Source organism: Triticum urartu, chromosome 7A, assembly GCF_056163025.1.
Source record: "Triticum urartu cultivar PI428250 chromosome 7A, HENAU_Tu73, whole genome shotgun sequence".
Taxonomy (NCBI): Eukaryota; Viridiplantae; Streptophyta; class Magnoliopsida; order Poales; family Poaceae; genus Triticum; species Triticum urartu.
The window spans coordinates 687,781,316-687,853,404 of record NC_141879.1 but is presented as its reverse complement, the minus strand read 5'-3'; the positions used below and the strand labels follow the sequence as shown (position 1 = coordinate 687,853,404).

The 72,089-nt window shown below is 44.1% G+C and overlaps 2 protein-coding genes and 1 long non-coding RNA gene across 4 annotated transcripts; 1 reads left to right on the top strand and 2 right to left on the bottom strand.

Moving 5' to 3' along the window:
• Positions 1-25,827: 25,827 nt before the first annotated feature.
• On the top strand, positions 25,828-35,972 carry LOC147961534 (protein LIFEGUARD 2-like). The gene is made up of 5 exons (XM_087533852.1): positions 25,828-25,957; positions 30,499-30,571; positions 34,656-34,753; positions 35,399-35,627; positions 35,804-35,972. The coding sequence occupies exons 1-5, from the start codon at positions 25,828-25,830 to the stop codon at positions 35,952-35,954; spliced, it is 681 nt and encodes a 226-aa protein (XP_087389978.1). The 3' UTR covers positions 35,955-35,972.
• Positions 35,973-36,111: 139 nt separating this feature from the next.
• MET18 (ARM repeat superfamily protein) lies at positions 36,112-46,590 on the bottom strand. 2 transcript variants are annotated; one of them, XM_048690858.2, is made up of 21 exons: positions 46,249-46,590; positions 45,794-45,856; positions 45,645-45,699; positions 45,084-45,181; positions 43,709-43,867; positions 43,559-43,618; positions 42,541-42,729; positions 42,375-42,428; positions 42,089-42,175; positions 41,281-41,983; positions 40,489-40,862; positions 40,328-40,401; positions 39,971-40,073; positions 39,039-39,841; positions 38,068-38,143; positions 37,868-37,979; positions 37,526-37,602; positions 37,361-37,441; positions 36,959-37,038; positions 36,645-36,754; positions 36,112-36,557 (listed from the first exon to the last, which is right to left on the bottom strand). In XM_048690858.2, the coding sequence occupies exons 1-20, from the start codon at positions 46,324-46,326 to the stop codon at positions 36,736-36,738; spliced, it is 3,345 nt and encodes a 1,114-aa protein (XP_048546815.2). In that variant the 5' UTR covers positions 46,327-46,590; the 3' UTR covers positions 36,112-36,557; positions 36,645-36,735. The 2 variants fall into 2 exon arrangements, with proteins under 2 accessions (XP_048546815.2, XP_048546813.2); XM_048690856.2 differs by lacking the exons at positions 36,112-36,557; positions 36,645-36,754 and having other exon boundaries at positions 36,874-37,038; positions 40,328-40,862.
• A 5,189-nt stretch (positions 46,591-51,779) lies between these two features.
• LOC125521662 (uncharacterized) lies at positions 51,780-54,634 on the bottom strand. The gene is made up of 5 exons (XR_007289366.2): positions 54,138-54,634; positions 53,758-53,967; positions 53,531-53,675; positions 52,588-52,689; positions 51,780-51,992 (listed from the first exon to the last, which is right to left on the bottom strand). It is a non-coding gene; the product is annotated as an uncharacterized LOC125521662 (long non-coding RNA).
• Between the last annotated feature and the right edge of the window lie 17,455 nt (positions 54,635-72,089).

Below are 72,089 nucleotides of genomic sequence, written 5' to 3'. Positions count from 1 at the left end.
TGTTTCTGGTGCACTCTTTGACCAATGAGTTAGGAGTGTGTCAATCCATCACTCTCTTGATCACATTGTCTTGCCCTGAAAAGCAAGATTGTTCTCGAGCTTAGTAACATATCGCTAGTTCGTGATGTTTCGAATATCTTCTTGGAAGTATTACCAGGTGGTCACCTGCCCGCTATGTTGAGTTTTTGATCATGTTGGTTTTCCTCCAAACCGTCCTTTCTCCAAGAATCTGTGTCGGATACCCTGAGCAAGTTGGTTAAGCTAAAAAACAACTTGGAGAGTTGAAAGATAAAAGCTTGTCCGACTCAGTTCATTCCAAAGGGATATCTTGCGTGTGTGTGCGTGTGTGTTGGAGAAAGATGATATCTTCATCAATTGATCCTCGTGATCAATTGTCGGTGCTATTGTCTTATCCAAACTTTGATTTGAGTGCGGACTATCGTCAAATCAAATCAGAACCAACGATATTCGTAATGTTGTCTTACTCGTGGTTGATTCCTCGAGCATACATCATCATATTCTTTGGGTCTGACCAATGCTATCACCGTGTTCACTTAATGCTATCACCGTGTTCACTTAATTATCAACCTATGGAGTCATCTAGCAATGAGGGAGAGAGGAGTGCATCTACATACCCTTGTAGCTCGCGCGCGGAAGCGTTCAAGAGAACGGGGTTGATGGAGTCGTACTCGACGTGATCCAAATCACCGATGACCAAGTGCCAAACGGACGGCACCTCCGCGTTCAACACATGTACGGTTGGGAAGACGTCTCCTCCAAATTGATCCAGCAAGGGGGAAGGAGATGTTGATGAAGATCCAGCAGCACGACGGCGTGGTGGTGGAAACAACGGTGATCTCGGCAGGGCTTCGCCAAGCGCAGGGAGACGGAGGAGTGTCACGGGAGGGAGAGGGAGAGGCCAGGGGCTTGGGTGCGGCTGCCCTCCCTCCCCCCCAATATATATAGGGTGCCTAGGGGGGCGCCGGCCCTAGGAGATCCAATCTCCTAGGGGGGCGGCCAAGGGGTGCCTTGCCCCCCAAGGCAAGGGTGGCGCCCCCCACCCCTAGGGTTTCCAACCCTAGGCGCAGGGGGAGGCCCAAGGGGGGGCGCACCAGCCCACTAGGGGCTGGTTCCCCTCCCACTTCAGCCCATGGGGCCCTCCGGGATAGGTGGCCCCACCCGGTGGACCCCCGGGACCCTTCCAGTGGTCCCCGTACAATACCGATTACCCCCGAAACTTTCCCGATGGCCGAAACTTGACTTCCTATATATAAATCTTCACCTCCGGACCATTCCGGAACTCCTCGTGACGTCCGGGATCTCATCCGGGACTCCGAACAACTTTTGGGTTACCGTATGCTAATATCTCGACAACCCTAGCATCACCGAACCTTAAGTGTGTAGACCCTACGGGTTCAGGAGACATGCAGACATGACCGAGACGCCTCTCCGGTCAATAACCAACAGCGGGATCTGGATACCCATGTTGGCTCCCACATGCTCCATGATGATCTCATCGGATGAACCACGATGTCGAGGATTCAATCAATCCGTATACAATTCCCTTTGTCAATCGGTACGTTACTTGCCCGAGACTCGATCGTCGGTATCCCAATACCTAGTTCAATCTCGTTACTGGCAAGTCACTTTACTCGTGCCGTAATGCATGATCCCATGATCAACCACTTGGTCACATTGAGCTCATTATGATGATGCTTTACCGAGTGGGCCCAGAGATACCTCTCCGTCATACGGAGTGACAAATCCCAGTCTCGATTCGTGCCAACCCAACAGACACTTTCGGAGATACATGTAGTGTACCTTTATAGTCACCCAGTTACGTTGTGACGTTTGGCACACCCAAGGCACTCCTACGGTATCCGGGAGTTGCACAATCTCATGGTCTAAGGAAATGATACTTGACATTCAGAAAAGCTACAGCAAACGAACTACACGATCTTTGAGCTAAGCTTAGGATTGGGTCTTGTCCATCACATCATTCTCCTAATGATGTGATCCCGTTATCAATGACATCCAATGTCCATAGTCAGGAAACCATGACTATCCTTTGATCAACGAGCTAGTCAACTAGAGGCTCACTAGGGACGTGTTGTGGTCTATGTATTCACACATGTATTATGATTTCCGGATAACACAATTATAGCATGAACAATAGACAATTATCATGTACAAAGAAATATAATAATAACCATTTTATTATTGCCTCTAGGGCATACTTCCAACAGTCTCCCACTTGCACTAGAGTTAATAGTCTAGTTACATTGTGATGAATCGAACACCCATGCAGTTCTGGTGTTGATCATGTTTTGCTCTAGGGAGAGGTTTAGTCAAGGATCTGTCACATTCAGGTCCGTATGTACTTTACAAATCTCTATGTCTCCATTTTGAACACTTCCATGGATGGAGTTGAAGCGACGCTTGATATGCCTGGTCTTCCTGTGAAACCTGGGCTCCTTGGCAAGGGCAATAGCTCCAGTGTTGTCACAAAAGAGAGTCATCGGGCCCGACGCATTGGGTATGACTCCTAGGTCGGTAATGAACTCCTTCACCCAGACTGCTTCTTATGCTACCTCTGAGGCTGCCATGTACTCCGCTTCACATGTAGATCCCGCCACAACGCTTTGCTTGCAACTGCACCAGCTTACTGCCCCACCATTCAAAATATACACGTATCCGGTTTGGGACTTAGAGTCATCCAGATCTGTGTCGAAGCTAGCATCGACATAACCCTTTACGACGAGCTCTTCGTCACCTCCATACACGAGAAACATGTCCTTAGTCCTTTTCAGGTACTTCAGGATATTCTTGACCGTGTCCAGTGTTCCATGCCGGGATTACTTTGGTACCTTCCTACCAAACTTACAGCAAGGTTTACATAAGGTCTGGTACACAGCATACCATACATGATAGACCCTATGGCCGAGGCATAGGGGACGACACTCATCTTTTCTCTATCTTCTGTCGTGGTCGGGCATTGAGCCGTGCTCAATCTCGTACCTTGCAATACAGGCAAGAACCCCTTCTTTGACTGATCCATTTTGAACTTCTTCAATATCTTGTCAAGGTACGTACTCTGTGAAAGACCAATGAGGCGTCTCGATCTATCTCTATAGATCTTGATGCCTAATATATAAGCAGCTTCTCCAAGGTCCTTCATTGAAAAACACTTGTTCAAGTAGGCCTTTATGCTTTCCAAGAATTCTATATCATTTCCCATCAACAGTATGTCATCCACATACAATATGAGAAATGCTACAGAGCTCCCACTCACTTTCTTGTAAATGCAGGCTTCTCCATAAGTCTGTGTAAACCCAAACGCTTTGATCATCTCATCAAAACGAATGTTCCAACTCTGAGATGCTTGCACCAGCCCATAAATCGAGCGTTGGAGCTTGCACACCTTGCCAGCATCTTTAGGATCGACAAAACCTTCTGTCTGCATCATATACAATTCTTCCTTAAGGAAACCATTAAGGAATGCTGTTTTGACGTCCATTTGCCATATCTCATAATCATAGAATGCGGCAATTGCTAATATGATTCGGACGGACTTCAGCTTTGCTACGGGTGAGAAAGTCTCATCGTAGTCAACTCCTTGAACTTGTCGATAACCCTTAGCGACAAGCCGAGCTTTATAGATGGTCACATTACCATCCGCGTCTATCTTCTTCTTAAAGATCCATTTATTTTCTATGGCTCGCCGATCATCGGGCAAGTCAGTCAAAGTCCATACTTCGTTTTCGTACATGGATCCTATCTCGGATTTCATGGCTTCCAGCCATTTGTCGGAATCTGGGCCCGCCATCGCTTCTTCATAGTTCGAAGGTTCACTGTTGTCTAACAACATGATTTCCAAGACAGGGTTGCCGTACCACTCTGGTGCGGAATGTGTCCTCGTGGACCTACGAAGTTCAGTAGTAACTTGATCTGAAGTTTCATGATCATCATCATTAAATTCCTCTCTAGTCGGTGCAGGCACCTCAGGAACATTTTCTTGAGCTGCGCCACTTACCGGTTCAAGAGGTAATACTTCATCAAGTTCTACTTTCCTCCCACTTATTTCTTTCGAGAGAAACTCTTTCTCTAGAAAGGACCCATTCTTGGCAACAAAGATCTTGCCTTCGGATCTGAGGTAGAAGGTATACCCAACAGTTTCTTTAGGGTATCCTATGAAGACGCATTTTTCCGACTTGGGTTCGAGCTTTTCAGGTTCAAGTTTCTTGACATAAGCATCGCATCCCCAAACTTTTAGAAACGGCAGCTTAGGTTTCTCCCAAACCATAATTCATACGGTGTCGTCTCAACGGATTTCAACGGAGCCCTATTTAAAGTGAATGCGGCAGTCTCTAAAGCATAGCGCCAAAATGACAGCGGTAAATCGGTAAGAGACATCATAGATCGCACCATATCCAATAGAGTGCGATTACGACGTTCGGACACACCATTACACTGAGGTGTTCCAGGCGGCGTGAGTTGTGAAACTATTCCACATTTTCTTAAGTGTGTGCCAAATTCGTGACTCAAGTATTCTCCCCCACGATCTGATCACAAGAACTTGATTTTCTTGTCATGTTGATTCTCAACCTCACTATAAAATTCCTTGAACTTTTCAAAGGTCTCAGACTTGTGTTTCATTAAGTAGACATACCCATATCTACTCAAGTCATCAGTGAGGGTGAGAACATAACGATAGCCACCGCGAGCCTCAACACTCATTGGACCGCACACATCAGTATGTATGATTTCCAATAAGTTGGTTGCTCGCTCCATTGTTCCTAAGAACGGAGTCTTGGTCATTTTACCCATGAGGCATGGTTCGCACGTGTCAAATGATTCATAATCAAGAGACTCTAAAAGTCCATCTGCATGGAGCTTCTTCATGCGTTTGACACCTATGTGACCAAGGCGGCAGTGCCACAAGTATGTGGGACTATCATTATCAACCTTACATCTTTTGGTATTCACACTATGAATATGTGTAGCATTACGCTCGAGATTCATTAAGAATAAACCATTCACCATCGAAGCATGACCATAAAACATATCTCTCATATAAATAGAACAACCATTATTCTCGGATTTAAATGAGTAGCCATCTCGAATTAAACGAGATCCTGATACAATGTTCATGGTCAAAGCTGGCACTAAATAACAATTATTGAGGTTTAAAACTAATCCCGTAGGTAAATGTAGAGGCAGCGTGCCGACGGCGATCACATCGACCTTGGAACCATTCCCGACGCGCATCGTCACCTCGTCCTTCGCCAGTCTCCGCTTATTCCGCAGCTCCTGCTTTGAGTTACAAATGTGAGCAACCGCACCGGTATCAAATACTCAGGAGCTACTACGAGTACTGGTAAGGTACACATCAATTACATGTATATCACATATACCTTTAGTGTTGCCGGCCTTCTTGTCCGCTAAGTATTTGGGGCAGTTCCGCTTCAAGTGACCACTTCCCTTGCAATAAAAACACTCAGTCTCGGGCTTAGGTCCATTCTTTGGCTTCTTCCCGGCAGCTTGCTTACCGGGCGCGGCAACTCCCTTGCCGTCCTTCTTGAAGTTCTTCTTACCCTTGCCTTTCTTGAACTTAGTGGTTTTATTCACCATCAACACTTGATGTTCCTTTTTGATTTCCACCTCTGCTGATTTCAGCATTGAATACACCTCAGGAATGGTATTTTCCATCCCCTGCATATTGAAGTTCATCACAAAGCTCATGTAGCTCGGTGGAAGCGACTGAAGGATTCTGTCAATGACCGCGTCATCCGGGAGATTAACTCCCAGCTGAGTCAAGCGGTTATGCAACCCAGACATTCTGAGTATGTGCTCACTGACAGAACTATTTTCCTCCACCTTACAGCTGAAGAACTTGTCGGAGACTTCATATCTCTTGACCCGGGCATGAGCTTGAAAAACCATTTTCAGCTCTTTGAACATCTCATATGCTCAGTGTCTCTCAAAACGCTTTTGGAGCCCCGGTTCTAAGATGTAAATCATGCCGCACTGAACGAGGGAGTAATCATCAGCACGTGGCTGCCAAGCGTTCATAACGTCTTGGTTCTCTGGGACAGGTGCGTCACCTAGCGGTGCTTCTAGGACATAATCTTTTTTGGCAGCTATGAGGATGATCCTCAGGTTCCGGACCCAGTCCGTATAGTTGCTGCCATCGTCTTTCAGCTTGGTTTTCTCTAGGAACGCGTTGAAGTTGAGGACAACGTGGGCCATTTGATCTACAAGACATATTGTAAAGATTTTAGACTAAGTTCATGATAATTATGTTCATCTAATCAAATTACTCAATGAACTCCCACTCAGATAGACATCCCTCCAGTCATCTAAGTGAAACATGATCCAAGTTAACTAGGCCGTGTCCGATCATCACGTGAGACGGACTAGCCAACATCGGTGAACATCTTCATGTTGATCGTATCTTCTATACGACTCATGCTCGACCTTTCGGTCTTCCGTGTTCCGAGGCCATGTCGGTACATGCTAGGCTCGTCAAGTCAACCTAAGTGTATTGCGTGTGTAAATCTGGCTTACACCCGTTGTATTCGAATGTTAGAATCTATCACACCCGATCATCACGTGGTGCTTTGAAACAACGAACCTTCGCAATGGTGCACAGTTAGGGGGAACACTTTCTTGAAATTATTACGAGGGATCATCTTATTTAAGCTACCGTCGTTCTAAGAAAATAAGATGTAAAACATGATAAACATCACATGCAATCAAATAGTGACATGATATGGCCAATATCATTTGCTCCTTTTGATCTCCATCTTCGGGGCTCCATGATCATCGTTGTCACCGGCATGACACCATGATCTCCATCATCATGATCTCCATCATCGTGTCTTCTTGAAGTTGTCCCGTCATCTATTACTTCTACTACTATGGCTAACGCTTTAGCAATAAAGTAAAGTAATTACATGACGTTTATGTTGACACGCATGTCATAAATAAATAAAGACAACTCCTATGGCTCCTGCCGGTTGTCATACTCATCGACATGCAAGTCATGATTCCTATTACAAGAACATGATCATCTCATACATCACATATATCATTCATCACATCCTTTTGGCCATATCACATCACACGGCACATGCTGCAAAAACAAGTTAGACGTCCTCTAATTGTTGTTGCAAGTTTTTACGTGGCTGCTACAGGTTTCTAGCAAGAACGTTTCTCACCTACGCCAAATCCACAACGTGAATTGCCAATTTCTATTTACCCTTCATAAGGACCCTGTTCATCGAATCCGATCTGACTAAAGTGGGAGAGACAGACACCCGCCAGCCACCTTATGCAACTAGTGCATGTTAGTCGGTGGAACCAGTCTCACGTAAGCGTACGTGTAAGGTCGGTCCGGGCCGCTTCATCCCACGATGCCGCCGAATCAAGATAAGACTAGTAACGGCAAGCAAATTGACAATATCGACGCCCACAACTGCTTTGTGTTCTACTCGTGCATAGAAACTACGCATAGACCTAGCTCATGATGCCACTGTTGGGGAACGTAGCAGAATTTTAAAATTTTCTACGCATCACCAAGATCAATCTATGGAGTCATCTAGCAATGAGGGAGAGAGGAGTGCATCTACATACCCCTGTAGATCGCGCGCGGAAGCGTTCAAGAGAACGGGTTTGATGGAGTCGTACTCGACGTGATCCAAATCACTGATGACCAAGTGCCGAACGGACGGCACCTCCGCGTTCAACACACGTACGGTTGGGAAGATGTCTCCTCCAAATTGATCCAGCAAGGGGGAAGGAGAGGTTGATGAAGATCCAGCAGCACGACGGCGTGGTGGTGGAAACAACGGTGATCTCGGCAGGGCTTTGCCAAGCGCAGGGAGACGGAGGAGTATCACGGGAGGGAGAGAGAGAGGCCATGGGCTTGGGTGCGGCTGCCCTCCCTCCCTCCCCCCCCCCACACTATATATAGGGTGCCTAGGGGGCGCCGGCCCTAGGAGATCCAATCTCCTAGGGGGGGCGGCGGCCAAGGGGGTGCCTTGCCCCCCAAGGCAAGGGTGGCGCCCCCCACCCCTAGGGTTTCCAACCCTAGGCGCAGGGGGAGGCCCAAGGGGGGCGCACCAGCCCACTAGGGGCTGGTTCCCCTCCCACTTCAGCCCATGGGGCCCTCCGGGATAGGTGGCCCCACCCGGTGGACCCCCGGGACCCTTCCGGTGGTCCCCGTACAATACCGATTACCCCCGAAACTTTCCCGATGGCCGAAACTTGACTTCCTATATATAAATCTTCACCTCCGGACCATTCCGGAACTCCTCATGACGTCTGGGATCTCATTCGGGACTCCGAACAACTTTTGGGTTACCGTATGCTAATATCTCAACAACCCTAGCGTCACCGAACCTTAAGTGTGTAGACCCTACGGGTTCGGGAGACATGCAAACATGACCGAGACGCCTCTCCGGTCAATAACCAACAGCGGGATCTGGATACCCATGTTGGCTCCCACATGCTCCACGATGATCTCATCGGATGAACCACGATGTCGAGGATTCAATCAATCTGTATACAATTCCCTTTGTTAATCGGTATGTTACTTGCCCGAGACTCGATCGTCGGTATCCCAATATCTAGTTCAATCTCGTTACTGGCAAGTCACTTTACTCGTGCCGTAATGCATGATCCTGTGATCAACCACTTGGTCACATTGAGCTCATTATGATGATGCATTACCGAGTGGGCCCAGAGATACCTCTCCGTCATACGGAGTGACAAATCCCAATCTCGATTCGTGCCAACCCAACAGACATTTTCGGAGATACCTGTAATGTACCTTTATAGTCACCCAGTTACGTTGTGACATTTGGCACACCCAAGGCACTCCTACGGTATCCGGGAGTTGCACAATCTCATGGTCTAAGGAAATGATACTTGACATTCAGAAAAGCTACAGCAAACGAACTACAAGAACTTTGAGTTAAGCTTAGGATTGGGTCTTGTCCATCACATCATTCTCCTAATGATGTGATCCCGTTATCAATGACATCCAATGTCCATAGTCAAGAAACCATGACTATCCTTTGATCAACGAGCTAGTCAACTAGAGGCTCACTAGGGATGTGTTGTGGTCTATGTATTCACACATGTATTACGATTTCCGGATAACACAATTATAGCATGAACAATAGACAATTATCATGAACAAAGAAATATAATAATAACCATTTTATTATTGCCTCTAGGGCATATTTCCAACAGCCACATCACCCCGCCGCCGTCTTCTCTCTCCTCCGCGCCCGCGCGGCCCGCCGGAGCCCGATCCGGGCCCTCCCCGGCCCGAGGCGCGCTGCCCGCCTCATCGCGCCCCCGCGCCCGATGCCGCGCTCGCCCGCACTGGCCACTGCCCGCGCCGGCCTACTTCGCCACCGCCGACGCGCCCGCGCCGGCGAGCCTCCGCTCCGGCCGCCGCCCGCCGTCTCCGACCGTGCTGCCATCGCCACGCCGGCGCCGCCACCTCGCCGACCTCGCCGCCCTTCTTCCCGTCAAGTCCGGCGATCCCCGTCAAGTCCGGCGCCTCCTTGAAGCTCCGTCTGGCGAACCTTGGGATCCGCGCCCGCCAGATCTGAGATCCAGAAATCTCGGTTGACTTTTATCCCCGAACCCTAGTTTTTTTTTGCATTCTTCCACATGCCATAACTCTGCATCCGTAGCTCCGATTCGTGTGTGTGGCATACCAAAATGTTTGCCTCGACGAGTACATCATTTCATCTCATTGCATCGTTTTCATTTGAGCTCATCTTGACGCCCGAAATGTCGTTGGAAGAGGGCTATGTGATGATTATTTCAGATCTGTTTCAGCAAATGGCCTTTTGTCATTTTTGCCATGATTAATGTGTGCATGCTATGACCCTGAGCTCTACATGTGTTTTGATGTATGCCATGCCATCTTTACAGGGGTGTATGCCATGTATTTTTGTGATCTTTGTGATGACTAGCACAAGCATGCAAAGTAGCTTACTCAATGATGTTGATTTCAGGGACTTAGAGTTTCACTAAGTCCTTGCCATGTCCTTATTTTTATGCCATATGTTCATGTTGTTTCCTAGTGATCCGTGCCTCTTTTGGGCATGATCAGTAAGGATGTTTTGTAGATATTGTTGTGCTCTATCTATCCATGTCTTTGTTTGCAATTATGGAGCACCCTAGCTTGAGTCAATCGAGCTCTACTTTTGGCTATAAAATGTTCCTGGTAGATTGTTAACATGTTTAGCGATTTTGCCGAGCTTGTTGTTGTTGATCCGTGCATGCTATGTTGTTTTTCTTGCCATGTCTAGCTTCTATGCCATGTCTTCTTGAGGGGTGTATGCTTAGATTATCATGCCATGCTTTGTAGTGAGTGCATCGAGCTCGTAAACATGCCTACTCGTTAACTATTTTGCCATGCTCCAGTTTTTCACCAAGTCTGAATATGTTTATGTTTTTGCTATGTTCACATGCTTGCAATTGTATTTTCTGATCCCTTTTGACTCATGGTCACTAAGGGACTTTTGTTATATGCTTTGAGTAGCTTCATGCCATGCCTTTCTTTTCCATGATATGTTCCTGTAGCATGTAGTTTTCATACTCTAAAGATTGCTTCCTGATGATAAATTCCGGACATGCTATTAATTTCACTAAGTCTGTAACCTGTTATCTTTTGCACTTTTGCCATGCTTGTTTGAACCTGCTATAGAGTGAATTAGCCGTAGCTCAGTGTTCATCTTTTGTCAAGCATTATGAGTGGATCCCTGCCATGTATTTTGTTGTCATGTTGGAGTACTGTAGCATGTTGTTCTTGTTTCATTTAGATGGCTACTTGCTGTTAATCGCAGACCGGTGCCATATTTGTTTTGCTTGCCATTTCCAAACCGTGCATCCGATTCCGGTGATCTTTATATCGATTTCGACCGAAATCAACTCACCTTTCCAGTGGCACTCTTGGATTTCCAAGTTGAGGCCAGGTTCAATCATTCCCTTCCAAATCTTGCATATGCATCACATATCGCATCCCGCATATCATACCAAGTTTGCATCATGTTGATTGAGCATTGCACGTGGTTGATTGTGTTCCTTTTTGTTTGTTGTTCTTGCTTGGGTAGAGCCGGGAGACGAGTACGTGAACAAGGAGCCCGTTGAGTACGTTTACGAGGATCAAGGCAACTCTGAGAACTTTGCAGGCAAGATGACCATACCCTCAAAATCACTTCTATCTTTGCTTGCTAGATGCTCGCTCTTTTGCTATGCCTATGCTACGATACCTACCACATGCTTATCATGCCTCCCAATTGCCATGTCAAACCTCTAACCCACCATGTCCTAGCAAACCGTTGTTTGGCTATGTTACCGCTTTGCTCAGCCCCTCTTATATCATTGCTAGTTGTAGGTGAAGATTGGAGATCATTCCTTGTTGGAACATGTTTATTGTTGGGATATCACCATATTATCTTGTTTATCTTAATGCACCTATACACTTGGTAAAGGGTGGAAGGCTCGGCCTTATGCCTGGTGTTTTGTTCCACTTGCCGCCCTAGTTTCCGTCATATCGGTGTTATGTTCCCGGATTTTGCGTTCCTTACACGGTTGGGTTATAATGGGAACCCCTTGACAGTTCGCCTTGAATAAAACTCTTCCAGCAATGCCCAACATTGGTTTTACCATTCTCCACCTAGCCTTTTCCCTTGGGTTCCGCGGACTCAAGGGTCATCTCTATTTTAACCCCCCCCCCCCCCCCCCGGGGCCAGTGCTTCTCTAAGTGTTGGTCCAACTGAGCGATGTACGGGGCTACCAGGGGCAACTCTGGGCTGGCCTGCCCAACGTCTGGCTCATCTGAGTGTGCCCTGAGAACGAGATATGTGCAGCTCCTATCGGGATTTGTCGGCACATTCGGGCGGTGTTCCTGGACTTGTTTTACCATTGTCGAGGATGTCTTGTAACCGGGATGCCGAGTCTGATCGGATTGTCTTGGGAGAAGGAATATCCTTCGTTGACCGTGAGAGCTTGTGATGGGCTAAGTTGGGACTCCCCTGCAGGGATTTGAACTTTCGAAAGTCGTGCACGCGGTTATGGGCAGATGGGAATTTGTTAATGTCCGGTTGTAGATAAACTGAAACTTAACTTAATTAAAATGCATCAACCGCGTGTGTAACCGTGATGGTCTCTTCTCGGCGGAGTCCGGGAAGTGAACATGGTGTTGGAGTAATGCTTGACGTAGGTTGTTCTAGGATCACTTCTTGATCATAGTTGTTCGACCGTGCTTTTGCCTTCTCTTCTCGCTCTCTTTTGCGAATATGTTAGCCACCATATATGCTAGTCGCTCGCTGCAGCTCCACATCATACCTTTACCTTACCTATAAGCTTAAATAGTCTTGATCACGAGGGTGTGAGATTGCTGAGTCCCCGTGACTCACAGATTACTTCCAAAACCAGATGCAGGGACCGATGATACCGCTCGAGATGATATGATCGAGCTCAAGTGGGAGTTCGATGAAGACTCTCGTCATTACTACGTGTCTTTCCCAGATGATCAGTAGTGGTGCCCAGTTGGGGCGATCGGGGATTTTGTCGCATTTGGGGTTGATCTTTATTTTGGTTCCGTAGTCGGACCTTGAGTGTATTGGATGAATGTAATGACTTATTTATGTATTTGTGTGACGTGGCGAGTGTAAGCCAACTATGTACCTTTCCCCTTTATTTATGTACATGGGTTGTTTGCGAAGATTACCTCACTTGCGACATTGCTTTCAATGCGGTTATGCCTTTAAGTCATGCTTCGACACGTGGGAGATATAGCCGCATCGAGGGCGTTACAAGGCCACTCCTCCTCGTCCAACTCAGCCACGTCAGCCGTCTCCGCCGCCTCAGCAATCATGGAAGAGAGCCACCATAGCTATGGTGCGTAGCGGTACAAGTCGAGGTAGGACGGGAGGTACAGGCGGAGGCAAGCGATTTCAATATGGTCCAAGCAGCCTCGCGCCTCTTCCGCAGAGGCCTTATGACAAGTCCGAGGAGGAAAACACAGTCATATCGGAGGCCGAGGTGGAAGCCCATTTTGCACTGAAACCGCCACCGCCGCCAAGGGAGAAAGTGCCTGAGGAAAAGATTGACCACTTCATTCGTATGGCTAGACCACCAACTCCCAAGCCTGTTGACACAGACTATGAGCGCCACCTCAGGAAGTTAAATCGAGCACGTCTACAGAATGAGCCAAGCTCGAGCTCGAGCAAATCAGCTGGCAAAAAATGTGGTAAAACCGTTTCCCAGCAGGGAGAACAGGCGGCGCAATCAACCCCCCCCCCCTCCCGCTTGTTGTGCCAACAACACATGAGAGTACGCGCGCCCAATATTATTATGGGCAAACCGTTAACGTTCCCCAGCTGGGCGATGTGGTAATAACCGACCAACATATTGAGTAGGCTGAAATGCTCAAGATCATTGTTGGACAACTCCTCGATATCGAGCCCATGTCTCCGCTTAGAGAGGAGGAAATAAAATGGAAATATGTCCGGGGCCAACCTTTGGTCGAGCCAGACGAGGTCAAGAAGCTCCCAACGAGAATGTATGAATTGCATCAATCGTACATGGACATTACCAAGACTTCCAATCGAGAGTCCCTCATGGTGAATGTCAAGAAGGATCATTACTTCCATGAGAAAGCTGTGTCCATTGAGTATTCAAAACTATTTCAGTTATACAATTAAGACGCACTCGACAAATCTATCGTCAGTTTCTATTGTCTGTAAGTGATTTCTTTCTGTAATTTAAGTCTCAAGCTAGCTGTAGTGATCATTTTGATCAATCATTACCTGTAATTATCCTCACTATATTCTTTTCTGTGGTATTATGCAGGATGAAGATGTATGAAATGAAAAAAGGTGGACGCTATGGCATTGGGTTCATTGACCCAAATACCATTAATGAATACACATGGAAATTAGATGCATATTATTAAAAAAAGTGTAGAGGAAAGCATGCTAGAGTTCTTCAAGCGCCTCAATACCAATGAAGATATACTACTTCCTTACAACTTCGAGTGAGTCACACTGTCTTGTACTACAAATTCTGTTTTTGCCTACTAGCTAGCTGCATGTTTTTGCTTACATATGCCCACTTAATTAAGACATGCAAACGTGTGTGCATGCAGATTTCACTGGATCTTGTTAATCATTAAAGTTGATGAAGAAACAGTTGAAATACCTGACTCACTACTTAAAAAAGAAAGTGACTACACCATCTTGTTTGGGATAGTCAACAGGTAATTTCAATCATTATTAACTATATCTCGGCCTATTTAGTTCGTCATTTCCTGATATGAACTATTTAATAACCCCTTTATTCATTTTCTTTGTCGGCGGGCAGGGCTTGGGCAAAATTCATGAGTGTCACTCCAGGCCAATGGAAACGAAAGTTGAAATGGTATCGACCCAAGGTAAGTAATTAAGTAGTACTAGCTAGCTAGCTGCCATCTCTTTAATTATCATGCTTGATTAATTATTATCTGATCAAATTCCATTCTCATAAAGGCCCAAAAGCAGGCGCCGGGGAATAATCTGTGTGCATACTACGTCTGCGAGAACATTCGCATGATGGCGTCTGAAAGGAGCAGATCTCAAAGATAGGACTGGGTAAGTTTGTCAGAATAATATTCACAATTTTTACACCATTATCGATATCTAGTCACACAACTAATACACATGCATATTGATCTCCTTCTTAACAGTTTAGAGAGGTGCGGGAGCAGCTCCTAGCAGAGGAGCACATAGAAGCAATTCAAGAGGAAATAGCAGGATTTTTGCTCGACCAGGTCATAGATCCCAAAGAAGAATACTATTACCCGCTACCGCCCCCATGAACCACTTTCAATTGTCATCGTGCTCCGAAGGCACCAATTAGGAGAAATTGTATATAGCTAACTAATTGTATATATATATATATATATATATGATCGGTTCTACTAGAAGTTCTATTTATATATATGCATAATGTGTACAATATGTAGTATCGTAAAATACCAGCAAACGAAAAGAATTAAATGGAAAACACAAAATTAAATGAAAAATAAATAATAAACCCAACCCCCCCCCCAACCCTTTTAATACCGGTTGGTGTCACCAACAGGTACTAAAGGGCTCCCTGCCCCCGGAGCTGGCTCGTGCCACGTGGTTGCCCTTTAGCACCGGTTCGTGCTGAACCGGTACTAAAGGAGGGGCCTTTAGTGCCCACACTTTAGTGCCGGTTATCGAACCGGCACTAAAGGGCCTTACGAACCGGTGCTATTGCCCGGTTCTCCACTAGTGAATCCGGGTGGTCAAGGACCGCAGGGGACCCTACGGAGCATCCGCGGTAGCGGGCGGGGGGGGGTGGCGTGGACGGTGCCAGCATACATGTGGCGTGGAAGTGGGGCGGGGGAGGTAACGGTGGAGAGGAGATTTTTTTCCTCCAAGCCAGAGCGGTAGAGGATAAATAGGGAGGTGGGACGCGGCTTAGGATAATTTATCCTCCACTAACATCAATTGAGGATCGGCTAAGTGCCGATTAGATTTTTACTCCTCTAACCGGTTATAGGGGGTCGGTTAGAAATGTCCTTAGAAACCTATGAAGATTAAATGATATTGTTGATAGCTAAAAGAAGTGGGGAAAAACCCCGCCACCTTTATGAGGAAAAGCAAGCATTGATAAGTGGTACAATATGAGCGCAAACATGCTATGGTTTATTGACATGGGCTTAATAAGTGAGAAAATTCTGTTTATGCCACTAAGTAGCTTGGATGTTCGATGACTGCCTGCCACCGAAACTTCATGAATTCTGCGAGTGCCACAACAGCTTGCAAAGAAATTAGCTGCATGCCCCTAAGCGCCGTCTCCACTTGTTGTCAAGTTGCCATTTGAATCGTTTCCTCCTATGTGGGACCCACCTCTTGTCATGTTAACCGCGCCGATGAGCAGACTCGTTAGACTGTAGCATCTGTTGTGACGGACGGGGAAGGACGACCATAATTTCAATTTTTCATGTTCGCACGTCACACTGGCTGTTACTCCCTCCGTTTCGTTATGTAAGGTGTATTATTTTCGGCACGGTGACCAAGGCACGGAATTATAGACATGTTAAAACTAAATTACCCTTGGCAAATTATTGATTAGTGGTAAGTAAATCAATTAGTCCAGAAAATTAAGAGATGCATGCAATCAACAGAGAGATACTTTTCTTCTTTTGCTACAAAGAGAGATACAGACAATCAAGAGAGAGATACATTTCATTTTTCTGGAGGGTTAACAAAGGAATTATGAGGAATTAGAAGAAATGCATCTTACATTCTGAAATTTTATCAAAAAACAAATGCACCTTATATAAAGAAACGGAGGGAGTAGAAGGGAGAGAGAGGATTGGTGGAATAATCGTTGGATTGCTTGAGCCTCGTGGGCATATATATAGGAGTACATGATCTACTTGGAGCAGGGCCGTCTCCAGGAATTCGGGGGCCCGGTGCGAAATATAAGATGAGGCCCAAAAATTTGCATGATCCGTCTAGTATTTCTTAAAACAAAAATTTTAAATCGACTAAATCTACTCAGAAAGGAAAAATTCATTGAGTTATTCTTGGAATGAAGTATGCTAGTAGAGTACAGAATGAATAATTAATTCTAGAATTAGAAATTAGATTACGGATAGTGCGTTAATCCTATTAGTTTTGATTAAAATAAAGTACACGCCTACTCGAGTAGCATTGCTGTACTAGTAGAGATTGTATTTGATACAGCGCCACGATAACATCAAAAGAACCAATGATGTATCAGGAAAGAAGAAATAACCTTAACGCATTGTTCGGTTCCTTAAAATTTGAAGGGGTTTAAGGGGACTGAGAGGGATTAAACCTCTGCAAGTAAAAAATCCACCTCAATCCTCTCCACTCCTCCCCAATTCCCTTGTGACCGAACAAACCCTAATTACTTTTCCGTTCATCAATTTTGATTCCGGGCATACGGTAACGGCTTACCTTGGAAAATATTGGGGGATGACGAGATGAGGCTGCTGCGGTAGCGAAACAAGCGGCGACGGCCGGACACACGGCAGACTCGCCGTGAGCGACCGCCATCTATCGGCGGCTCGTCCCCTCCTCGAAGCAGGTAGGCGGCGCCTCGTGAAGTCATGAACACGAGGACACACGCACGCTCGCGTGTAGAGAGTAGGCCCAGTAATACGTAACTAGTCTGCCTTGATTTTCTATTTGGATCTTCTTTTATGTACAAATAGGGCCGAATGGGAAATTGGTACTAGGACGACTCTGGGCCTGTTGGCTTTGACCAGCGGCATCACCACAACGTGCGTCCGCTTCACGCGCATCCGGCTGCATTTTAGGATCGAGCGACCAGCCGAAAAGCCAGCCAGTCAGCGAATTAAACGGAAAGCTTCGTGATTTTTCTGTCCGATCGGGGCCCCTCCGATTCTGGGGCCCTGTGCGGTCGCACGTCTCGCACAGCCTCCTCGACGGGTCTGACTTGGAGTACAAGGCAAGTCATAATATTTTCTAGTTTAACATATGTTTCTTAATACAATCACGTTACTCAACATCCCCCTGCAGTCATAACGGTCGACGCATCGCGGAGTCGTGGCTGGAGTGGAAACCAACGAGGTTGCTCAAGCAGGCGGTAGCCCTTTGTGTCGTTTGTCGATGTAGCCGAGAGCCGAGGGTGGTGTAGCCGTGGTCGAGGTAGCCGCGCGAAGAATGTCATGGTCGATGTCGAGTCGGGGAGCCGGTGTCGAGGATGTCGCCGTGGAGCCGCGGGCGCAAGAGGGCGCCGAGTTAACATGGGCGCAGTGGTGTCGAAGTAGTGGTGCGCCGGGAAGAAGACGTTGACGACGCATCGCGGCGGGTTTGCCAAGCCCGAGGACACATCGTAGACGAAGGCACGCACCGGTGTTGCCAGCACCGGGCATGCGCAGACAGACGAAGACGAAGTTTACGAAGCGCCACACCAGGCTTGCCAGGCCCGGGGAAACATCGTGGACGAAGGCACGCATCGATGTTGCCAGCACTGGGCATGCATAGACGAGAACCTGCACAAGTTGTACGCCATGTCGGAGGAGTCGGAGAGGCCAGCAGAGAAGGACTCGACGACGGTTGCGGCGTCAACCAGCACGGAGCCGATGTCGCCTGCGGTTGTCGGAGTAGACGATGTGGTCGGGGTAGATGACGGCGACACTGGCGACGGGCCGGTGCTGGACGAAGACGAAGGAGGTGGACGGGCGGCGGCGGCTACGTGGGTAGCGGCGGCGGCGGCTAGGTTAGGAGCGCAGCAGCGGTGCTCAAAGTAGGCTAAGAGCCTGACAGCATGACGAAGACCGACGCGGACAGTGGCGTTCCCACGCCAAGGGAGGCGGCGCGACGCATACCACGGAAGTCAATGCGCGTGGACGACGAAGTGGACCATGGACCGCCGCGCTACAGCCCGAAGGGGCGACGCAGCGGCGGCGAGCAGGTCGGGGTGACGGCGGGAAGACCTCGGGTCGGCAGCAGGGACCGCGGGCCGCGGCGCGATAGCCCGAAGGGGCGGCGCGGCGGAGGAGCGCGGGTCGGTGCAACCGCGGGGACGGCCTCTGGACGGCAGCGTGGACCACGTGCCACGCTCGCTACGGCCCGACGGGGCGATGCAGTGGCGGCGCAAGGGTCGGTGCTGCCACGGGGACGACCTGGAGCGGACGTCCTCTGGGCGGCGGTGGACCGCGGGCCGCGGTACTACGGCCCGAAGGGGAGACGCAGCGGTGATGCGGGTCGGTGCAGCTGGGAGAAGAACCATGGGGCGGCGGCGCTGCGGCCCGACGGGGCGACGCAGCGGCAGCCCATTGCTCGATCGGTAGAGGGGCGCGCTGAACTCAGGACGGTCTTCACGGGGCCTGCTTAGGCGCGCGCAACCGACGGGCCAGGTCGGTCGCACGGCATAGATGAGGCGGATCGCGGCGGCGGGCGGATGATCAATCCGATCGCGCGTGAGGTCGGGGACGCCGCTCGGTGGAGGCGCGGTGGCAGCGGAGTCCAAGATGAAGCCGGCGGCGGCGGGCGGTAGGGCGGCTATGATTGGCCGCAGCATGGCGCGAGGCCGCCGGGTCGGGGTGATGCAGGAGTCCCGGTCGTAGCAGGGCGGTGACGGCCGGCATAGATCGACGGGCGGGCCGTTGCACGAACGGCGGCGGGGAAGGGCCGCCGCATGACGCGAGGCATCCGGGTCGGGGCGACCGGCGGGCCGACGCGCGGACGTCACGCGAGGCCGCCGGGTCGGAGCGACCGATGGGCAGACGCGCGGACGATGCGCGAGGCCACCGGGTCGGTGAAGAAGCCGGCCGATTACGTCGGTGTTAGAGTAGAGGCGCATGGGGTCAACGGCGGTGATGGGCGACACAAACCGGATCACATAGACCGGAAAACCAAAAAGAAGACGCCGATCAAAGCGACCGGCGAGAGAGAGAAAATCCGGATCAAAGGATCGGGAAAAAAGACTCTCTAGGGCAGCCGGTCAACACGGGCGGCGGACAAACCCTAGGTACGGGCAGCGCGGCCCCCAGCGGCGGTCACGGAGGCCGACCGCCCCGGGGGCGGCGCGCAACTGCGGAAGGGGCGGCGGCTAGGGTTTAGGATCGACTTGCGATAGATACCATGTTAAAAGGGAGAGAAAGGATTGATGGAATAATCGTTGTATTGCTTGAGCCTCGTGGATATATATATAGGAGTACATGATCTACCTGGAGTACAAGGCAAGCCAAAATATTTCCTAATCTAACCTATGTTTTCTAATACAATCATGTTACTCAACACTGGCCTATGCATGCATCATTGCAGTGAACTAGCAGGGTCACCTGCGCATTTGCGCGGCTAGTCTTATTGTTGCTGTCATCTTTTATTTTAAATGTACATAGTACTTCAATAGATGATCTTGTTATTTAGCAAAAATTACTGTATGTTTCACTTTGTGTCAAAAAGTGAAATTTTTAATGGATATATGCTAGAATTATAAGTTTAAATTTTTAACTGGCTTTGTGAATTATTATGGATTAGGGACGCCAACCTCTCTTGGGTATGAGTAATGCTCTTTGTTGATCAATTAGCAAATGTTTATCGGTTCTTAGTTATGCAAATTTTGATTCCTTAGTGGAGACCGCCTTTAGATGAAATAGTGATTTCTTTATTTGTATTTCATATAGCCTTAGCACTTATCATTGCCTTGAAAAGGTTGTCCTTATTTTGTTCCAATCATTTATATTCCTAGTAGTAGTCTCGTCCTCCTCGTGTATCCTTCTATTATGTTTCCCTATTGACCAGGGACACAATATGTTTTTTTGTTTCATCATAGAAAAATCATTATTCTCACATAATATCTCATGTGTTTCTTTCTCTTTATCGCATCTTGGTTCCTTATCCATCTGATATCGTCTTGAATCAAACAAAATTTATTGAATTTGATTGCATTTTATTTTTCTCTGTCAACCCTCGAGCTTATGGTGATGGGCTGCATATGAGGTTTACTGAGCTATATATTTTGACCATGATAGTAGGTTTGGCCACAGTCAATAATGTCCAATGATGGCAACTTAACTTACCTATGGGAACAAAAAAAATTGAATGTTTTCCATTTTGCTGTTTATTTTATTTATTGTACTGTTGTGTTTGCGTCATGTGTGCTTTGTGAGCACTCAAAGTATCTGATACTTATGCATTATTATCTATGAGGTGGCCCACACATTTGGATACTTCGATTTTTCTTTCTTAGAAAAATGAACAGTCGTGGCTTGATATAATATGAAACCAAGAATAATATTTATGGATAATTATATTTGATATTATAATAATAAATGTTTTATAGTGCAAGCCTTTCGTAGTTGCGCCATAATGTTTGAGTATATAATATTATTTATTTGTTTTGATGCCAATGTTGACCTGCATCTCGGTTTCAGTTGCTGGCTTCTCATGTCCATTGACAAAGCATGTAGTCCCTTGCACAGAGATATGCATCCCTCATACTGGTCTCTAGATTGCAATCATTATAATATGGCCCTTGTAGAACAAAATACTAAGTAAAGTAATCCTGCAAATAGTCTTTAAAATTCTTCTAAATTAGAGTGCGGCTTCTAAATTTATTCAAGTTCGTTCTTCTACTCTTGCTATATCTAGCAAAAGAAAATTGGAATTGTTATATGCTCGCTTGCATCATTTGACAACTGTTTTGTTTGTAAATTGGTTCAAATTCGTACTACTCTTGCTATATCTAGCAGAAGAAAATTGGAATTGTTATATGCTCGGTTGCATGATTTGACAACGAATTTGTTCTTGTCCAAAATATGGATTGTTTGGCTTGGTGGTATTTTTCGTGCGCTCCATGGTTTTTAGCTTAACCTTGAGCTAATTGAAGAGCGTAAAAATTCACACTTAATCCAAACGGATCCTAAAAGAGAAAATCTATAAATTTGGACACAGATATTCATTTTTTTTTGTTTCGGGAATGACACATTGATAGATTTGACACACCTTGGCGAGTAACATTAAAATGTTTCTGGGTCAAAAAAATTGTTTCTGGTGATCTACTCTAGTATGATGAAGAGGTGCAGCAGCGCACTCAAAATTCAGGCCCAATGATGATGGTCTCAGGTGTACGACATGAGTATGGCCAGTGATCTGATAGTCTAGTGTTTTTTCTCTCGCGTGGGCGTTGTTTCGTGGCCTAGTTAGCATTAGGAACATTTTTTTTTTTTGCGAGATGAAACGACGACGACTGTCTTTCTACGTAGCCGGCCAGCTAAGGTGCGCTTTGCTCCTAATCTCCATGGAGATCGAATAATAGCCAATATTTGTTTCCTTATTTAATTATTAATTTCCTATAATCATGTAGTACACAACTCTCTAACGTAAGTTTTTTTTCAAATTCGTAGTCAATTGTTTTTGCCTATATAAGGATATAAAACCGAAATATTTGTTTCCCTGTTTAATTTCCGAATCATATTAGGTAATTAGGAAACTCTCTGGTCGTTTTTTTCTTTCCACCCGTTTAATAGTCAATCTCTTTTTGCTTATAATAAGAAGATAAATCCGAGTCTTATGTGGAGTCTTTTTTTTTAGAGAAAGAGTCGTGAAGAGATTAGGAAACCTCTAGCCGATTTTATTTTCTTTCCAATTCCGTAGTTAATCTCTTTAATCTATTCTCATGTTGGTAAGTGCCTGATCATGACAAAAAGCTTCCTTGTACATACTTTCAAGTGGTTGCACGTGACAATTATTGTACACAACTATATTTGTATGTAACGCTATATATTTTAAATCTTGACCGTTGAGGTATAAAATTGACGACCAAGATAATTTAATACATGTGGATAAACGTGATGCCTTGTTTGACTCCTGTATTATGTATATAATAGAAGAAGATTCCAGCGACGCACTCCCACCACAGTCGTGCTTGCCACTCCAGATTCTTGCTGACTATAACTACTGCGACACCACGACATGGCAAATTTTCGTGTTTGGACCCTTTTCTGAAACCTTCAGATTTGACCCTAGTTTGAAATTTTTTTTGAGATCTAACCCTTTTGCTACCGCCAGAATTCATGACGGTAGAGTCTAACAGCCTACCGCCAGGAACTTTGACGGTAGAAAACATCGCTACCGCCAACCGGGCTGGCGGTAGCCTGCACAACCCCACCGCCAAGGTGCTTGGCGGTAGGCATGAGCACACACTGTGTTCAATACTGTTTTTGGCGATAGGCCATGCAACCCTACTGACAGGGACCTTGGCGGTAGGCCGTTATACCCTACCGCCATGGTCCCTGGCGGTAGCAAAAGGGTCAGATCTCGAAAAAAACTCAAACTAGGGTCAAATCTCGAATAGGTTTCAGAAAAAGGGTCAAAACATGAAATTTAGCCCCACGACGTTCAGCACAACACTCACATTGGTCTTGCTTCACTCCTCACGCACCATCACTGCCCCTCCAACTGCATGCCTTATCACTCACATAGTCTGTCAATGTGCTGCCCTTCCCTAGCCCATGCATCTTCAGTGCGGTGAGGGCCCCGACGCACCTGCACCAGAGCCGCAGCTGCCAATCCAACTGGTAAAGATCGTGGCCCGGGCTGAAAGCAACCTAAGCTCCTCAAGGGAACCCCTAGGGGCTTCTTCGTCTCACCGACTGGTGTTCAAGAAGCTCAAGTTTGTTCGCCATCCTTGTCATACCTAGTGCTCCTACAGATTCACCGAGCCATGTTATTTCCTTGATTCTCCCCTTGTTTAGCCTCGGCTGCACGCATATCCACCGAGATCCCATGGTCGTGTGACATCATGTTCCAGGGCGATTTGAATCTATCTATCATATAAGGTTTCCATTACAAGTTCTATTTTTATTACTGTTTTAGTGTGTTGCTACCATGTACTCCCTCCGTTCCTAAATGTAAGTCTTTGTATAGATTCCACTACAAATTACATACGGATGTATATAGACATATTTTAGAGAATAGATTCATTCATTTTGCTCCATATATAGTCCGTAGTGGAATCTCTAAAAAGACTTATACTTAGGAACGGAGGGAGTAATATGTTTGGTGTTTTTTTTGTTCACTCTCATGTCATTTGCTTTTAGCAATCATGTAATCTGTTCACTCTTGTCTTATGTTTTCTTTTGTGGGTACACTCTTGTCTTATGCTACCATCATGTTTTTTCAGAGCAAATCATGTAATCAATTTAATCAGTTAATCAATTTATTGTTCTGTGTGGTGTTTGAGATTATTGTTTTGCGGTGAAGAGAAAAAAATATTAGTCAAACACATGTCTGCCAACTTTTAATGCAAAGCGAAAAAGTATGAAATATTGCAATTTCAAATTTCAGGAAAAAACAACGCAATCCCTAACGTGTCTACCATATCGTGAAGACTCATGAGCAGTTAAGTAAATTGTCTCTCTAAACTTCTGCTCCTGGACCACCAAGGGGGATGTTGCATTGTACATAGCTTTGGCATAATTGATCCTCAAACTCCATCTTATGTAGCATTTCTATCTATAAGGAGCATTCACCACTGTAAGGAAATAAGACCCCGGGATCAAAGGCATCTCACAAATCATCAATGTCCATACTCTCATACCATCCAAGCACGAGGTCGTTTTAGTATATCATGAAAAAAAAGTACGGCCACTAACAATCATATCCATGACGGGCTCACTAGTTTCTGCCTCGAAGGCGACATGAACGTTGATCTCTATGCAGACTTCTCGAGTGATCACAGCCATGAATTCTGGTACATCTGTCACTCCTAAAAGCATTAGAAGTGCCCAAATGTGTAGAAAACTATAATAACTCTTGTGTGGTGGTTTGTAGAGTAGTGAACGGTATTCAATATATCAATTTTATTCAATAAGAATAATGAGAAAACAATGTAGAGTAGCAATTGTTGTACGACCATATTTGAAGTACTCCCTCCGTTTTTAAATATAAGCCCTTTTAGAGATTTCAATATAAACTACATACGGATGTATATAGACATATTTTAGAGTGTGCATTCAGTCATTTTGCTCCGTATGTAGTCCGTATTGGAATCACTAAAATGGCTTATATTTAGGAATGGAGGTAGTACAAGTTATTATTTGTCTTAGCATGAAATATTTTTATGATAATATTTGGGGAATTCTGTTGCATCACTTATCTCTTGAACTTGCAGTAGCATATCCTTATTGTCCTCTATCTACATGATCTTGTTGCATCATGAATTACTAGTGATTGTAGGTATTGTCCAACTGGGTTAGTACAGGGATTATGATTGCAAATTGAGTATATTCTACTCACTTTATTCCTAAATATGAGACCCTTGAACTGCCAAAGCATCTTATATTAGGAACAGAGGGAGTAGTATGACTAACTGGGTTGTGCTGGGTGGAAGTAAAAATCTCGTCGCGGCTGCATTAACGATGCCATATAGCAAAGGCAAGCAATGCCTCCCAAGTAGCCATCTAGATAGCTTGCTCAGGGATAGCATGATCCTGCTTCGGAAAGTGAACGGCGGCCTAGTCTCATCTAACACTATGCTAATGTTTACATCAGCACAAAACTCAACCAAAGAATGAGGGACCTCTCTTGTATATTATGTATTTGGGGGTGATGGGTACAACTGATGGAATCGAATCCGGCAGATCTTGGATAGGGGGTCCCAAGCTCGTAGCCTTGGCACGATGGTAATAGGACGGAGAGGGGACAAGGTATTTACCCAGGTTTGGGCCCTCTTAAAGAGGTAATACCTTACGTCCTATTTTGATTGTATTGATTGTGAATGGGATATAGAGTACAGGTAAATGAAAGATGTGAAGAGAATACACACATCCATTTATTTTCACGCTATTCCCATTGAAGAAGGAGCTAAACCAGGCATTGAAAGCCAATGAAGGCTACACCCTGCCTCCAAGAACGTGGTAAGAAAGGAGGTAATACATCTTCTTGATGCAGGGGTAATTTATCCTATCTCTGGTAGTAAGTAGGTACATCCAGTTCATTGCATTCCTAAAAAAGGAGGAGCATCCTTAGTAACAAATGAGAATAATGACCTAGTCACTATTCTGGCCGCTGGTTGTACAACCCCGGCCAAAACTCCTTCAACAAGAGAGTGATAATGTCGTTTGGAAGACGTTCGTCTCCAACAACTTTCCACTTGCTGCAAAAGAATCAAAATATTAGCATGTGTACAATCAAAATGTTAGTATGTGTTCGAAATATGATTAAGAGGCACTTACTCTTTCCCCGTGGGAACAATGAGCCACTTCTGCTCCTCGATAGCATGAAGGCGAGGGAGTTGCGCAATACCACGCAGCCACCCCTTCTCGCCAACCCCCTCCTCGCCTGCCTCCCCCTCAACCTCCTCCTCCTTGCCCGCCTCCTCCTCGCGAACCTCCTCCTCGGACTCAAAGGTTACCTCACTATAGGAGGGCGTCGAAGAGGTGGGCTAGAAAGTGGCTTGAGGCCGAATTCCAGGTTAGAACTTCCCCATAATAGCCACCAATATTACTCAATTGACCACTTTGATATAATGTCAACGTGGTCCTCCTACTCCATGTATAGTCGCTCAGGAAAAGTGTCGAGGCTCTGAAGCATGAAGCTTATCCTCCAGAAGCATTGAGCTCATATCCATGGACATGAAGTTGAGCACTGGGAGGTCGTGTCGGCAAATTGTATGATGCTTCTATGTGTGCTATGTCACTATGTTAAGCGTTGAACTTTCGATGTTGTATGCTCCATGTATCACTCGACATTTTCTATGTTGTATGGGCTATGTATGCTAGTTTGTGAACTTGTTGGCATGTGATGTGACTAGGTTGAAATTTTTTTAGGATTATATATGATGTATACATGGTTCTATCCATCAAATTATATAAGTTTTCAATTGCAGGAGCTTAAGAGAAATTCGACAATAAAAGGCATTTCTGGCAGCTTTCGCCGATTACTGGAGTTGACAAAGGTACTCTTTACGGAGTGAAACACTGCTGCTCTGACACATAGATGCCCAGTGTATTGATTGTGAATGGGGTATAGAATACAGGTTAATCTACCTCGAGATTGAGTATGAATGAGTTGGTCCCAATATGAGATAATCTATTGACTAGCCTAGCTTCGGTTTATATAATGTACTAAAGGCCTAGGATAACAGGAGTCCTACTCGGCTACGTCAGTGGAGAGGAGTCCTTGTCTTGTATGTCAAGTCTTGTGGAACCTTCCTCATATGCATCATAGGAAGCCACGGGGTCCTCGGCCCAGCCCTCCTGGCCGGGAGTGATATACTGAGTACCCCCTAGTCCATGACACCATCAGTAGCCCCTAAACCGGTCTTCAAGTTTTGGATTCCCCTCGGTTCTTCCGAACTATTCTTCGTCTTCGGTCGTTGGTCTTGAAAGCTGGTTCAACAAATCTTCCCCCCCCCCTCCAATCTCGAGGATCACCGAGGTGTATCCGAAGAGTTCACATGTCCTGTAGCCGAGGATCCCCTTCTAGGTTCCCTTAGCCTTTATCAGATGTCTTGTTCTTTTCACGCTACACCTCTGGTTAAATTTTTTTTCTGTATGGCGGTGTGTTCTTGCATCCGAGCTCCAAAGCCGAACTGCATCCAAGGTGACATAGACCACCTCGGTCTTGAAAATGTTGAAGTGGTTTAGCCAAGTTGTATGCCAGAAAAAGGTCTTTCGTGTAGCCAGGAGCTCGCAGCTAGTCTCTAGGCTGGACTGGTTCCGAAGAGGCGCACACCACCTCTCTCTAAGTTGTCGATGTAGATGGCCGGCCTTCGTAGGAAAAAAATCCGCCAAGCCGGTTTTCGCTTGGCAATTTTTCACGGAATATTCCCTTTTGGTGCAATTTATTCTGTGCCGAGATGTATAGACAGTAGACCTCAAGGTGGATTTCGGCCTAAAATCTAGGATGCACCTAAAGGATAAAATAAAATCGCTGATCCCAATAGCCCCCGAGACACTGGTCGATTCGCAAAATCATCCTAACGATCAAGCCCTTACTCGGCAGCATACTTTAGAAACACAAACACGGTGTGCAGTAGCCTCCGAGACTCAGGTCGGGTGCAGCCGACCGAGCTAAGGATTGTAATCTCCTCGAAAATTGTATTGCACTTTAAATTTTCTGCACTGAATCGTCAATGCAGTAGCCCCCAAGACTTGGGTTGGGCAACATGGACGGCCATAGGATCGTATCTCCTCGGGAACTGGTTCAGCTTCGTTGTGTATTTCGCCATCACCGGGGTGCAACTCGGCAAGGAAGATGCCGAACTGTGGATCGAAAAAGATATTTCCCGAGTAGGATTACCACACAGGACACCTCGACCAACATGACGTCCTGCCTCCTAAGACAATAACATACAATAAGTTAAGAGTGTCATAAGCTCAGAAAACAAAAACAAAATGATGTAAAAAACTTTACGTGTGAATTAAATCAAGTTTTTTGGTGCCAATCCGAAATTGCTCTTAAAATTAATTTGTGCTTCGGTCGTGCTTTAGCATGATACGTCCGATCTCCGGGCTTCGAGTGGGCTAGTCTTCGGCTTCGGCCACCTTCTCTCGAAGGCGGAGTGCTTCTCTGGCCAATTTAGCGAACTAAACTCGAGCGGCATATAGAGAAGCCAAGCTATCTGGCTATTTTACCGTGAACTTGAGCCAGAAAAAGTAGTAAAAAAAGACTTTGCAACGACTAAGAAGCAAAACACTGATTATAAAATGGCACACACAAGTTTAACAGCCCCGATTAGCTTTAGTAAATAGAGTGTTTTTAACATTTTTAACAAACAACGATTTTGTTTTACACGAAAATAATGCCTAGTCGAACCAAACAAATTTGAATTTTCAATTATTATTATTTTTAGCATGAAAGCGACTTAGTTGGTTTTTTGTTTCAGGCATTGATGACACGGTCCGAGCTTGCGGAGGGACGAGGTCCTAGCCGCCAAGTTGGTCCCGAGGAGCTCGGTCTAATGAAGTAACGATATGACACGGTTGTTGTGGTGAGGCAAAGCCCTAGGTCCAGCTGAGGAGATGCAGCATGTCGATAGGTTATGTTGGAGCCTCCAGAGTAGGTTGATGAAGCAATGGAAAAGTCACCGGGTTGGCAGAGGTGAAGGACCATGTCGGTGTGGCGACATTAGAGCCCTGACGTCGGCGTCGTGGACATCAGCTTGATGAAGCGACAAGGAGGTGATGCCGACGCATGACAACATTTGTGACGTGGTGATGCTAGCTTGATGAAGTGACCGTGCAGCGATGCTGGCGCGCCTGACCCGTGCAATCTATGGGGTGACGATGTTGTCTTGGCCTTCACGATGACGAACTATTGGCCAGCTTGTCGAGGTGGCGGTACGACGTGGATGACGTCGGCTAGACGAAGCGACGACGTGTCTGGCACGGGTCGGCATCCGTGGAGCAACGAGGTCGGACCGTTTTAACACCGACGCGATGGTGAATAGAACCTCGAAAAAGGATGAAAATTGATGGCACGTGTTTGAGATCAAAACACAATATCTTTACAAAAAAATCCTCCAAGAAAGACGTCTGCTAACCCGTTCATGAAAAAGATGAACTTGGGTTGGATTTGTTTTTGCACGGAAAACAAATTAGAAAATTAATGCACTCCTAGGGCTCATCCCGGAGGTTAAACCATCGGATCGAGCTGAAATTTTGAGGATTATTGAAGTAGCAATTCCGCAGCAGATGAACGGCTGGATCTTCCAAAGGATGTCCAAGATAGCTGCAGCGTGTCTCACCCTGAAGTCGCGTGGATTTATGCCCAGGCCCGACAAGGCTTTAGTATATCGGCTATTGCCGGAGATTCCTACATCGAATGCAATGAAATTTTATGGGGCCGTTGTAGACTCAATTCCACACAATTCTACCAAAGCAATAGTCAAAGCATTGCTCGAGGAGGCGCAGACGTCGAAATCGTATCCGCTTTCCAGAAAATTCGGTTGAGATCGAAGTTGATGTTGATGAAGACATTCATCCGATCTTGACAATCCGACATGGGGTGTGGTCCTCGACTTGGCCGAGGTGACCAATTGAGTCAGCGAAGAAGATGGTGGCGCCGAGGACGAAGATTCGTTCCGGTACATAGATCGCGTCAGAACCGATATGAATTCCCATCATGCCACGGTAGCTGCGCAGCAGGACTTGTATGGGCCACCAATGACGGAGTCGTATCCGGCAGATCTTGGGTAAGGGATCCCGAGTTGGTAGCCTTGGTAAATGGTAACATGACAGAGAGGGGACACGATATTTACCTAGATTCGGGCCCTCTCGAAGAGGTAAAATCCTACATCCTACTTTGTTTGTATTGATTATGGATGATATACATAATACTGGTTGATCTACCTCGAGATTGGGTATGAATGAGCTGGTCCCAATATGAGATAATCTATTGACTAGCCTAGTCTCGGTTTATATAATGTACCAAAGGCCTAGGATAACAGGAGTCCTAGTCGGCTACGTTAGAGGAGAGGAGTCCTAGTCGGCTATGTCAGAGGAGAGGAGTCCCTATCTTGTATGCCAAGTCTTGTGAAACCTTCCTCGTATGTATCATGGGCCTCCACGGGGTCCTCGGCCCAACCCTCTTGGCCGGGACACGACATGGTGAGTACCCTCTAGTTCATACACGATCTCGAGATAGATTAACATGTACTATGTACCCTATCCACAATCAATACAAATAAAACAAGACGTAGGGTTTTACCTCTTCGAGAGGGCCCAAACATCGATGCCCCCTTGTGTCATGTTACCATTTACATCTAGTCAAGACTATTAGATCGGGACCCCATACCCGAGATCTAGCAGATTCAACTCTGTAACTTGGGTACATCAAAATCATGTTGAACTATACATAATTCATCTTATATTGCCGAGTAGTGTTGTTTTTCCAATCGGCGTCCGATCAATCTCATCCTCCTCGCCCTGTTCACCGTTTGCATAAGAGCTTCGGAATCAGCATCCAATCAATCTCATCCTCCTCACCCTATTCACCATTTGGATAAGATTCTCGGTTGGGTTGGGTTCCCTCTCCATACAAAAGGACCAAAAAATAACAAATCTCCATGAATAGATATTTTTTAGAATGAGCTTCATGTAAAAATACACGTATTAAGCAGCATTGCTGACATTCATGATGATCTTCAGCCTAAGAGCAACTCCGACAATTCCCCTAAAACACTTCCCCTAAGAGCATCTCCAGCAGACACCTTATCGCGCGAACCTTTATAGTGAGTATAAGGGCCGCGAATAACGTGTTTTGATAGCTAGTGCGGGCTGCGGCCGAACAGACCCGCAAGGCCGAACGGTAAAACAAAATATTCTAGAATATTCGGTTTTGCTATTCGGCTTTGTGGGGTCTGTTCCGCCGCAGCCGGCGCCAGCCTTCAAACCAAAAAACAATCATCCAAATTAAAATAATTATTGAAATAAATATAAACTAAAATCTAAATATTACAATACAACAATCATCCAAATTACAATAGTTATTCAAATCTAAGAATTAAACTTATAATTCAATATAAAAATTGTTCGAAATACAACAATGATACAAATCAAACATGAGTTAAATTAAATGGATGTAAAAATGGCAGGTTTTATTACTACCAATGCCTTTGCTAATGGTGCTCAATGAGATCATGCTAAGGCTGGTGGTGCGTATTTGAGTCTTCAATTTCCCGGTATGCCTGAAGGAATGCTTGTATGCGGTCAGGTTCTCTAGATGGCTTCACATGGCTACCGACATTGTCGTAGAAGAACTCAAAGTTCATGCCTCTCTCATTTTCGATGATCATGTTGTGAAGAATGAAGAATCACACAACATGTCCTGATGTTGGTCAGGGTTCGCTTGTCCTAAAAACGAGCAAGACCATGAATAATGGCAAACCTAGCTTGCAAAACCCCAAAGGCTCTTTCTATATCTTTTCGGGCAGCCTCTTGGACCTTTGCAAATTCAGTTTGCTTCCTAGTTTCAGGTTTTCTGATGGTCTTACAAATGTAGACCAAGAATGGTAAATACCATCAGCAAGATAGTAGCCCTTTGTGTACTGATGCACATTCACCATGTAGTTGTAAGCAGGAGCATGACCACTAGCAAGTCTAGCAAACAAATGAGATCGATGCAACACATTGATGTAACCGAGAGTACCCGGCAAACCAAAGAAGCAATGCCAAATCTATAAATCCACGATGCAACGACCTCTAGCACAATTGTTGCATCACAAGACTTGCCACAATACTGCCCATGCCATGCCTTCGGGCAGTTTTTTCAAATCCAATGCATGCAATCTATGCCCTAGCATGCCCGGCCAACCTCGCTTCTCATTTGTTTCCATCAACATTTTCGTGTTTTCCTCGTTAGGTGCCCGAAGATATACGGGACCAAAGACATGGATGATCACTTTGGTGAACCTACGAACTGACTCAAGAAGATATTCGTCGGCATAGTCAGTCGGAATGCCATATGCAATCACCCGCATAGCTTCCAAAATTTTTTGTATATGCGCTAAAACTGTTAGGACCGAGAGTATATCGACCAGAGGGGGTGAATGGGAGATTCAGATTTTCTTTCGAAAGCTTTGAAACTTAACCCAAACACAGTAGTGGAATAGAGTATCGAGGGAAATGCACGGAATCAGTATTCTTCGTCTGAGGCATATTCATCGAGAAACACATTTACTACAGAACGAGCCTGATAGATAATCGGTTTAACTACAATGAGGATTATGTAGCAAGCAATTAGATGTAACAGAATGAGACATAGCATAGCTGAAGATGATAGAAAAACAATTGAAAGGTCGCACAAGAAGAGAGTAGTACAGACCGGCAATGAAGGAATATAGACGATGATAATGAAAAGAGTAAACACTGATACACAAGATGAGGGTGAAACAAGAAGTTAAACGATCAGGTATCTTGTCGGCATCGAACAAGAATGATGACTACTGAAAGAAATACAGTAAAGACAATATAACCAGTGGTGCTTGATGGCGACAAGAGATTTGGTAGACCAGTTCACCCTTCTGCCAAAGGGCTACGTCTGGTTAGAGGGGTTGTGACTTAACACGGAAGATAAACTCTCTTCACCCTATTCTCCTTCAATGCAGAGCTGGTCAGACTCAGGTTGATTTCACTCATGGTAGATCCTTGTCGGCGATCTCCAAACCTTCGGTCGAGCTTGCGAACCACAATGACTCTTGGTTGCTGAAGATCAGGCTCGGTGAAGACAACAACTCTTCAACGCTCGAAGCCAAACCTATCCGTCTAGAGAGTGTGCAACTCTCAAGAGTAATAGGTACAAGAACTCTCGCTCAGAACTGCTATGATGCTAAACCACTGTCTAAGTTTGGGCTCTTGATTTTCTCTCAGTGGATCTTAAACTCAAATCACTCGGAGAGGGGTTGCTAAAAACAATCTTTTCAGAAATCTCAAACGGAGCAACCAACAGACAATGTTGGAGCGGGCTGGCTATATATAGCCGCAGCCTTCCCTGATGGAAAATGATCAAATTAGACATCGGGCTCAGACAATGGCCGAACGACACGATTCCAATGGTCGGATTTTAGCACAACGATAACATTTCTTGTGAGGCAAGAAATGCTAACTCCTCGGTCCGAAACAAATCCCTTGCAGCGAAGAAGATCTCGGTCTCTTGCTGGCAAATATTTGCTTGGAGCTCAAAGAGATTTTTCTCACAACTTTCATTGGTTTGGGCTAAGCATCACAACAGATCTAAGCATTGAGAACCAATACCCCTCTTAATAGTACGGAGGTCCTATGACTCAAATGAATGAAAGAAGAAAAACTAAATGAATGCTACGTCTTCCATAGTATTCGACATCCATCACTGCAGTCAATTTCTTCCATCGACAGTACCGAATAACACGGATTTGCTTCAACAGTAAAATTTTGAGGGGTTGATTTCTTCTCATCAATCTTCTTGACTCTATCACTTCAACAAGTATAGCTCATTCTCCTCTGCAACTCAGATGTACTTCGGTGAAGTTTCTCGAAACCCAGCACCAGAGACAGTATGTTCTTCGGTTATGTATGGACTTTTTCTTTCTGTATGCACTAGCAAACAAATTAGTCCATACCTGTTTCTGTCAACAATCTCCAAAATACAAGGTAGGCAGATATTGCACCAACAAAAACCCTTCAAGCCCGCGGCGTTTCTCCTTTGGGTGAAAAATCGAGAATTGGCCTCACAAGCTTCTACTATTTTTATGAAGAGGGATCGGCGCATTCGATACCTTCTCTGGAAGAGGTGCAGTGGATACGTAGGTGACACCGTGAAGTAGTCTTGCATGAACATCATGTTCCCGAGATGGCGGTTGCGAGGGAGCAAAGACGACCGACGATCGATCCTCGCAGTCTCCTACTATTCCTATCCTCGAGCTCCTTCACGGCGAGGACCACCACCACCATCTGTTGCCGATTCTTCTTGAGCAGCGTTCCAATGTTCGAGTCATCGGACAAGGACGAATCCTGGAGCAAAAGTTCGTCGCAAGGGCTCAAATCCATCTATAGATCACAACGGAGCTCGCATGAATGGAAATCGTTCGCTAAATTAAACTAGAAGGGGTAGAAAAGGACTCACCGGCGGATCCGGGGCAGGCGGCGACTCGGCGGCGATCGACCCGAGGCGGCTGGGTGCGGCAAATCCAGGGCGTCGGTGAAGCGGCGCGCCGGAATTGAAGGCGGCGGGCGGGCGGCGACGACTGCGGAATGGCGGGAGGGAACGCGCTAGATTGAAATATCCCTCCCGCCAACTGCTTTCCCACTATACAAGGCACCGACTAGGCGAGGGGGGGTGACCTATGTTTTCGCGAGTCGGGGGTAATTTACCATGCCCTTGGGTCGGGGGCGTTTAAGGTGTTTGTTCGGGCCGCTTTTTCTGCACAAAACTGTAAACTGACGTTATTTTGTAATTCGGCGTGACATAAGTGGTGTGCTAAAGATGCTCTAAAATCGGCTTTCTTGGCTTCCCGTAAGTCTTCGGGAAAGTTTTCTGCGAGCAACTTTTATCAGTTCATGTAAACTTCTTTCCCTAATTTTTTATTTGATTTATTTTTTCATTAAACAAATTTTGTTATTCCTCTAGGGCCTGCTGGTCAGTGGTGGCGGCCGTCGGCAAGCGGCGTTGGGGCGGCACGAAAAGCGGCGGTGGCACAGCGTACTCCCGGCATGGTGGCAGCGACGGTAGCGGTGCATCGTGGCAGCGACGGCGTTTGGCATGTTGCTCGTGGAAGTTTCATCGCGGTTATCTTCCCTCCAAAAAGATATAAGAAGGTCATCCTTCCATTTCCATAAATCAGCGGAGAGAAATAAGTAGAGCGTTTTGATGCCTAGACTCATCTGCACTCGGTTAGAAAAAATCGTAAAAAATTCAAAACAAATTTAAAAAATTCCAAATGTTTTTGTGTGGTAGACAATTTAATACGTGAGATGCGCTACAAATTTCATGTCATTTGGACATCTGAGCAGCTCAGCAAAAAAGATAAATCGGATCAAAACAATACATAAACAGTAAACATTTTTACGGACCCCTAATTTGTCTTTTGCTGAGAGCTGCTCAAATGTTCAAATGACTTGAAATTTCAAGCAGGTCTCACGCATCAAATTGTCTATCACACAAAAAAAAGGAATTTTTTGAATTTTTCTAGTATTTGTTTTAATATTTTTTGTCAGCACGGATGCAGATGAACTTGGGTGCAGAGATGGATTTTCGGGAAGAAATGACCTATTTTACTGGATCCTCTAAAGATAAAGCCAGTTTACGGGAACTGTTGGAGCTGCTCTAACGATGTACATATTGAGTGGGGTGAAGAGGTGCCATGACTTGAGCTTTTTTGGTCGGCAGCCTGCCTCACCCTAATGCTCTACAAGGCTCATACATGTGGGGCAGCCAAACACCATCTCAGTATCAGGAATTGCCCCTTTCAAACATACCTATGCTGCTGCCGATGGGCAAAGTCGGCATGACCATGTACGGGTGCATCTCGGCATTGGTCTTCTCCAGGTTCATCGTCTACGACACGGAGAATCTGATCAAGAGGCACACCACCTACAACAATGTCCCAGCAGGACAGAGATCAGGTGACATGCACATTTGCATGTCACCGTGTGCCTTGCGGCCGAAATTCAAATTAATATGTGCTGTGAAGATGCATGATTTTTTTCAGGATTTTTTCGTAATGTTTAAATTTGAATTTCGGCCGCAAGGCACACGGTGCATGTCACATGATCTCTGTCCGTCACAGCAACCATCTCACTGTACCTATGGCATCATCATCTTGCCATTGTCACTGCTCTGAGTGTTTCAGACTCGCTAGGCAATTCTGCTTGTAGAGATGACAGTCAGGGTGCTGCCATGCCGAACGCTGATTCCAATCCTCAGTAAGGAAAAAATGTGTCGATGTCCAGGGGATGGAACAGGTACGTCTGGGCTGAACAGTTTATAGTGGGAATTGTTGCAGGTTTGCAATGGAACAACTTATTGCATCGTAGATCATGAAACCTTCCTGATGATTTGACATAGTTAACTAAAACTCAGCAAGTTGGATTTAACACATCACATTTTAATCACGGAAGAAAGACTTTGAACATAATCATATATAGTTATATAGCTGAGCATACCTAGGGAACTCACGGCTTAGAAAAACTATTTGGGTATGTTGAACAACTTTACATGATAATCAGCACTCGGGCCATATCTGACTTGCATTCTCCCGACTTGAGAGACAAATGCAATGCATAGTGAGGAGAACCGGAGATACATTCACGAACTGGTCCTATAAATGTCCAGTCATGATAAATACAAGGAAAAAGGGACGGAAGAGCGGTCAGCCAGATTGAACCCAATGCACTGACATACACAATCCAACTGTGGTTCGCCAAATTTCCTCCTAAGAACTCACCTCCCGCCAGAACTTACACAGTCCAAAAGCATTTCAAAGGCAGAATGAGCCGCATTGTCCTCTACCACCCTACGGGCTACCACAACCTGCATCGCGCCGACAATCAAGTAATCTGAAAAGTCTTAAGGGAATAATCAAGATGAAACAACCAACAAGATGGAAGAATGACATACCTATCACACATCTCAATACTTATCAAGCTCTAACATGATCTGTTCAGTGAGAAATTCCAAACTATGATGCAGTGGCGGGAGAAAGACTACCTTAAGCAAATGATGATTGCCTGCAGGAAAATAACGACTCATCAGGAAAGGTTGAGGCTCGTAAAGGATTTTTTATTTTTATTTTGAGGGAAAGCCACCATGGTGACTTCATTCAAATGGAATAAAGTTGCATCGTTTGCCAATTGCCCAAATATTACATCAGGTGGTTCATGTTGCCACAGAATAGCACCAGAACTCTTAGAAATAGGATATAGTTTTCATACCATGTTTGTCGACATCGAACAGCCTCTTGGCGAACAGCCCTTTTCTTATCATCAAGAGCCTTGATTGCTGCTTGTAGGACCTGCAAGAATATACCATTCTGCAATGAGTTCTCTTTTATTCCTTCAGAAGGAAACATTTTCTTACTTGACAACAGTTGCGATATTAAGACACCCTAAGTTCCTAATAACAACAAGAAATTAGTCATAAGTTAGATATATACCATCTCAATTATCCATAATGTTCTAAAGTGTGCAGTTAAAACATGAGACCTAATTAGCTCCACCAATAAGGGGAGTGCTATCCATGATTAACAAAAAGCACAGTATAATAATAACTCAATGTCTTAAAGGTCGTATTGTGTGCACATTCTCAACAACCATCTGCATAAATAGAAAAATGACCTGTGATCGCATGCGATAAACTTTTGAGTGGGGAAAGCTAGACATGGCAACAAAACATTGCAAGGCAGTCTCCCGAACAACCTACAGGAGAAAGGAAAAAGGTTGTGAAAAATGCTGATCTTACAAGTGGAACAAGTGAACTGAATATGAAAAACTCGTAAGTACCATCATGTGAGGATAGGAAACAAGTTGTGCAAGTACACTGATAATGATGCGGATATTTTCCACAATGCATTCTTTGCCTGCATAAGACAAACAAGATTTAGCGCCCGAAGAAAGAAATAGCATCAGGAATTTAGTACTTCCTCTGTCCCAAAATAAGTGACATGGTTTTAGTTCAAATTGACAGAGGTAGAACGCAGCATACACCAGTCAAATTTACATAGTAAACAAAAGAAAATGAACTGAATGGATGCATCAATGCATGCACATCAAACACAATTTATTGAATTAATGGCTACTAAGTAGGAACTTATGGAAGTAATTGAGTAAAGTAAATGATATCACCTTTTTCATCCATCAGCATTCCAGATAAAACAAGCAACAAACTATACACTAGATCTTTATCCTGAATATCCACACTCAATTTGGCTAAGATATCAATCATCACGAGCAAAATCTGAAAAAACAATTAGTTAAGCAATTGGGCAATTAGTATGCTCTGATCCGACAAAGGTTGTGCATGCTTCAATCAAGAAGTAATTAACCTGATGGGCTTCTGTTATAACTGCTGACACTGGAGCATTGGTAATAATATGTCCGAATGCTCGATATATCACCAATCTGCAGTAGGTGATATTTTTCAGTTGCTTCAAGGCATTTGACAAATAAAAAAATCACTAAAATCACAGGATCAGTTCATCAAATGAACTAAAACTGGCATCAGACCATCACTTAGCTATACAATATTTTTAATCAAAATACACTTTTCTCTAAAATATAAATCATGATGATAAAAATTAATGAGGAAAAGCACAATATGGAACTAAATTAGGGGCCAGTTCTTTTGGGTGGCTTAAAAATTAAGCTGCCTCTCCCCAGCTTAAAAAATAAGCCACCCTCAAAATTTGTTGATGCTTATTAGTAATCCCATAACAAGCTCAGAAGCCCCAATGAATGAGGGAGGCAGTTTATGGAAAAAGCTGGGGAGGAGGCGGCTTATTTTTTAAGCCGCCAAAAGAACTGGCCCTAAATAATGTGATGCAACCTAGTCCTGAGGTTACAAAATTGCAGTATTCAACTGATGTGGCAACTCAAATGTCTTTTTCCTCCAAGGCACACATAGTATAAAAAATTCTTTGACTTCTAAACTCGTGCCACGGTTCAGTTTGGCTTGCTATCATGAAAAAGTTACATTACCATCTTGATATCCGAAACGGTGTCATCACATTGCTTTCTTTTCGCTTACACGTATAATGTGAACAAAGGTATGCAAAGTCAGAGTACACAAATAAACTAAGCTGAACCCTTGGGAATTTCACAGAGGACGAATCAAAACTAAATGCACAAAAGTGTCCAAGCTAATTGATAGAACAGATATGTCCACATATAAACTAAGCTAAACCCTTGGGAGATGCTGCTGGTGCATAGGCAAAGTAACAGAAACATGGTATACAAATGTGTATGGTTCAAATCAATACAAGATATAATACAAAGCGATGAGAATGTTGATACCTACTTTGTTGTCAGCTCAGAGGTCTCCTTAAGTTTAGAGAGAAATATTGGCATCAGTATTGAGAAAAAACGCTGCTTATACAAAAACTTTATTCTTGCATGGAACTTTTTATTTAGGCAGACTTCTGAATCACCCATCATCACATGGAATGCATCAGCTGCAGCTGTTGCTAGAGAAGCATCTGATGAGAGGCATTTAAGAAGAAACAATGAAATTTCCTTCACTTTCTCATCTCCTCTCATAAGCAATCCTTTGCCAATCCATGCCAAGCCACATAAGATATCAATCTTTGAACCTATGCTTCCAGGCAAGCTGTCTGAGAAGTTAGCATTATCCAAAGTGGCAGCAGGAGAGCAAGACATCTTCAAATTGCTGCTGGGTAATACAATTGAGAAACATCCCCCAAGAATAACATCAAGTATTTTATCCAGCTTAATCTCGTGTGAGAACTCTGAATTCTGTAGATATTTATTGAAAATAGAAGCTAATGCATGAGCAGCTGGTATATGCCCATTCAGTAGAAAGACCGAAAAGAGGTTAATCATCATCATCATTTCTGGTACAGGTGTTTGAGGCCAAAGACCAACTATGACTGATGAAAGCATACACACAAGAGCTGTATCTTGAACAGAGTGTGCAGGAACTAACTCGTCAACAGACAAAAGATGGCGTGTTAATGCTTTCACTGGGAGAGACAGCATCGATGATACTATACCGCATGCTTTCTGAACAATCAACGACTGTTGTTCCTCTGTGCAGACTCTGACTAATAACTTCATTCCCATCATTAGTGAGTCAAGAAGACCCTGAGAGAGAAAAGTGAGTGTTCCATGATTACACAGTACAGATTTATGCGTCACATGCCAAATATATACCTAAGAACCAGTAATTCAACTGCATTAGCAAAAAAAATAATCAGTTTGATGGAGCTTCACCTGTGATATGATTCGGTCCAGAGTAACCAAGTCCCCAATCTCATCCCAGAGACGCAGAGCAAAGCTCAAAGCAAGTTCATTGAGACCACCGGAAGTAAAGAACCTGCCATAATGGAGATGGTTACTCAGAGAGAAGATGATATTTGGCTAACATATATCCTGTCAAAAGGCTAGTACAGGGCACAGGTACCAAGCATGCCACCAGTAACATTTTTCAGCTATCGAATTGGTCAAGTATGTGCAACCTTTTTACAGTTAGGTTTGCACAAACTGAGAAAGATGTTTCAAGATTACAGACTAATCGTAACCCATGTTTGTTGATACAGCAATACATACTGGAATGCAAAGTTGGCATACCAAGGAAGGAGACGACTAGAGTAAAAATCAATCAGGCAGGTTACATAGTCCGCACATTCTATACTTCCATTAACCTGCAGGATCAATAAAACATTAGTTTGGTTGCTTATAAAATGCAATTTGCAGGAAATAAGAAGACAACAGGGGGATTCGTTACAGGCCTGAGAGATATTTGTGATGACAGTTTCTTCAAGTGATCTGGCAACCCTTAACATATAGTTCACACTAGCGGTGCCAACTTCAAAACATGCTTCAAGTCTTAGATTCAGAGGCATCGATGCATCACAAGATTCAGCCAAACGAATTATCTTGTCGACAACAATTCTATTGTAAACCATTTCTCTTTCAGAAGCATGTAATTCCACAGCAGATGAGCCAATGCTAGTCAATGTTTTCAATGATAATCTCCACAAATGTGCATTTTCATACTTGCTTGTAATTACTAAGGTAAGCATCAGCAAAATATTCTCATAAGCATTTTCCAGTAGAAGTGAACATTGTTCCGGGATAGTTGCAAGTATCAGCAAACCCTTCACTGCAAACAATTTATAAGAAACAACCATATTAGGATAGACAGATTGATCCTCAATGATTCTAAAGAAGCACTGAAATTCAACAAGAGAAAAATAAAAATTAAGAGTCCATCAATTAAATATTTGGAACTAAAATATGACCTTGATGAATAAGGTAGACCATATAGACTAGAATCTCCAGAAATGGCTAAAGAGTTATTGACAAATAATATGTAGACTGAAAGAGCACGGCTATGGACAGCATGTCTATTTGCAAACCAGATGCACGACCTTTTGTAATGAGGAGTTCTCTTAAGCAAAATCTACAAGCATGGATTAGGAAAGTTCAGATAGTTGTGAGTTTGTGACAGCGCCTAATAGGTGCATGTTGTCTTACAAAATGTGGTATGTAGCAAGTCATAATTAAAGACTTCAACATACCAGCAAACGAAATACATTCTTTTCTGACTGCTGACTGGGTAGGCTGAGAATCAATAGTCAGCAATTTTCCGAAAAGATGGATGATTTGATCCAGCTTTTCCTCTAAGATAAGCCACCAGGACTCCTCTGCTGGGACGCCTTCTCGAGATGCCACAGCGACTTCTCGGCAGGATGAAAGCATTTGAACAGATAAATAGAGAGCTCCATAGTTAATAGAAGCAGGAGATGATCCATTGGCGATGCTCAGGTGTTGAGAATCAAAACCAGCTGAGTTTCCCAAAATATCCACCAAGCGTTTAAAATGTGCTTGAAAAACTCTAGTGCACAAATATGTAGATGACCCAGCAAGAATAGAAACGACACTTCCAAGGGCTTGCAGTGAACTACCGATGGAGTTCTCTTCAGTTGTTACAGAATGGATGTTATTCACAATATCCTCATCCAACAAGATCAAATTGATGAAAATATCTCTATCCGAAGAATGTATATATGTAACAGCAGTCTTCAAGCAATGTTCAGCTTCTGATATTATTTGATTCTTATTATTCTCTGCATCTTTAGGTGACCCTGATGATAAAAGTTGATCTGAAGAAAGGCTAAAAAGTACTTCTTTCAACTTAAACCAAATAGCTGATGCGTGTGTAACCATTCTATCAGCTCCATAGCAGTGAATGCAATTGTCCAAATATTTCAAGGAATCAAGCTGTACAAAATACTAACATGTGAATTTTTAGCAGAAAATCAAAGAGGTTATTCACTTTGTTAGATTGATGAACTTGAAACATTAAGATAAGTTAAAACTGCTGACCTTTGCTAATGGAAGATCGGAAGAAAGTTTATCTAGAAGCAATGGGATGGCAAAGGGCTCGAAATATGGACTTGTACAAAAGGCATGCTGCAAATATTTAAACAGGTTGTTAACCACACAAGTAAAATAATAGAAACATGTTTTCATTTAGAAGTATGATAAGGTGATATAACACACAACTCCATAGTCGCATTTGACAAATAATTATAGCGCCGAGCCATATGTTCAGTTCAAAAAATTGAATGGTCTTTGAAATAATCTATCAGGTAAAATACTAAGGTCATACCATCAATGCCCTAGAAAGTTCGTCTCTTGTAACACCTAAATTATCACCGGCTCCCTGCACATATACATGATACCATATTGGAGAAAGGAACGTCAAGAACTAATTAAGTTGCAGAATGACATACACACGAAAATGTTTTGGAAGCCACGATAGTTCATCAACATACATGTGTGAAGTAAACAGGAAAATATTTGCTCAGAATCTCAAAAAGGTCACTTGCAAATTGGTCTGCGATACCAGATGGGTCTGGGAACAGCTTCATGACAACTTCCACCACATGAAAAGAAAGCTTCAAGCACTCTGGGTCTTTTTCTTCATCGATTGATTGACAGATCCAGTATAGCAATTCATCATCCTGGGCATACAGATTAAACTTGTGTTGGTAATGAACACATGATTGAATAAATCCAGGAGAGGTGTAAATAACCAAACAAAATAATATATAAAACCAGCCTCCATGACAGAGGTTGGAAATGAAGATTCATCCATTCTAGAATACTTGTACACCACCAAACTACCCATATCAAGTATCAACTCTACCTCTATGCTTGATTTATTACCTTATTTTTCTTCCAATAATATTGGAAGGTTGTCACACTTTACCCCAAGCATGATAACATCAATACGCAAGATTTGGTCAACAGTACAGAGCATTACATAATGCAACAGATACCATATGCTTGCCAGATAAGGAAATGCAAACACATCAAGAAATAATCACGACGATACAAAAAATCACTCCCTCCATTTCACTATAATCATCCAGTGTGCAAACCTGGGAGGCACCAATTTAAGTACTATTTGATACTCCCTTCGTTCCAAATTACTCATCGCAGAAATGGATGTATCTAGAACTAAAATTCATCTAGATACATCCATACCTGCAACAAGTAATTCGGAACGGAGGGAGTAGAATTGAACAATGTTTAACCCAGTTGGACAGACATACTACTACTCTATGTAATGGGAATGGGTATGGTCTTATTACAATGAATATTACTTAACTTTCGGCGCCTCCTAGATAGACGCGCCGAACATACACAGTTAACTAGAGTTGGTAACATGTTAGAAGTTAGAACATGCAAGGGGTGTGGTTAACATGTAGGATTAACTTAATGATAACTACTAATACAGTTTTGAGATGATGGTGTGATCCATAGTTGTCCAGAGAGTAAGTATCATACCATTGTCTTGACAGCTTCTGGGTAGTGATCAAGTATCCAGCTAAAAATTTCAAAGCACATCTAGAAAGAAAAGAGTGATGAAAAATCGATCAATAGATAGATTAAATCTAACTTTATTTAAGCATATTTGTGCTGAAGATTCAAATCAACCTTGCGGTCAGCAGCTGCAAGTGACTGTACTTGAACATCAGCTATGAAAGCCTCAACTAGTCTTTTGACATCAGCAACCATAATAGTGCCAACAGATGATTTTCTGTGCAATAGAGCCAAGCATCCAACAAGAGCTCCCCGCAGTGCTTGCCAATCCGACTGAAGCCAAAAACGAAGTTCACGAGTAATGAGAGAAGGGTGGCCAATTTGTCACCATAGGGTAAAGATCACCAAAGCAATAGCATGGCACTAAACAAACGTTGCAGTTTAATAGGAGCTATGGGTCTTCTGAAGAACAATTTGCTTCACTGGATATTTTCTTGAGACAAAAACTTCGTAATAGAGAACTAAAAGGCTATACCAACATTATAATGTTATAGTGTCAAAAATGGTCTTGCATTTTGGGACGGAGTACATCTCTGTAGGGAGTGAGAATTCTTTGCAAAGTATTACTGGAGTCAAATTTAGGGGTAGTCTAACTTAATATGAATTGATGACTATATGTAACCTAGGACCGGGCTCATTGCTAACTTTCTTCTTTAATTAAATATAAAGCCCAGGTGAACTGCTTATATGCCACCTAAGTCATCGCTTATTTGGAGATATCAAATTGAAGAAGTTGCAACAATATCCCACTGGCCTGCTAGGTAAAATGATGACATATTGGGGTTGCAACCCATTGGGATACGGTTGGAGCCAAAAAATTGGCTAGCCAGTTGGCAAGACAAATCGGTAGCCAATTTTTGGGCTTGTCCAAACATTGGCAAGCCAAACTTTGGAATTATACCAAGCAGCCCAAGTCTTTCTTATGTCAAATCAAGTTACTGACAATATTTGATCTTAACTGGATAGAACGGCCAAATTCACTCTTGTGCGCAACGTTTCGAACAATTGTTTTTCACAAAAATTGAACAGCTTGGATACATGTAAGCCATACAAAAATAAAACTTAGAAATCTGAAACCTAATACCTACCCATATTCAGTCATTTGTATTCCACAACAGGGAGCTTAGTATTGCTAAAAATTCAACCTTGGAATCAAAGATGTGGCTGCCATAAACATGTAATCATTAGTTTCTAGAGTGTCATGGCAAAGACAGAGTATACTGGCCTATTTAATCTGCGCAAAGAAGGCTGTGGTGTAAGAACTTTAATAAGTCAACATTACTACAGCCATTAGCTTCCCCAGATTGATGACCTTATTCCCAAGGGTTTTTATCTCACTCTATGTTACAATTACAATAAGGACACAAGACCAGAAGGTAAGATTTGCTATTTAGTTCAGGTGTAAATGGGAACTCATAAGACTGGTGTTTGAGAAACTGTGTATGCACTTCAAAAGTCAAATAACCATGATGCACAAAGTCAAACTTACCAATCTTGATATAAAGAAGTCTGACAATGTTGTGATGGCATTGACATCTAACCATTTAAATGAAATGTGAGACATGATTTGCCCCAGAAGCAGTATTCCTGCAAAACAAACAGAAGCATATCCTTAACAAACTGCAGGGAACTATGCATGTACCAGCAAAAGATTATGACGCTGAACTTAAATCTATTATGCAGAAATGACTTTGCAGAACAGAAAATGAAAAACAATGGTTGCAAAAGGTTTTTCTTTATCAACAATGTAACCATCCAAGAACCAATAAAGTGTTGTGCTAGCTACCGATGTGCGGACGTACGTGGATGTGTCTCTCTATTGCACAGTACGACTTTACATTTTTCAGTAGAAGAAATCCACAATAATCTTCACTGAAGAAAGAAAGCTTGACTTATGGATTTTTTCGAACTGTGCTAACAGTGAAGAGCAACTATCACCTGTATAGCCTTAAAACTTGGCATAGACCGTAACTTTACTTGCATTATCAAATTTGCAAATTTTCTAACAATGCATGGGAGGAAAAGATATGAAATGAGGGGTAAAAGAAACCTCTTGCTCTAACAATGTGGTCTGTTGTCGTCAAATACATGTCCATCTTAGACACCTGAAACGATACCACCAACAAGATCTATAAAGAACTACCCTCCTTAGCCAAATCATGGAGCAAAGTGTATGATCTCCGAGAAACCAGGACATACCAAATCGAAGAGCGTCAGCTTGTCCTTGTTGACCAAGGCTGCAAGAGCATCCACGCCCGCAGACTGTTGCACACCACATAACAACAGCATTAGCGTCCACAAGAAACTAAAATAACAAAGGAGAGCGTGTATCATCAAGCATACTAAGCTACGCAATGACAACATTTGCCCCATGTATTAAGCAAATAGCAGTTTGTACCAAATTGTGTTAGAAATACAGAAGCCTCTGCAACACTGGAGCTTGTGTCAGTGAAGCTTATAGGTGCTGCCCGTTAGCTAAATTCTTATGAGAAAATCGCACAATAATTACATATGAAGTGAATGAGACTCCGTCAATTGTTAAGCGGGTGTATATTCCAAGCGAACCATGCGAGCCAAAAACAGAATTTATGAAGCAGAAGGCACCGAAGGCCTCAACAGTAATAGGGGATGGGGATGGGGAGGGGAGACCGTACGTGCTGGGCGGGGGAGCGGGAGACGTCAACGAAGGCCTCAACGTGGGGGACCCACTCGCCGGCAGGGACCTTCGCCATTGCCGCCACAAGGTACGAGCCGTGGCCTTGAAGCCTCGCTTCCGCTTCCAGGGTTTAGGGTTTTGCTAGTGAAGGAGACGGGGCGACGGAGGAGGCGTACGGGGAGGCGGATGCAGCAGGCCCGCAGCGGCGGCGGGTGGAGGCGGCCGGCGGCGGTGGCGGTGGCGGTGGCGGTGGCGGCGGCGGTAACCTAGCGTGCGTGGAGACACTCCTCCGCCAGGCTGCGTGCGTGCTTTTGGCCTCTCTCTTTTTTGTAAGGGGGCGTGCGTGCTTTCGGCTGAATTTGGTCACGGGGTGAGGCTCAGACAGTCAGACCTGGCCAGATGGGCAGGCCCGGCCTGGCCTAAACGGGCCAGGGACGGCAGAGCCCACCCAGGCACGCCTAATAATATGCGGGTCGTGCTGGGCAGGCCCTCCGGCACGTTTAGCCCACTAGGCCCCCTGATTTTGGGATGTTTTGGGCCTATCTGGGCTTCATAGGGCTAATATATAAATAAAATCTAGTTCCTCAAAAAATTCTAAAAAATAAAAAGAGTAATCGGGCTGTGTCGTGCTGCCCGGCCTCGCGGGCCACGTGTCAGGCCAGGACCACCATGGGCCGGGCACACAGGCTATCCGGACAGCATGCTAAGACCAGCCCATTTGGCCACGTTTGGTCAGACTCGGCATACAACCCGATACGCGAAGCACGAAGCCCAAACCCATATAGCCCGAACCTGAAAGACCTGAGCACTTTCTTGGGTGTCAAATCCAAAACCCTTTGAATTTAAAGATACCTCAAACTTATGGAAAATCCTATCTGCCACATTTTGCGGCAAATTGTCAACCTATCGCACACCCTATCGGTCGAATAGGCCGGACCAGCTGTGTGTGTGACAGCATCGGTTTTGTGAACCTTCTGGTTGGTTCTTGGTTTGGGAACTTTGTAGAAGGTTCCTAAACCGGTTTCTTTTTTTTCTGTTTTTTCATTGTTGTTTTTGTTTTTATTTTTCCTTTTCTTTTTCATTTTTTCCTTTTCTTTTTCTTTTTTTCCTTTTGTTTTCTGTTTTATTTTTCTCGTTAATACTTTTTTTGTTTCTTTTTTTTTGCCTTTTATAAGTTTACTTTTATTCCTTATTCTTGTTTCAAGTTTAATTTTCTTTTTTTTAAGATTTCATTTTTCAAAAATTGTTGGGAAACTTAAAAAAATGTTCGTGCTTTTAAAAACAGTCAATTTTTCAAAAAATACTGAGCAGACATTCAAAGAAGTTTTTCTTTGTTTTTTCTTTGACAAGAGCGTAGCTGGCAGGACATTGATACTGCTTTCGATGCATGCCGTCTTTTTCATGCATACGTTGCTGGTCCTTTCGTGTCTTCGATGTATCTTTTGTCTTCCCGTACACGCCCAAGAAGCCTAACAGATTCACGCAAAGATTATTCACCACGTGCATCACGTCGATTGTAGAGCGAACCTCTTCCATTTCAAAGAATAGATTGTCTGTCAGGATCCTTTTCAAAGATTACTTTTAAATCCTTGACCATATCAAATATATCATCACCAGTACGGTGGCGAGACTTCTTCCGATGATCCGCCTCACCTTTGAAATGCTTGTCTTTCTTTCTTAAGAGATGCTTGATCGGAAAAAATCAACGATGCCCAGGTACACATTCTTCTTACATTTATCTAAATATATACTTTCGGTGTCATCTAAACAGTGTGTGCATGCATGGTATCCCTTATTCGTCTATCTTGAAAGGTTACTAAGAGCAGGTCAATCATTGATGGTTACAAACAGCAACGCTCGTAGGTCAAATTCATGTTGTTTGTGCCCATCCCACACACGTACACCATTTTTGTCCTACGGCTATAAAAGGTCTTCAACTAATGGCCTTAGTTACACATCAATGTCGTTGCCGGATTGTTTGGAGCCTTGGATGAGCACTGGCATCATAATGAACTTCCGCTTCATGCACAACCAAGGAGGAAGGTTATAGATACATAGAGTCATAAGCCAAGTGCTATGATTGTTGCTCTGCTCCCCAAAAAGATTAATGATATCTGCACTTAAACCAAACCATACGTTCCTTGCGTCATCTGCAAAGTCTCGATTGTTCTCCACTGCGACCCATCAGCGGGTACTCTTAATTTCCCGTCTTTCTTACGGTCTTTTTTGTGCCATTGCATCAACTTGGCATGCTCTTTGTTTTGGAACAAACGTTTCAACCATGGTATTATGTGAGCATACCACATCACCTTGTCAGGAATCCTCTTCCTGGGACACTCGCCCTCAATATCACCAGGGTCATCGCGGCTGATATTATAGCACAATGTACCGCATACCAGGCATGCATTCAAATTCCCGTACTCCTCACCGCGGCAGACGAGGCAGTCATTAGGACATGCATGTATTTTCTGCACCTCTAATCCTAGAGGGCAGACAACCTTCTTTGCTGCGTACGTGCTGTCGGGCAATTCGTTATCCTTTGGAAGCATCTTCTTTAACATTTTCAGCAACTTTTCAAATCCCTTGTCAGATACACCATTCTCTGCCTTCTATTGCAGCAATTCCAGTGTGGTACCCAACTTTTTCTTGTTATCTTCGTAATTTGGGTACAACAATTTCTTGTGATCCTCTAACATGCGCCGCAACTTTGATTTCTCATTTTCACTTGCGCAGTTTCTCTTTGCATCAGCAATGGCCCGACCAAGATCATCAGCGGGCTTATCTGATGCCTCTTCTTCAGCTTCTCCCTCCATTGTAGTACCATCGTATTCAGGGAACCCAGGATAGCTGTCATCCTCCTCCTCTTCTTCATTCTCTTCCATTAGAACCCCTCTTTCTCCATGCTTGGTCCAACAGTTATAGCCGGACATGAAACCAGACGTAAACAGGTGGACGTGAATGACTCTTGAGCTAGAGTAATTCTTATCATTCTTATAGGCAGCACATGGACAACACATAAAACCACCCCACTTGTTTGCCTCAGCCGCAAGCAGAAAAGTATGCACGCCATCAATGAACTGGGGAGAGCGTCGGTCATCGTACATCCATTGCCGGCTCATCTTCATTACACAACACCGGAAAGACCAAATTAATACAAGTTCATATATAAAATTCATACACGCTTATCCTATATACTTAAGAAGTTGATCCCCACTACAACTATTTATCTCAACATGCAGCATATCCACCTCAGCAATCTTGCCATATCATCATCTCCAAACATACATGCGTGCCACATCATGCGTTCCGTTTCCAAAATTGTACGCAACACACAGAACACTAGCACTCTCGTGCGTTTTATTTTCAGCCTTAAACCACTGATGGCTGCAACGCTTCCTGTCCCCACATCCTGCACCCGTTTCTCTGACCTCTCGCTCTTCATTATGTTTTTTAACAAAGAGATAAATGCGTACAGAAGCCCCAAAGAAATACTACTCATTAAGGCAAAAAAAAGAACAGGTCATATCTTTTCAATTCATCTCCCTTCCGGCATTGTACAGCCGCTCCACAACACTTTCGTTTCAGCTTCCATCTCCTTATAAATTGAATAACGAGAAGGAGAAGCCACCAAGGCTGGGACGCCTGTGTACCTTGCCACCAGTTCGCATGTCTAAGATATTTCCCCTTCCATATGTGCAATAATCTTTCCATGTCCTTCCTTTTGTAGAATCGTATGTGAAAGATCTCCGAGAGAGAGCCACTCGCAAATCCATTACAGAGGAGACTGAAGTAAGTTCCTACTAGATTTTATCCCCCAAAACACGTCACTCTAATAGTCTATTTTTTTACTCGAGATTATTATTCACCGCTACCTGGTTGCATATTCTCACTGTTTCTTCTCTTGCAGTATTTGTAACCTATCCTTTTTTTCGCCACATGCAAGCTTCTCATGATCTACCTCCCTTCTTCCTATTCCCAAATCAGGAATTAGCCATCACTAGGTTGATCAACTTTAATTATGGCCGAGATCATTTCATGATGATCCAGTACGTGCATGTATCTACATGAATGAATACTCTTCTCTTTTGAAAAAAATTATATTTGCTTCTTTGCCATGCATTATCACTAATGAAACAGTACTTGTCCTATAGATGTAGTGACAAATTTGTTCTATATTCCTTGCACTAATGGCCCGCCGTGCAACTGCACTCCAGAACAACTCTCATTTGGTTACGTTTGCTTCAGTTTCATATGAACTTCGATATTTGCACTAATTGTTAGCATAAAACACTATCATGATTTGTTTATTCCGCACTCCATCAATATTTCTATTCATCGATACAAAATTTCCGCAGCAACGCGCGGGGTATCATCTAGTTCTCATAAAACAACATACAACTATCTAGCTAAAGCATTTAAATGCAACAACAAATGCGATCAAGATCGCAACTAATGTAACAATTGATCCAACATCGTAGTGATACCAAGCCTCTTTATTAAAGGCATATTTTCTAATCTTTCTAATCTTCAAGCACATTGCATCCATCTTGATCTTGTGATCATCGACGACATCGGCAACATACAACTCCAATTTCTTCTTCTGTTCTTCAATTCTTTTCAATTTTTCTTTCAAATACTCGTTTTATTTTTCAACAAAATTTAACTTCTCGACAAGAGGGTTGGTTGCAATTTCTAGTTTACATACCTCCTAGATAAAAATATTTATGTCAACTTGATGGACATAATTGTCATAAACATGAAGTGCAACAAATAGTTATCTAAGAGAATATACCACATCTGAATCATAAACCGAACGAGGGTCAACGGCGACGAATATCAAGACCATGGCACTATGTATAACAAACTATCATACAAGTAAGAAAATTATACAAGTAACTATCTAAATCATACAAAATAAGATGGACTCACCAAGGTGGTGCCAGAGACAGGACGTTGCGGGTGATCGACGGTGCTTAGGACGGGGATGGGAAGGCACTAACACTACAAGAAATATGTCAACTTGCAACCATCACTATTGGTCGCTGAATGGTCATGGGTTTTCATTTGAGACCTTTTTGCGACCAAAAACAGATAGATGGTCAAAAGCTGGCCGCCATAAATTGAAATTAACGACCTTATTTGTGATATGTAAAAGGTCGTTGGTTCCACGACCAAATTTTTGGTCTCTGGTAGTCTCCCCAGGTCACTTAGGATCCAGCGTGGCAAGCTGACGTGGATAAGAATCAGCCCAGTCCAATTCAATGTTTTACATGGGTCAAGCCCAACAATTCAACCTATTTGTATTTTTTTCTGTCAATTTTTGGTTGGATTCATGGGCCAAGCCCAATATTGCAGCCTTTTTATTGTTGGGCCATGGCCTTCTTTCCACCAATTGATATTCTATTTTTCAATCATTTTATTTTAGAGCTGGTCCCACTAGTCAGATGGGTCCCACATGTCAAAAATTTCAAATTTCTCAGATTATGTTCATAAGTGGGACATAAATTGGTACCGCTGGTCAAGTTTCCATTTCACATCTTTTCAACATACATAATCACTATTTCAAATAGGACGGGACAAATATAATTCATCAAATAACACTACATTAGTCTTTTACAATCTGTTACAATATTACAATTTACAGTCTACTATAGAACCAAAAAACTCTTTGCTAAGTAGGGCTTCACTGATTCGCACTTGGCTTCACGGTTTCACACTCCAAAAGAATTAGGCCTGGAGCTCCTGTAAAAGAGTGAACAACTTCAATATTGGTGTACTACTGCTGAGGCCAGAACCAAACAACTTCGATATTACAATAGAAAGAAGTCTCAGGTTTATCAAGCACAGCAAAACAACAGTGTGACTGAAAACAAAAGAGGTCTCAGGTTTAGACTGAAAAGGAAGAGCTAGTTATGCATGATGTCCCAAGTTTAAAGAAAAGATCAAGACCACAATTTTAACAAGAGATATATAGTCAGTCCAATTGAACAAAGGGTGGACAGTAGCATTATGAGTGTTTAAGTGGAGATGTAGTAGACAATCAAATGAATATATTATGGAGATGATGAATAAAATTAGGCAATCATCGATGGAGAGCGTCTAATGCTCCAAATCAAACAAACGGATATGTTTAGCCAACCAAGAAGGAAACACTAACAAATCAATGTCAATTTGAGGTGGTGAGCTAGATGAGGTACAAACTGAGATGACATTCAATCATCCGGTAGCAAAACCAGCTTACTAGCTAGCTAGTACACTAGAATGTGACCATCCAACATGCACACACGCATCATGCAGGAACATATATGAACATTTTCTATAAGGGGGGCATCAAGACCTTGTTTTGGAAGGACTAAAGAGCACTTGAACGAGTTCTGGTCATCAGGTGCTTCTTCACCATCAGGCACATTTGTTGTTGCTGCTCATCCTCCTACTCCATCTACGTGGACAAGAGCAAGTTAGTTGTTTGCATGGCATTCACTTAATAAAATTGCATGTATATGCATCTACATTACTTCTTCAGTACAATATAGTACAGAGGATGGATGGGTTTCAGTTTAAATGTTTGCTTGCACGTGTACTACTCATATACTTAGGCACATGGAAAATTAACTACAAGCAGGAACACGATGAGCCAGAACAAGCTAGTAAGACACTAGCAGTAGAGCAACCATAACATGAAGCAAACAGAGGAATCACAAGGTAATTCTACTAATTTCATTGAAACAATAGTGGCAATTTTAGGCAGTGTGCTAGATGAGGTACAAACTGAATACTAGACAGATTAAAGCAGGTTGAATGTTGAGCGGCACATATAATATGATGGTAAGAAAATGATGGCATCAAACAAATTGACAACAAGAATTTCTCATCTTGGGCATGAAGAGCTCTGTATAATTGAACCATTCAAAACTATACACTGCACAACAAGCACTATATGGAATACTAGTAAACATTTAATTTGCTTGTGTTTGATTGATTGACAGCCATTGTTAACAAGTCAAATTAAATCACAACAGAATATGCAGTGAGGACAAACCATCAGAACTAACTAACAAAATATTGTTGAGAACAAGTGAGATTTCTTGACAATAAGAAGCTACACAAGACAGTAATATTTCTCAGGTGTGGAAGGAAGTTGTAGGAACCAACAATACATGTTTCCCTCGGAACAATGTATACAGATTCAAACGAGAAAAGCATCAGGAGGTTGATCTGCTCTACTCTGCTGCCACCACACCACACTACACATGAATGCATCTGTCTAGAAAAACAGGAACCTTGAGGTTGTCAAACACCAAACCTCCTCCTCCTGGATCCATCCATCCATCCAGGAGAGGGCCCTTACGTAGCAGCAGCATGATCCATCCATCCAGGAGAGGGTCCTCATGTAGCACCAGCAACATGAAGACCGACCAACAGAGCCTGCAATGCAAACAGAGAGGCGTGAGGAAAGTGAATCCAATCAAATAAGATCAAGCAGAGGAGGGGAGGGGAGTGGGCGCACCTTGGCCTGGAGTTGCTGCTGCGTGGGTTAGATCCAAGAGGAGAGGAGTGGCTGAGCGTCGTGCTGCATGAAGTCCAAGTCGAGCTGCTGCACCTTGACCTTGAGGAAAACAAACTTCATCTCATCTCAGGGAAGAAGAAGAAAAATCCATGGTTGCTGCTCCATGGCCTTGAGTTGTTGCGGCTGCAGCAGATCGAGGAAGAAGAAGACCTGCGAGAGGGAGGGAGGGAACCGCATCACCATGAGGAAGAAGAAGAAGACTAGAGCAGCATCCAAATCGGATGCATCCATGGGGCATCCAAATCAGATCCAACCATGGGCATCCAAATCGAGTCAGAGAGAGAGAGATAGGGGGTAGAGGAGGGGAGGATGATGCGTACCTTGCCCAGCTGGACCACGACGTGCGCGAGGAAGTCTGCCGGCCGGAGAGGGGGCCGATGGAGCGGGGAGGATAGGTCGGGTCCAGCAGCAGCCGTTGGGGAAGCGACAAGTCAGGGACGCGGCTGTCCCAGCACGGTGCCGGGCGGAGGAGCACCATCCAGGGGGCTGAGCTGCATGTGGGGCGCGGTAGATGTCAGGGGAGGAGCCTCCAGAGTCACCGGAGCCGTGCCGGCAATGGAGGCGGCGCCGCCCCCGAAACCCTAGAGCCACGGGGAGGGCTGCGGGTGAGCTGCTGCGGGAGGACGAAGGGGAGTGGGTGGCCGGGGCTAGGGGAGGTGCTTGCAGGCGACGGCGGAGGGGCTTGCAGGCGAGGTGCGAGAGGCGGTGACATCGATCTGGATCAAGGTGCGAGAAGTGGATCGGAGGGAGCGAGAGGGTTGGGGGTGGCGGCCGTGGGACGAGAGGAGGAGTGCGGGCTGTGTTAGGCCTAGGTGGGTGAGATGGTGAGGGGTCAGGGCTGCCGTGGGATCCCGGACCATCCAACGGTGGCTGATGCATGATCCGCGTGAAATGCCAATGGACCAATCAAAACGTTGTACGTACTTTGATAATTTTATAATCATCTAAATTGGCCGTGATCGATTAAATAATATGCTAAAACATGTCGGTTATTTTGTAACATGATAGAATTAGAAAAAAAAGTGCAATATAAAATCTTCGCATCGTGTCACAAATGAGACATGTTTTTCAGAAAAATAACAAACATGGAATAATACAAATATCCTTAAAAATTGTTCTAAAAAATGAGTTTTTTTTTGCAAAAACTAAATATATATTCTATCTTTAGAGTGTCAAAAATGGTATATATTCATGGGATAGTTTATTCAAATGATCTCATATTATACACAAGGGTGCATCTTGGAATGGCAAACAATGTTGCATAAGGGAGTTTTCATTTCTTTGCACGGAAAATTCATTTTCAGTTTTTTGAATGTCCAAAATGAGTTTTTTTGTGAAGGACCTACCATATATTTGTTCCAAATTTAGACCACACCATTCTTAGAAAATATTAGGCCATATTTAATGTACAATTGACCAAATGGTTTGGTGTCAAAAGTTTCGATCCACCTCTCGTGAAAAAGACAAATTTTCGCTGATTCAATTGGAAGTGGGTCAAATTTGAACTGTAACTGCCTCATAGTTTGCTCTTTATTTTTTTCAAAAATCATTTGTATATACATAAGTATCTATTTAATCAGAGAAACATCAAATTTTTTGCAAGATTCAACCACTAGCTAGGAACGGTCAAGCCCGTCGTTTTGACCGCATTTTGAAACGGGCATAAAAATGCATGACATAGTTTGTTCAAATGATCTCATATAGTGCACAGGGGTGCATCTTGCAATGACGAATAATGTTTTCTAGGGGAGTTTTTATTTTCTTTGGACGAAAAAAATCAATTTTCCATTTTTAGTGCCCAAAATGAGGTTTTTTTTGTAAAGAACCTGAAAGTGCGTTATATCGACTAGAGGGGGGGTGAATAGGCGATTTTTATGAAAGTCTTCAAAACGTGGAAGTTATGAAGACAAACAGTAGAGATATGCCTATTACTATGCAGCGGAAGTTAGACTACACTAGGCAAGCCATGGTCAAGTATCAACAGAGTGAAAGCACAGTGACAAATAGTTGTAGTGTAATAAGGATCAGGTAGGAAGATACTATGAAGCCAAATGGATCATACACTCACGTTGTGAAGACAAAAGATAGAGCAGACACGCAATGACTTCACAATGAGTGATCAGTAAGTAAAAGGAAGTGAAGATGAAACCAGTGACTCGTTGAAGACAATGATGTGTTGGACCAGTTCCAGTTGCTGTGACAACTGTACGTCTGGTTGGAGCGGCTAGGTATTTAAACCTTAGGACACACAGTCCCGGACACCCAGTCCTGAACACGCAGCTCAGGACACCAAGTCCTCACCGTATTCTCCTTGAGCTAAGGTCACATAGTCCTCGCCCAATCACTCTGGTAAGTCTTCAAGGTAGACTCCCAAACCTTCACAGACTTAGTTCACTGGCAATCCACAATGTCTCTTGGATGCTCTGAACGCGACGCCTAACCGTCTGGAGGATGCACAGTCCTCAAGTGTAATAAGTCTTCAGATCACACAGACAAGAAGACTTAAGTGATGCCCAATTTTCTCTGGCTCTGGGTGGTTAGGGCTTTATCCTCGCAAGGAATTCTCTCTCTCAAAGGCTTCGAGGTGGGTTGCTCTCAAACGACAAAAGTCGTACTCTCAATCTGAGCAGCCAACCATTTATGGTTGTAGGGGGTGGGCTATTTATAGCCACTTGGCAACCCGACCTGATTTGTCCAAATGACCCTGGGTCACTAAGGAACTGACACGTGTCCCAACGGTCAGATTTCAAACTCACACGACAACTTTACTTGGGCTACAAGCAAAGTTGACTTGTCCGACTCTGGACAAGATTCGCTCTCATAGTCTTCACTCGAAGACATAGATTTTTGGTTTAGGCATCACTTCAGTCATTCTGACTGGTTCTCCTGGACTCCACTTAACAATACGGTGGTTCCTATGACTCAACACAAAAGAAAAAAAACTACGAAATATCTAAGTCTTCGAGCTCCATAGGCTTCATATCGAGTCTTCTCTTGTCATAGTCTTCAATGTGAATATCTTCATATACCACCTTTGACTTCAATGTCTTCATACATTTTAGGGGTCATCTCTGGTAGTAAAACCGAATCAATGAGGGACTTCTACCTGTGTTATCCTGCAATTCTCACAAACACATTAGTCCCTCAACTAGGTTTGTCGTCAATACTCCAAAACCAACTAGGGGTGGCACTAGATGCACTTACAATCTCTCCCTTTTTGGTGATTGATGACAAACTAGTTGAAGCAACGGGGAATATAATCTGTGAATTTGTAAAAGATAAGGAATTGTCTTCATAAGTTGCAAGGGCTCCCCCTGAAGATGTGCATATAAGTTAATTTGCTTTTGGAATGCAGATGCACATGGCAGGTTATACTTGTGGAGATTCACTTCAGCTTATGATGACAATCCACTATGCATGTGAAAGTATATGAAGATAATGATATGCATAATGGAAAATGGACGTCTGCAGAATGAGCTAAGTGCGGAATTTATCGTCGCACATGCGGAATTTATCTTCGCAAAACAAGTAGCAGACGACCATCTGGTTTAAGTATTACAACTCATAAGAACCAATTGTAGCAAAAACGAGAGTTGTAAGCACGAAGCAAAATATAAGACACCTGCACATATGAACCCGCTTGAAGACTATCAATCTCATATGCTTCTCCCCCTTTTGTCAGTAATGACCAAAAATGTGTGAAGACATAGAGCCTCTACTCGTTCCCATGAGGAGTAGGTGAAGTAGCAGGGTTGTTGGTGTTGTTTGGCGGTGCAGAAGAGCTTGGAGGTGCTAAAGAATATGGCGGTGAAGTAGCATCGTCTTCTTCCTCAATGATTCTGGCAGTGATTGTGGCAGCAGAGGAAGAGAACTCAGAGTCTTCAAGGGATGGAGTTCCCAGCAGCACAGCTCTTCGAGGAGGTGTGGAGTCAAACTTGAATCTCTTAGTGAAGCCATCCTCTTGAAGATCAGCTTCAGAAAGCATCATCGTTAGCCCATTTCCATGTGCGGCGACAGGTTTCATGGGCAACGAAAGCGTTCTTGGTGGCAAGATTTCGAGTGCGATTAACATCCACCAAGAGGCTTTTCATCTGACGCTTCAGCCAGTCATGATGCCTATCTTGTTTCTGATGTAGGGCCACAAGAAGCTCTCGGTCGTTGAGAACACGAGTGCGCTTCTTGGGTCTTAAAGCAGTGGCACTGTCAGTGGCTTCAGTTGAAGCAGGGTGTGGTGCACGTGTAGTGCCAGCCAAAGGATACACCCGAGAAACTGCTTCAACGCCTTCAACATTCTGAGTGAAACTCTGATGTTCTGCATTCTGAAGACTTAGAGGTTGCTTGGCAGGCTCAGAATATATGGCTTCAGTTGACATGTCCACGTCAGGCAGGAAGATCCGATGGTTGCGGGCTGAGGGCTGATACTTGATGGCGGAGTGTAGCTTGATCAGCCGCATGACCCAAGGGGCGTAGAATTTCAAAACAAACAGATCCATGCCTGATGCAGCAAGTTGGCGTATGAAGAAGTCCTGTGCATTGAAGCATTTGCCATGAAGTATATAGAAGACCAGAGTCTTCATTGCACCCTGAAGCTTGGCATTTGGAGAGTGCCCTTTGATAGGCCAAAGAGTCTGCCTGATGATGTGATAGATGTTCTGGGCAGGTACTCAAGGTCTTCAACGAAGAACTCTGTGGGATACGCAGCATCTGGGGGCAATGGCTTCATCATGCTGAGCATTTGGCTCATATTAGGTTCTGGCCGCTGAAAGATGCTCTCAATAGCTTCAGCATGCAATTGACAGCCTTGCTCGAAAAATTCGCCAGGAGTGAGCAAGCCAGTGAGCTCAATGATGTCAAATGCATTGGCTTCATGATGGACGTTGCCAGTCATCCACTCCAGGATCCAAGTCTTCGGATCTCTGCTGTATCCTTTGATGTGAAGGGTGGCATAGAATTGTAGCAGCAGCTCTTCATTCCAATGCTCTTCATCAGTGACAAACTGCAGCAGACCCACTTGCTTGAAGCAATCCAACGCTTCTTCTAGACAGGGCAGACCAGCTATAGCTTCAACGTCAAGGCGCTTGTGTGGAAAGATGCGACATTGGTTGTAAAGAATGCAAGAGTAGTAACTTCGCTGAGGATAGCTCCAGAACCGATCAGATGATATCCTTTCCCTAGAGTAGGGGTTCTTGGAGCTATCGAAGAACGTGTTGTCTGCCCTGAAGCCATTGATGTTAAAGGAGCCAGGTGCTGATGCAGGACCTAGAAACCTTGGCAGTCTGGGGATTGGCTTCTGGACCTGAGGCCTGTGCTCAACATGATAGTTGAATTGGGGACTGGCAGCAGACTCAGGAACAGAAGTAGTGGGTTCAGTGGCTTCGCTGTCATCTGAAGCTTTTGCTGGGGAGGGCTCCACATTAGCTTCGTTGTTGGTTGTGGCAGCCTCAAGATGTTCATCCTCCACTTGACTAGCTGGAGGGTCGGTCATAAGCACGTTCTCGTGGAGAACTGCTTCTTGGTGGAGCAGAGGAGTGGGCTCTTGTGGTACTTCTTCTTTTGCGGCTGATGCAGCCGGAATGTCTTCAGCATAGACTTGAGGCCTTGGACCTTTGTGAAGCCTGCGGAACGCAGACAATGCCTGTGGGGTTGGAGTGGGCTGGGCCTCATAGTCTTCTTCCTCTTGAGGACGATCCGCCCATGAAGCATCCTATGCAATTGGCGTCAGTGGACGACCAATACTGATGAGTTCGCTGTGTTCTAACTGAGGAAGGGCTGCATCATCTTCTACATTGTCACGATGAGCAATGTCTTCAGCAGCGATGGGATCAGCTGCTGGAATGTCTTCAGCTTCAGGAGCCTCTGTGGAAGCGGGCTCATGAATCGTCAGTTGACGTTCTGCGTCAGGGTGAACCATAGAAATGGGTTCAACTATTAAGGGCTCTGTGGGAGCAGCCCGAGCTTTCTTGGTCTTTCTCTTTTTCTTGCTGGGGGAAGTAGGAGAGGCTTCAGAGCTTTTCCTCTTCCTGGCTTCAGCCTCAGCAGTTCTTGTCTTCTTGAGCTCTGAAGCTGTTGATCGACTCTTAGGCTTTGAGCCAGTCATTCTTGTTGGGAAGACAATCGAAACTGCTTCTTGCCTTGGTGCATCAGATTCAGCCGTAGCAGGCTTCTTCTTCTTCTTTGCGGCCATCCTGGGGTCGATGCCAGGACGCCCAAGTGCCTTGCGTTTCTCAGCCTCATTATAGGCTTTCACACATCTGTCAGCCAGAGTCTTCATGCGCTCACGCGAGCCCTGAGCTTCTGCATGCTTCTTCACAAAGGCTTCCTTGAGCTCGTGCATCATTGTCTTGAAGTTTTTCACTTCTTGCACGCTGAGCTTGGCCATATGCTTCTTGAACTGAGCCTTTTCATAGTCAATTTTCTGCTTCAGTTCAACTATGCGCTGGGCAATAGCAAGTTCTGAAGTAATGGCGCCTTGGAAGGCGACACTGAGGCCAATAGGTAGCTGCAGATCTTCAAAGCTGATATTTGGCGTGTCAAACCACTCGTCAATGAAGCTGTGGATGATGGCGACATCAAAAAGAGGCAGATTATTGAAGATTTCTACTTCTTCTTTGCTCTTGATGAGCTGCTCAAGAGCGTCATCTGCAAGATCTTCATCACTTGACAGATCAATGGCTTCACTGCGCAGGATGGCAGCAGCTGTGAGCTCTTTGCCAGTGTGAGACAGAGGCATCTTGGCCTTCTGGTGCCTTGAGACGCGTGATAAGTCTTCAGACTACACACTGTCTTCAGGAGGTGCAGTCGCCAATGGCTTCGTCTTTGAGATTTTTGGTGAAGGGGCTGGCTTTGAAGCTTTTGGTTTCTTCAACTGCTTTGGCTTCGGCACAGCAGGCGCGTCATCAGACTCAGTGTCAGCCGCAGGCTCATTCACTGCAGTCCCTTGAACCAAGATGTAGGTGATGAGGCCTTCAAGGTTGGCATACGGACCGATGACATTGGGTTCTGCTTCTCGTGTGCCATCTGCCCTTGATGCTGAGGGACCAGGGTTTAAGTCTAACCCAAATTTCTTCTTATTCTACTTCGCTGAGTTTTGGACAAACTGGAAGTTGCGCTTGAACAGATTGTCGTCACGACACCAGAGTAGTGACGATGGATGTGCATCATCAGGCTGTGGCCCACGAACCATGCATGGATAGAAGCTTTGGGCAATAGCTTCATCTCTGGACTTGGGTTGAAGATTCTTGTATAAGATGTCTCCCCACGGTCTTTTGATGGCGCTCTTCTCAGCATACTCTTGGGTTGTGAAGCGGTATTTGAACCATTGTTCTGCCCAATAGCGTCGAATCCATTGGATTCGGGTCTTGCGCTGATCATAATCCTCTTCAGGATCTGTCTTATACATTTCTGCGAGTTCATCAGGCAGATCTTTGGATGTTCCGCCACGACGTTGTCTGCCCCCCTTCCTTGCTGCTTTCTCTGAAGCCATAAACTTTAACTTGAAAGGCTTCAAAACGTTCAAAGGCTTCAACGGCTTTCTCTTGCTGGACCAATAGGAACTGGCTTCAGGAGAATTTATGTGATGCTGTAAGAATTCTGCAAATGAATGCAGACTATGAAAACCAAAGGATTCTCCCACGGACATGTACCACACTGAGAACTGCTAGACGGAGTGGGAGATGAGGCCGAGAAGTTCACTCGTCCGTGCCCTAACTTGGCGACGGAGGAGACCTACGGCGACGGCGGAGAGGACGATGTCCGCGGTCGGCGTGAAGACGGCGTCGGAGAGGTTGCGGCAGCGAAGCGCTTCGTCGCCGGCGTCGTCGAGATCTAGCGGTGGCGCTAGGGTTCGTGCGAGGGTGGAAGAAGAGATAGTTACCGCTGTGAGTGTGTATTTATAGGCACAGGGGCGGCACTGTGCTATTATACAGGTGCCCCTGGCGATTCGCATCTAAGGAACACGTGGCCAGTTTGTGGAAGTTTGGGGTCTGTTCCATGTCCCACGCACGCCTGAATTGTCGGGTGGTCGTTCCTACTTCTCCGGATTTCATGTGGAGGAATGAGCATTGAAAACGGACTTAATGGTTGTCTCTGTATCTTCAGCTGACAAGGACGCAGTGAAGACATTCGACAGTTTCAATAGAATGCATATGACTTGGAGAGATAGAGTTTGAGATAGAAAGCATAGAGAAGTTGGGGTCCGATCACATTCACTTAGTTCAAAAGATTCAACACGAAGACATAGCTATAAGTGAATGATGTAGAGGACAAAACACTAGCATATATATATATATATATATAATCAACATAGTGAAGATAATCATGAAAATATGTTGAGTTCAAAGCCAAACCAAATGTGAAGACATTGCAAGGTAACACCATGAGTGAAACACTTCAAAATAGAATGTTTGGTGGTGGCGTTACCCACCGTATAGGAAGTATTAAACCCAGACACGGCGCACAATTATCGTGGCGCTCTAAAGTCAAATTCCACATTAATGTATTCACACTTAGAATGTATGTCTTCATTGATTGAAGATATACTTCACTTCGTGTGTTGCACATCTAAGTCATCAATATGCATAAGGGTTAGGATGTGTGCCTGATCACAGGACATTTGAGGATTCCAGGATATTTAGCTCACACCGTAACTTGCAAAACCTCTTCTCATCCAAGGGCTTGGTGAAGATATCTGCCAATTGCTCTTCAGTGTTGACGTGTATGATATCAATGTCTTCCTTCACAACATGATCTCTGAGAAAGTGATGACGCATTTCAATGTCTTTGTCTTCGAGTGCTGAACTGGGTTGTTGGCAATCTTGATGGCGCTTTCATTGTCGCAGTAAAGTGGCACTTTTTTCAGATGAATGCCATAGTCCTTGAGTGTTTGCTTCATCCACAGAAACTGAGCGCAGCAAGATCCAGCAACAATGTATTCAGATTCAGCAGTGGAGAGAGATACACAGTTCTGCTTCTTTGAAGACCAACATACAAGTGATCGTCCCAGAAAGTGACATGTGCCTGATGTAGACTTGCGATCAACTTTGTCACCAGCATAATCAGCATCCGAGAATCCAACCAAATCAAACTCTGAGCCCTTTGGATACCATAATCCTAGAGTTGGGGTGTGAGCCAAATATCGAAGAATTCGCTTCACAGCTAAGTGATGCGACTCCTTTGGTGCCGCTTGAAATCGAGCACACATGCAAACACTAAGCATAATATCTGGCCTAGATGCACATAGATAAAGTAAAGAACCAATCATGGAGCGGTATACCTTTTGATCGAACTCTTTACCATTGTCGTCAGGACCCAGATGATGTTTGGCTGGCATTGGTGTTGTGAAGCTTTTGCAGTCTTGCATACCGAACTTCTTCAGGCAATCTTTGAGATATGAAGATGCCATTGCGTTGTTGTCGTATTTGAAGACCAAGGAAGAACTTCAGCTCCCCCATCATGGACATCTGATATTGCTCTTGCATCATATATCCAAACTCTTCACTGTACTTCTGATTGGTGTAGCCGAAGATAATGTCATCCACATATATTTGGCACACAAACAGTTCACCATCATATGTCTTCGTGAAAAGAGTGGGATCTAGGGAACCAGGTATGAAGCCTTTGCTCTTCAGGAAGTATTTGAGTGTGTCATACAAGGCCCTAGGGGCTTGTTTGAGGCCATACAGTGCCTTGTTGAGCTTGTATACCATGTCAGGATGTTTTGGATTTTCGAAGCCAGGCGGTTGTGCAACATACACTTCTTCTTCAATCTTGCCATTGAGAAAGGCACTCTTCACATCCATTTGATATAGAAGTATGTTATGATGATTTGCATAGGCCAGCAGTATGCGTATGGCTTCAAGCCTAGCCATAGGAGCAAATGTTTCATCAAAGTCAATGCCTTCCACTTGAGTATATCCTTGAGCAACGAGACGGGCTTTGTTTCTGACAACTTGACCATGCTCATCTTGCTTGTTGCGGTATATCCATTTGGTTTCTATTATATTGTGCTTCCGTGGATCAGGACGCTTAACCAGTTCTCATACATTATTTAGATCAAACTGTTGAAGCTCTTCTTGCATAGCTTGAATCCATTCAGGTTCCATGAAGGCTTCTTCAATTTTCTTGGGTTCTGATATTGAGACGAATGCGAAGTGCCCACAGAAATTTGCTAGCTAAGTTGCCCTTGAACGAGTGAGTGGACCAGGTGCATTGATGCTATCAATTATTCTTTCAATCTGCACTTCATTGGCAACGCGAGGATGTACAGGGCGAAGACTTTGCTCTTGCTGTTCATTGTCGTTGTTGGAAGGAATGTCTTCAGGCTGAGCATTGTCTTCATGTTGATCAGGTGCTGAAATGATAAGTTCTTCAGGATGAGCTTCAGAAGGTATAATTTCTCCAGTTCCCATCAGCTTGATTGATTCACTGGATGGAACTTCATCTAGCACACTAGGCAGGTGCTCTCTTTGTGATCCGTTGGTCTCATCGAACCGCACATCCACTGTTTCAATCACTTTGTAATGAAAGAGATTGAAGACTCTGTAGGAGTGCGAATCCTTTCCATATCCAAGCATAAAACCTTCATGTGCTTTTGGTGCAAATTTTGAGGTGTGATGTGGGTCCTTGATCCAGCACCTTGCGCCAAATACTCTGAAATAACTGACATTTGGCTTTTTGCCAGTAAGGAGCTCATAAAATGTCTTGTTCAGTAGCTTGTGAAGATAAACACGATTGATTGTATGGCATGCAGTATCAATAGCTTCGGGCCAGAATTTTCTTGGGGTCTTGTATTCATCTAGCATCGTTCTGGCCATCTCAATTAGTGTTCTGTTCTTGCGTTCGATGACGCCATTCTGCTGTGGCGTGTACGGGGCTGAGAATTCATGTGTGATGCCCAAGGTATCAAGATATGTATCAAGGCCAGTGTTCTTGAATTCAGTGCCATTGTCACTTCTGATGTGCTTTATCTTGGCGCCAAAATTGTTCATAGCACGATTGGCGAAGCGTCTGAAGACATCCTGCACTTCAGTCTTGTAAAGGATTATGTGCACCCAAGTATATCTAGAATAATCATCAACAATAACGAAGCCATAGAGCAAGCAGTAGTAGTTAGAGTTGAGTAATGAGTGGGACCGAAAAGATCCATGTGAAGCAGTTCGAAGGGTTGAGTAGTAGTCATGATTGTCTTCGAGGGATGTTTGGCCCTCGTCATTTTCCCTGCTTCACAGGCACCGCATAAGTGGTCTTTCTTGAACTTGACGCCCTCGATGTCTATGACATGCTTCTTCTTCGCAAGGGTGTGGAGGTTCCTCATGCCAGCATGTCCAAGCCTCCGATGCCATAGCCAGCATTCTGAAGCCTTTGCTAGAAGACATACTGTAAGCTGTGGCCCTGCTGAGAAATCTACCACGTACAAATCATCTTTTCGATACCCTTCAAACACTAGAGACTTGTCAGATTTCATTAGTACAAGGTAACGATATTTTCCAAACATTACGATCATGTTCAAATCGCACAACATTGAGATAGACATTAAGTTGAAGCCAAGGGATTCAACAAGCATGACTTTATCCATGTGTTGATCCCTTGAGATTGCAACTCTATCTAGACCCAATACCTTACTTTTACCAGTGTCAGCAAATGTGATGTGGCTCTTGTCGGATGGACGTAAAGTTGAGTCCATAAGAAGACTTCTTTTGCCAGTCATGTGATTTGTACACCCACTGTCAATAATCCATTCTGAAGACGCTAGTGTCGTACCCTACAGTGCAGTTAGGGGGATAGACTTCACCAAGAGCATTGTGAAGCAAAAACATTTGACGAACCAGTGGGTTATGAAAGCTTAGATCCAGGTTAGGACTAATAGGGAGTGTAGCAAGCGATTCAGGTACGAAGTATATAGTAAAACCATTTGGGCATTTGATCTTGCGCCCTACAAGATGTTTAAGGTCCCCAGCAATAGTGTCAGACGATTTTGGTTTTCTGCTGGAGACCTTTCCCTGTAAAAAAGAGTTAAGCCTTCTTAACCACCCACATTTTCAAGGGTGGCTTAGAAGCAATAAGTCTAAGTGCAGCATCTGAGAATTTTGGCTTTGAAGCCTTAGCAAACAGTCTTGCAGGTGGACAATAGTACTCATAAGAATAAGCAGAATAGTTCCTGGTCTTATGAACATAGCGGTTTGATGAGCCGCTCTCATATTCATATGACTGAGTATGGTTTCCCTGCAAAACATTTACGTTAGTGCGACTCAGGTGAGTTCTCTGTTTGTATGAAGCCTTTGGACCGTATGAAGCCTTTGGTCTGAGGTTTGTCTTCTTCAAGTGAGGTGTCATGAAGACATTCACAGGAAGATTTTCCAGACACCTTTTCGGAACCCAGATCTTCTTCATAGGCGGTCCATTCCTGCAGTTAGTACCAATGTACCTGGCAAACACTTCACCATTCTAATTTTTAAACAGTATATAGTTTGCATCAAAAGATTCATCAATGATAATGGGGTTGGCACAAGTGAAGCCAGTTAGATTGGATGGATCTGCTGAAGGTTCCTTTGCAGCAACCCACATGGTTTTGGGGTACTGCTCAGGTTTCCAGTAAGAGCCATCTGCATTCATTTTCCTTACGAACCCTACACCCTCTTTCCTAGGGTTTCGGTTCAGAATCTGCTTTTTCAGGACATCACATAGCATCTGATGCCCTTTAAGGCTTTTGTACATCCCTGTTTCAAGCAATGTCTTCAACCTAGCATTCTCATCAGCAATAGCGGTGGTATCCTCAACAGAGGGGTTAGTTACCGCATCAACAGTTGAAGATATTGCAACAGCAGTAGCAGTAGAACATTCAGCAACAGAAGTAGCATTATCACGCTCAATGCATTTAAGACATGGTGGTTCAAATCCTTCCTGAGCGGGACTGATCTATTTGGTGCGAAGTGACTCATTTTCCGTTTGAAGATCTTCATGAACCGCTTTCAATTTCTCAAGATCTTGCTTTCTTTGAAGATAATCATAGGAAAGCTTTTCATGAGTTGTTGAGAGAGTTTCATGACGATTTTCAAGTTCCTGATACTTAACGTGAAGATTTTTTATGTCTTCAATTAAGGATTCAGATCGAGTCATTTCAGCACCCAACAGATCATCGCTTCTGTCTAACAGTTTTTGAATATGTTCCATAGCTTTCTGTTGTTCAGTTGCAATTTTAGCAAGTGTTTTGTAGCTAGGTTTTGAAACACAATCAGAGTCATCGTCACTAGATGTTTGATAGTGAGTAGTGCGTGTGTTTACCTTGGCACCGCGTGCCATGAAGCAGTAGGTAGAAGCGGAGTAGTCCTTGTCATTTGCATCGGTGTCGGTGATGAAGTCATTGTCTTTAGTGTTGAAGATGGACTTGGCAACGTATGCTGTAGCCAGACTTGCGACGCCTGAGTCGGATTCCTCTTCAGACTCCACCTCCGCCTCCTCAGAAGTAGACTCCTCCTCTGAATTCATTTCCTTACCAACAAACGCACGTGCCTTGCCAGATGAGCTCTTCTTGTGTGATGAAGACTTTGAGGAAGACTTGTAAGAAGACTTTGAGTATTTCTTCTTCTTCTTATTATTGTCAGAGTCATATTCCTTGCTCTTCTTCTTATTTTTGTTCTCATTGTCCCACTGTGGACACTCAGAGATGAAGTGGCCAAGTTTCTTGCACTTGTGACATGTTTTCTTCTTGTAGTCATGAGCAGGAGCTTCATCATTCCTTGAACTTGATCGGGAAGACTTTCTGAAACCTTTCTTCTTCGTGAATTTTTGGAACTTCTTGACAAGCATAGCAAGTTCCCTTCCAATGTCTTCAGGATCATCAGAACTGCTATCAGATTCTTCTTCAGATGAGGAGACAACTTTTGCCTTCAAGGCACGAGTTCGCCCATAGTTTGGACCATAGATATCTCTTTTCTCCGAAAGCTGAAACTCATGTGTGTTGAGCCTCTCAAGTATGTCAGACGGATCGAGTGTCTTGAAATCAGGACGTTCTTGGATCATCAGGGCCAGGATGTCAAACGAACTATCAAGTGATCTCAGCAGCGTCTTGACGACTTTGTGTTTGGTAATCTCAGTGGCGCCGAGGGCTTGAAGCTCATTTGTGATGTCAGTGAGTCGGTCAAATGTGTGCTGGACATTCTCATTGTCATTTTGCTTGAAGTGGTTGAAGAGGTTGCGAATGACACTGATTCTTTGATCTCTCTGGGTTGAGATGCCTTCATTGACCTTGGAGAGCCAGTCCCAGACCAGCTTGGATGTCTTCAAGGCACTCACACGGCCATACTGTCCTTTGGTCAGATGACCACAGATGATGTTCTTGGCAGTAGAGTCCAGTTGAACGAATTTCTTGACATCAGCAGCAGTGACACCTTCTCCAGCCTTGGGAACGCCGTTCTCGACGACATACCATAGGTCGACGTCAATGGCTTCAAGATGCATACGCATCTTATTCTTCCAGTAGGGATATTCAGTTCCATCGAAGACGGGGCACGCAGCGGAGACTTTAATTATCCCTGCAGTCGACATAGCTAAAACTCCAAGTGGTTAAACCGAATCACATAGAACAAGGGAGCACCTTGCTCTGATACCAATTAAAAGTGCGTTATATCGACTAGAGGGGGGGTTGAATAGGCAATTTTTATGAAAGTCTTCAAAACGTGGAAGTTATGAAGACAAATAGTAGAGATATGCCTATTACTATGCAGTGGAAGTTAGACTACACTAGGCAAGCCATGGTCAAGTATCAACAGAGTGAAAGCACAGTGACAAATAGCTGTAGTGTAATAAGGATCAGGTAGGAAGATACTATGAAGCCAAACAGATCATACACTCACATTGTGAAGACAAAAGATAGAGCAGACACGCAATGACTTCACAATGAGTGATTAGTAAGTAAAAGGAAGTGAAGATGAAACCAGTGACTCGTTGAAGACAATGATGTGTTGGACCAGTTCCAGTTGCTGTGACAACTATACGTCTGGTTGGAGCGGCTAGGTATTTAAACCTTAGGACACACAGTCCCGGACACCCAGTCCTGAACACGCAGCTCAGGACACCAAGTCCTCACCGTATTCTCCTTGAGCTAAGGTCACATAGTCCTCGCCCAATCACTCTAGTAAGTCTTCAAGGTAGACTCCCAAACCTTCACAGACTTCGTTCACTGGCAATCCACAATGTCTCTTGGATGCTCTGAACGCGACGCCTAACCGTCTGGAGGATGCACAGTCCTCAAGTGTAATAAGTCTTCAGATCACACAGACAAGAAGACTTAAGTGATGCCCAATTTTCTCTGGCTCTGGGTGGTTAGGGCTTTATCCTCGCAAGGAATTCTCTCTCTCAAAGGCTTCGAGGTGGGTTGCTCTCAAACGACAAAAGCCGTACTCTCAATCTGAGCAGCTAACCATTTATGGTTGTAGGGGGTGAACTATTTATAGCCACTTGGGTAACCCGACCTGATTTGTCCGAAATGACCCTGGGTCACTAAGGAACTGACACGTGTCCCAACGGTCAGATTTTAATCTCACACGACAACTTTACTTGGGCTACAAGCAAAGTTGACTTGTCCGACTCTGGACAAGATTCGTTCTCATAGTCTTCACTCGAAGACATATGTTTTTGGTTTAGGCATCACTTCAGTCATTCTGACTGGTTCTTCTGGACCCCACTTAACAGTACGGTGGTTCCTATGACTCAACACAAAAGAAAAAGAACTACGAAAGATCTAAGTCTTCGAGCTTCATAGGCTTCATATCGAGTCTTCTCTTGTCATAGTCTTCAATGTGAATATCTTCATATACCACCTTTGACTTCAATGTATTCATACATTTTTAGGGGTCATCTCTGGTAGTAAAACCGAATCAATGAGGGACTTCTACCTGTGTTATCCTGCAATTCTCACAAACACATTAGTCCCTCAACTAGATTTGTCGTCAATACTCCAAAACCAACTAGGGGTGGCATTAGATGCACTTACAGAACCTATCATGTATTTGTTGCAAAATTGGACCAAATCAAATTTCTAGAATACTAGGCCAGATTTAATGTTCAATTGACAAAATGGTTGGGTGTAAAAAGTTTTTGATACACCTCTCGTGAAAAAGACAAATTTGCGCATATTCATTTTACATTTTCCAAGTTTCAAAATGAGTTTTTTTGTGAAGAACCTAACAAATATTTTTTGTAACAAAAACTTCTCCATTTTTCAAGAATATTAGACCACATTTTATGAATAAATTTGTGTACACTAGAAACATTTTTTATAGATATTAAATGGTTTTTAGTTACATTATTAACATTTTTAATAAATATTTTGATGTATAATATTTTGAACACATGTCTACATTTTTCAAAACACATTGTACATATTGTTTATATATGTTTAAATTTTTTCAAATATATGATTAACATATTTTCATATAATCCCAACAAAAAAACATCTTTTTATACATACGTTTTGATGTCTATATTTGTTTTTACACATTGTATATTTTTGTATACATATAAAAGATTGTTGATATTGGTTAGAAAAATTTAAATACATGAAAAACTTGTTATTTTCCCATTTTCATTGGGCCGAATATTTTTTTTTGAGTAATATGAGGGCATCCCACATTTCTTCATGGATGGGCCGAGGCCTAAATGGAACACATATGTTTTTTTCAAAAGAAGGTGGCCTCGGTGCCACCTTGAGCGACACCTTAAGTACCAATACATCCACGTTCACAACCTCATGACCATTTATATTGGTCGTAATCAGGTAGAAATAAGGGCGTTGACCACTCTTGTCTGCTTTATGACCATTTGGTGTAAGACAATTTTAGGGTTTGAGCCCTTTCAAGCAAAATGGCCATGGATTTACGACCAATTCAGCCGGGGTCACTGAGAGAAGGTCACAAGTTGACATATTTCTTGTAGTGTAAGTAAACCATACCTACACATATGCAAACTAAGAAATTAATTTGAGCTCAAGTTGCATATAAATCAAATAAACTCCCACATAATTATTCCCAAACTAAAACCCACAAATCACTATATACTTATAGAGCATTGCACGAGCTAATCTAGCAATGAGAGATGAAAGGACAAAGTTTCTAACCTTTGTAAACACTTGATAGATGAGATGCCTTCAAATCTTGACAAATCTTGGCAAAAATGGAGGATGTGCTCGAGCAAGGGGAAGAATAGAGGATAGAAAGGGGAAAATAGAGAGAATGGGCTCGGGCTAGACGAAGGGTTTATGTAGGGACATCTTTAGTTCCGGTTGGTTACACTAGTAGTGTCAGGGATATACCCTGCGGTACGACCCGGCCGGATATATGACCCGGCCAGACTTGGCGTTTCATTGGTAACCTGCTAGAGGATTGGCGACTCACATGTTTGGCGGGTCACTGGTGTGACGACTCACGAGCCTGAAGACTCATTGGTGACCCGGCGGGTGTTTCAGATGGATGACAAGGCCCAAAAGGCCGACTCATGTTATGGTGAGCCGGCTTAAAGAAAAGACATAAGGAATATTCTTCTACAAAGGAAGTAAGACTAGGACTCCACTTGTAATAGAATAATCCTAATCCTATTAGGACTAGTCATATAACCCGCCCCTTTAACATATATAAGGAGGGGCAGGACATCTCAAGAAGAAAAGGAAATAATCTCTAGGGCTAGACACACTCTCTCATGAGCATAATGGGATCTAGCCACAAATAACATGTAGGGCTATTACCGGATGATGTTTCCTGGGGCCCGAAGCTGTCTAAATCTTTGTCTTATGTTGCGTCTCTCGATTCCGCTTAACCCCTCTCAAGCTACCACATAGATGCGTTGGCCTCACGATCAAGTCCTCACACTAGGACATCTGTCGTGGCATTTTCACGGTAGTTGGCGCCCATCGTGGGGCTCGCGCACAGTGGTGTTGAATTATTGAAGGGATCTTTTCTAGTATTCGAGAAGTTTATAATTTTTTGGATAAAGAGGAACCAGTTTATGAAGGATCTGCATCATATCGATGACAAGCAGCCGGATCGACATACGTGAGATTTGAGATGGAAGAAAAAGTTACGGTTGCGTGGTGCAAGCCGCCGCGATCGGACGATCCGTCAAATCCGGATAAGATTTTCAAGAGCCGCCAAGACCGACGACCATTGTTTCTCGAGTCGCCAGCCGGACAGATTTTTGAAGAAACCACGTCAAAATCTGAGACGGCCCTCCCTGGCCCTACGTCGTTGAGTCGCTATCACCGCCTCTGTCTCTAGGTGGCTTCT

Bases quoted from the DNA above. Each gene is read 5' to 3' on its own strand.
- LOC147961534 (XM_087533852.1), top strand. From the start codon at position 25,828: ATGAAGGCGAGGGAGTTGCGCAATACCACGCAGCCACCCCTTCTCGCC. The intron at 30,572-34,655 runs GTTGGGTTCCCT...TTATTCCTCTAG, and splicing joins TGGATAAGATTCTCGGTTGG to GGCCTGCTGGTCAGTGGTGG. The intron at 34,754-35,398 runs GTAGCGGTGCAT...CCATGACTTGAG, and splicing joins CCGGCATGGTGGCAGCGACG to CTTTTTTGGTCGGCAGCCTG.
- MET18 (XM_048690856.2), bottom strand. From the start codon at position 46,326: ATGGCGAAGGTCCCTGCCGGCGAGTGGGTCCCCCACGTTGAGGCCTTC. The intron at 43,619-43,708 runs GTTGATTTGAAT...TTTTCTTTCTAG, and splicing joins TTGCAGCTGCTGACCGCAAG to ATGTGCTTTGAAATTTTTAG. The intron at 42,429-42,540 runs GTATGTTGATGA...GTATATGTGCAG, and splicing joins TTCCTGTTTACTTCACACAT to GGAGCCGGTGATAATTTAGG.